Consider the following 60,948-nt stretch of genomic DNA (forward strand, 5'->3'; position numbering starts at 1 on the left):
TCTACTTTTGTTTTTGTTGCCAGACCCAGAGGGTCGGCCAACATGAGGCTTTGTCCCTATTTCGTCCATATATGGGGATAAGTGTCTGTCCATCTTTTGTCCCTCTTTCGTCCATACATGGGCATAGACACAGGCTGACACGTCATGTGAAGTCCGGCTTAGCCGTGACGTAGTGCTCTGATCTTATAAAGTACTTATTCTGGGTCTGGCAGAACCAGGTCTCCTGGTCTTGTTTAAATACATTCCTAAAGTGTGCTACTTTTCTCTTGCCTTATGACTCTGTTTGCACTTCTGGGTTTACTTGTAGTTGTTTCTGTTTTTATGTGAATGTTTGTTTATGTTGCAACTTTGTACTGCTGATCGTAAAAGAGATCTTGTATCTCAATGGAATTTTCTCCTGTATAAATAAAGGTTAAATAAAAAATATCTATTACAACATACTATACAGTATATATACACATATCACAACAATCACACAGAACACACCCTAGAACGTTTTGGATGAAAAAAAAGGTATAAGTAAAAAAAAAAGATCCTCCTTGCCTTTCAGGTTATAAGTTATCTTTTCCATTGGAGGACATTTCTTTCAGCATTGTCCAATTTTAGGGCTCGTTATATTTTTCAGAGAGTCAAGTCATGTCCAATTTATAGCACATTTTATACGACAAGCGCAGACTCAGAGAACTGCTGATCTGATCGGCTTCACACCGGCTTCAGCACCCTTCGGGTCCTTGGTGAAACACGGCGAGTTTGAAGTCAATCAAGTCAGTAAGCGTCTTTTATTGACTACTATGCCCGTTGGGAACGATGCCCCCTCTGGTTATACAGTAGTCGTCGTACTTGTTGTCAGAGTACTTAGTGCATCTCCATACACATTCCCATATATGGCCATATTTATGAGGGGGGAAAAATGCCCATATAAGGGCACAATGGATTATGTACCCATATATGGGCATGTAGAATGGGAAAAGCGGTTCTGGACAAGCACCGATCTGACCGACTTCACACTGGGCAACGCACTCCCGTGGTCCTCACGATACGCATTCCGAGTTTGAAGTTGATTGGTCAGACGGTTCTCGAGAAACTTGTACCCATTGTCACAGTACCCGCTGTACCAATCTGTCTGTCTGTGTCCCTTCTATGGCCATATATGGTGATCGTAATTGTCTGTCTCTGCCTGTTTCCCTTTTATGCCCATATATGGAGAACCTGACGTCATCAGTATATGCAGATATATGGGAATGCCCATATATAGGCATGTGGCGGTGGTTCTGGATTACTGGATCTCATATATGCCTATTGCCTATACATGGTGATCATGTATAGGCAATAGGCATATAAGTATAGGCAATAGGCTATACATAATGATCGGATCAGTGGTTCTGGACAACCGCATATCTGACCAACTTGACACCGGACACTGCAGTCCCTCTAGTCCTCTGCGCTGAGTTTGAAGTCGATTGGTCGGACCGTTCTCAAGATATGTGAAGGACAGATACACTCACATGCACACACATACGCAGAGATTTCACACATTTATAGTATATAGGGCAAATTTAAGTCTTATTCTAGTGGATTAGCTTGTTTACTTACAACAATAAGAATTGTTTAATTACTATAATTAGACTGTAGTTATATAGCAATAATAGTATTACAATTTTATATTTTGATACTTAAGCTGGGACATTTTTAGAAGTTCTGACGCATTGTGAGCTTGTAGACCGGCAGTTTTGGGCAAAGATATTCGGTGCGGAGGGAAGAAATGAGGGGGACAAGTACAGACCCCGGTCAACGAAGTACAGTGTTGAAAACGTTAAGGTACAGAATTAGGAAAATAAAATCTTACCAACAAGTTTAATCCACAAACAGCAGTAGTTTCAGGACATTTCCACAACAAGCTTTATTGTACATGTAGTTACAGTTTTTATTACCAGTGCAATTGATCCAGCCCGAGGTTTAATTTCCTTTGTTCTGTAAGTGAATGTTCTCAGGAGCACTGTGGGGGCTGAGCTGTCTAGAGGGTCTGTGTGCCTGTGAATCAGTGGATCCACATGAAGGCATACCGTTATTAGTTCCTGTCTCAGGTGTTTTTCTCTGGCTCTGTTTTGTCGTCTTGCCTTGTGTTAGTGGTTCTCAACCTTTTTAGGCTCCAGTATCCCCTTTCCTTGTCTGCTGAATCCACGTACTCCCTTTAAATGACTACACTTTGCAAGGAAACCATAGCTTTAAACAACAAATGGAGTTCCAATTACTGCCACCTGAGCAGATTTATTCAGAACTGTGGCCATAACATTTCACTAAGACCAGTTTTGATGTCAACATGTTCAAATTATGAGTAAATAGTTATTGCTTCTATTCAATAACAGTTGTGCTGGTCAAGTCTTCTATAAAATACATTCTTACATTTTCCACTTCCTGTCACGTACAGTTGCACATACCTTCAGTTGAGAAACACTATGTAAGCAATGTACATATAAATACCACTCACATAGTACTCTCACTGTACAGGGCTCACAGTGACCCAACCCCACCTCTGTCGGAGACGACACCTTTTGCTAATTGAGGAGAGGTCTGCACTGTATTTTCTTCTTTCACTGTTCACCAGAAACCAAAAAACAAAGGAGTGTGAACATCTGCTCAGGTCAAACCGATACCTCTGATGTCTCGTTGGACTCGATCACTCTGAAGACTCCCACCCTCTCCAGCTTTGAGGTCCTCTTCTCGTCCAGCAAGTCACTTCGATCCAGTAGGGTCTCCAGGTCCTTGTCACTAATCACCTTCCCCTCTATACTTTTCATCTCCTTTGCAGTGTCCCTGGTTTTTAACATTTCCATCAGCTCATCCAGATCAATACAGCTCTTAGGCTGGTTCAGTTCTGTCCGTGCTCCTTTGAACTTGTTCCTGTGGATGATCATCTGTTCCAGCTTTCTCTTGGCCGAGGCACGCTCCAGAATGGTCTGGTCAACGGTGCCGGCTGTCACCAAGCGGTACACTACAACCGGCTTGGTCTGTCCGATGCGGTGGCAACGATCCTGGGCCTGCAGGTCCGCTTGTGGGTTCCAGTCACTGTCAAAGATGATAACGGTGTCTGCAGCTGTGAGATTGATGCCCAGGCCTCCTGCTCTGGTACTCAGCAGGAACAGGAACACCTCTGGGTTCGTGGAAAACTTGGTCATGTTCTGATCTCTCTCTGCGTAGGACATGCTGCCATCCAGTCGGCTGTACTGGAATCCTCTCAGGTAGCAGTAATCCACCAGGAGGTCCAAGATGGATATCATCTGACTGAAGACCAGTACCTTGTGGCCTCTTTTCTTCAGCTCAGGCAGCAGTCTGTCCAGGATGAGAAACTTCCCTGAACTCGTAACCAGCTCTTCATCAATCTTGAACTCATGCGTAGTGGGGTCCAGTGGATACTCCAGCAAGTAAGGGTGGTTGCAGCACTTTCTCAGCAACATGAGGATGTTATTAAGCTTCAGGTTAATCTCGGCATCCAAAGGGGTCTGCACCTCCACAACAGGGCTAAAGCTTTCCTCGTACTCGTTGCAGGCCTTCTCCAGGTAATTCTCCATATTGCCGTTTGCCATCTGTTTGCCGTAGTTCACCAACTTCCGAGTTTGGCGATGTGGTCTGCCACTACTCGTCAGCTCCACTGGTTTCTCCTTCTCCTGTCCGAGCATCTTGGCGATAGTCTTGTTGACCACTGCTGTGTAGAAGGTGTCCTGTTTGACTGTCAGAGGAGCATAGACAATGATCTCCTTCTTGGGAGGAACATCCAGCGCCACGTCTGACTTCAACCTCCTCAGGAGGAATGGAGTCAGGATCTGATGGAGCATGCTCAGTATGTTCTGCTCCCGCTCATTGGCCACTACATTCTCCGCCTCTGCACGAATAGTGTCGATGTCGAACCACGACTCGAAACTCTTTAGGTCATCAAAGACCTCAGGCAGGAGGAAGTTGAGGAGGGACCAGAGCTCAGCCAAGTTGTTCTGCAGTGGTGTCCCCGTCAATAGCAGTTTGTTGCTGGTGGGGAGAGACTTCAGCTCACGCACCAGACGGCAGTTCAAGTTCTTGATCCGGTGACCCTCGTCTATGATCAGGTACTTCCAGGGGTAACACTGTAGCATCTTAATGTCAATCATGGCGATCTCGAAAGAGGTGATGACAACTGGACACATGTGGAGGGGGCCCTGAGGCCTGCCAATCTGCTTGAGGAGCTGAGCCCTGTCCTTCGGGTTGCCATGGTAGAGCTGTACAGTTACCTCTGGTGTGAACCGCTTGAACTCGTTGACCCAGTTGGGCAGGGTGGAGAGTGGGGCCACCACCAGGAAGGGCCCCTTCACCATGTTCTCGATCATCATGGCGATGTGGCCGATGCATTGAATGGTCTTTCCCAGACCCATCTCATCAGCAAGTATCCCATTGATACCGTTCTGCCATAGCATCCGCAGCCATTCGATGCCCTCTATCTGGTACCACCTCATCACCCCTCCAGAAAAGAGTGTGGGCTGTTGGGCAGGAACTGGCTGGCCGTTCACCTTCCTGACGGAGTCCAGGAAATGCTTGGTGTTGTCCTGCATGGTCTCAGAGAGACGGGCCTTCATGTCATTGTTAGAGTCTGTTAGCTTCTTGGCGTCATTCACATTCAGTGACCTGGATGCAGCAGACTGCTCCTTGTCCTCCGTTTTAATTATCTTTGCCTTGGACATGATTTCTTCTTTAGACATGACATCAGCAATTTTATAGCTGTCATCTCTTTTCCTTTTCTTATTGTCAACGTCCTTGGCTACTGTTCCGTCAGTGCTCTGTAACTTGATACCTTTCTTCTCAAGCCTCTTCTTCTTGCGTTTCTCCTCCTGCTGTTGCTGTTCCATTTTGGTCAGCAGGTAATTGGAATAGATGTTGCTCTTCTCCAGAAGGTGCTGCAACCTCTTGAAACGCAACTCATGAGACTCACCCTGCAAGGATTCCTTCGCCTTGCCCATTAACTCCTTCTCCTTTCTCTCACTTTCCTTCATTAACTTCTCCTCTTCCATTTCCATTTGCTTGGTGATAACTTCTGTCCCCTCAGATTTCACAGCGTCATTAAGTTTCTCCATAGAACTTATATTTCCTGTCGCAACACTGTGGCTCTGAACCTTGCACTCTTCCACATTGTCTGCAACAATGGTGGAATGCTGGCTGCCTCGTTGGAAACAACTGGAGTTAGTTTCGCCAATTTCAGCCAAGTAATTTGCTGATGCAGTCTCCATGGCTGTACCAAGAGAATCCACCAACTTGTCAGGTTTTAGGCATTGGGTGAATGCACTTTGAGATTCATGCTTTACAAGGCTCATGATTGCTGCCATGTCCCAAAGTCAAGAATATGAAGGCTAATTTGTTTCTTTTTCAGTAAAATTCATTCAGGGTGCCGTTCTTCTTGCGCAAAATAGCACTGCTCTCCCCCGTTGGGCAATGTAAACTATTTTATGTTAGTGGTGATCTTAGTTCCGACCTCAATTGTGATTGGCTGAAAGACATTGCCAATGTCTCCAACTTTGGAAATATATAGCTTGTTTATTCCTTTCCTGATGTCAGTACTCGTTGTCAGAGTACTTACTCTATGATGTCAGTTCATCTCACAGCTGTGGTGCATCAACTTGGAGGCCAAGTCTATGATGTCATCTATCCTATATTAAAATTGCTTAAGGGAGGGCCGGTCGGTTGGCCGGCGGACCTCTGACATCACGCTCATGTTACCGTGACTCAGCCAGAACCATATAAGGAGTTCCCAATGCAGCTACACACAAATATGGAGTGTGTTGTCTAACCTCGATGTGTCGTCATGGCATCAGGCGCAAACAAATCAGTCAGCTCCATATATGGGCACAAAAGGGGGAATGCCCATATATGGGCATATACTGATGACATTAGGGATCTCCATATATGGGCATAAAAGGGACAAGGACTGACAGATACAGAGATCTCCATATATGGGCATAAAAGGGACATAGCCTGACAGATACAGAGATCTCCATATATGGGCATATCAGTCGGATCGGCGGTGCGACGTAGGTGTGAGGGCCACTATGCGGCCTGAACCTCTAGTGATTTAAATTCTATGATGTCCGACACCCAGCGCTACCCAGGTTATTGCACAGGTGAAATAGTCACAAATGTCCCTGAGGCCAGTCTATGACGTCAGTTATGTGACGTCAGGTGTGTCCAGACAGACAGACTGACTGGCTAACCCCCTCAGTACCATGGAGTAAAAACAACACAGAGGGTCATATACTAGTATCCATCAGTTTCTTTATCGAAGCACAAGACCTTGACCCTTTTTCAACGTTATCTTATAATACCTATAATTGGTCCTTACTAATGCACATAAGATGGTACCATCTGGGATGTGGACCGTTCATAAACCTGCACCTGTACTGCAAGACAGCATCTCTTTTCAGAAGGATGCTATTATTTAATGAACAATAATGTCTGATTTATTTTTCTCAGTTGGAGTTGCTCTTTATTCATTTTGCACAGAGAGTAGCAGACATTAGAAGATGATGCTTACACAATTGTTATCTAAAACCCAAATACCCCCGCCCCATCCCTACTCATACTCCATTTCCCACCTACACCAATACTTGAAAGTTCCCACCGCGGCGCTTACCCAGAAATCAAACTCACACACGCCAGTACTGTATACCACCAGTACAAGCTGGGTATCAAGTGATAAAAACAAGTCAAACATCTAGAATCTAGAGGACAATATGGGGTAATGATGTTTCACGAAGCGCCTAATCTTAAACAAGTGAAACAAGTGAGAATTTGGACAGTTAAATGTTATTGATAAATCTAAAAAAAAAAAAAACACCAACATAAAGGACATTAAAGGACATTAAATGACGTATTTTCTATCAATTACACACCCCATGAAGCCTTGAATTCATGGATTTTTTCCCCTTTTTTTCCCGCATACCTAAGCCAATAATTTGATGACGGGTGTATTTCCGGTAGGAGACACACTCTACTTTGTGTCTCATACCGGATACATTAGCATCTTTTGGCCGGTAATTACATTATTGGCTTAAGAATGCGACAAAAAAGAAAAGAAAAAATTAATTCAAGGCTTCATGGGGTGTGCAATTGATAGAAAAGCGCTCTGCAGCTCACTGCTCAGCCTGTCCTCTACCACAGATTTGTCTGAGTGTGCAACCATCAAGACAGAGTCATCCACGTACAAAAAGAGATCACATGTAACAGCAGCTTAAACGTCATTAAATAAATTACAAATAAAGTAAGGGACCGTATACTTCCTTCCATGGTGTCCCCATGCGGGACACCAAAACAAGTCTTTTCACTTGAGAGAGTCCCATTTGAGTACGGTTTACAAGGTATGACCTCACCCAGTGCCATCTCATTGAAACCCATTGCTCTCAATTTAGTGATTAAAATACCACAATGTACCGTATTGCCTTCTGTAAATCCAACATGACCATATCACAGAACTTTCCATCATCAACCTCTTCCCTAATTCGATCAGTTAGGTACACTAAGCCAAGTAGTGTAAGTAAGTCAAGTTGTGTGTGCTTTCCTGAAACCTGATCTCACATTGAGAGTCTTGTAAAAAAGCTTAGAGTGAAGTTGGGTTTCTTTTATTTTTAGGAGGAAGGATCTGGTTCGTGCAATATTCTCTCATCAGTAATTGATTATGGTGATATTCTTGCTATGTGATGACATCACCATGATACGCACGCTAACGCATCCTCCTTGAAAATGTTAGATTCTGTCTGTGCAGCCCTACGATTTATTTCAAACTCAGGTTTTCGGACACATCACTGCATGTTTAATGAGAAGGTTGGTTGGTCTTCCTTGCAAAATCGTTGAATGGAGCATTGGAATCACTTTCTTTATAAGGCTGTGTTGCACGAACTGCCTTCTTACTTGTGTTCTTTATTGACTCCAAGGCCCACTAGTGTTATTAACCAGAGATCTGATGGAAAGTTTATGTACAAAATTCCCACTTCTAATAGTCTTTGGTGAAACTGCTTTTAATGTATACAGCATCATCTTGGTGTAAGCTACAGAATCTTGAACTGAGTTATCTTGTTAGCATGGCTGTTTTTAACCACTGTCTGCTCATGTCCTGGCATTAAAACATCATAACTCTGTTGTAGTTTATTGGATTTTATGTTTTATGTTGATTTAGTGTATTTTTACATGAGTGATTAAACTAAATGTTAATCTTCATTACCACTAAAGAGATCATTTTATTCTTCTCTCTCTCTTGTATATTCTCAGGCTTTCGACTGGTACTGCATAAAGCCTGGTAATGCGAGGTGAGGCGAGGAGAGTTCTCTCTGTTTGGCAGTTCAGCCTGAGAAAATCAGAGCATGACAAAAGACAGCACCTTTTAGCTTGTTTATTTATTGGTCTTTTTTGGTTCAGATCTTTTGACGTAGGTCATTTGAATTGATGACGTAAGATGGGTGCGTCTGACCACATGAGACTCGATCTAGGTTATACATGCCACAACTCGCCATTTGTGACATCATGAGGTGACGTTGAGTGGTTGATACATTTAGTCCTTAAATAAAAGGCACGTCACAACCATAAAGTTCTCAGAGTGTAATCTAGTCTTCGAGTTACGGAACAAAACAGAACACAAGGAAAGTAAAGTTGTCTACAGCAACCTTCAATTGGTTAGACAATTTGTAAAAATGAATGAAAAAAATCCATTTTTCCAACTAAGCGGCAATGATGAGAAGAAAAAAGCACCGTTACCACCTGACCCAAGAAATGCTGTTACTATAGCCATCTCCCCTCGCACCTTATTCAACATGGTATCAGAGAGCTTGATTTATCAGAATGAAGGAGTAGAGAAATACATAGACTATCAGGTGGAGCATGAAAATGAGATCATGGCCAGAGGAGATTCTTTTCCATTTGTGAAGGCATTAATGACAGTCAACCAGAGGCTGAGGGAACTCTACCCAGACAGTGAGGAATTGTTTGACATTGTCCTGATGACTAACAGCCATGCCCAAGTTGGAGTCCGAATCATAAACAGCATTAATCATTATAATTTGACCATAGAGAGATTTTGCATGACTGGAGGGCAGAGTCCCATCGGCTACCTGAAGGCTTACAATACCAACCTTTATCTTTCAAAGGACCCTGAGAAAGTCACAGAGGCAATTAAACAAGACATTGCCGCTGCCACAATGTATTCACCCGACTATGAAAGAGAGTTGAGTGACACCCAGTTGAGAGTGGCCTTTGACGGAGATGCTGTGCTCTTCTCGGATGAGTCTGACAGAATGATAAAATCAAGCGGCTTGGTCCGGTTCTTTGAGCACGAGAAGAAAAACGAGGACATTCCTCTTGCCCAGGGTCCCCTGAAGGGTTTTCTGGAAGCCCTGGGGAAACTCCAGAAGAAGTTCTATGCTATGGATGAGCGTAATGACTGTCCCATTCGCACTTTCCTGGTCACAGCCCGCAGTGCAGCCAGCTCAGGGGCCCGTGTCATTAAAACACTAAGAAGCTGGGGCCTGGAGATTGACGAGGCTCTGTTCGCGGCTGGGGCCCCCAAAGGGCCGCTCTTAAGGAAAATAAAACCCCACATCTTCTTTGATGACCAAATGTTCAACATTCAGGCGGCAAAGAAGATGGGAACCATCTCTGCACATGTACCATATGGGATTGGACAGAATTATCCGCCGCCGCAGACTGGCACGAGTTATCAGCAGCAGCCGACTGGCCAGAGTTATCAGCAGCAGCAGACTGGCCAGAGTTATCAGCAGCAGCCGACTGGCCAGAGTTATCAGCAGCCACCGGCTGGACAAACTTATCAGCAGCAGCAGACCTATCAGCAGATTCAGCAGTCCTATCAGACACATTTGGCACAGTGAATGATCAGCTTCTCTTGAACACTGAACACATTTTCAGACCTTGGCATTCAAGTGTCTCCTACCTGACTGTTTGGACCTACCAGGTTTCATGGAAAAGGTTTGCTTTCGTTTGCACGACTGGTCATCAACCTCCCAAAACCTTTCACGTCTCCCCCTGTTCTGTTCTCTTCTTTGGCTTCAGGTTGCTGCCTACATCTAGTACAAAACATTGGTGTTGGAGTAGTAGAAGGCAACCAAAGGCATAGCACCCCCTTACCTTGAAGATATGATCAATCCAACCCTACAACCCTTCCCGCTCACTTAGTTCAACTAACACAGGAATGTTGTCCGAGCCTTCTCAAAAACAGCCTGAACAATGATCCACACGTCTTAGACTCTTTTCCCTCCTGGCTCCCAAACTGTGGATCAAACAACAGTCAGAACTGCAGACTCACTCCCAATTTTCCACCACCTCACCCTCTAGCACTTCTCCCTCCTCGTATCCATTTTTATCCATTTTTATCAGTTTAGTTCAATAGATGCTAGTTTACTATATTTTTTGTTTTGTTTTCTTAACCACAAATGTTAAGAATGTTATTTAGAAAGCATGTTGTTTAGACATATGCCAGGTTCCTTTGTTTACCTGTAATTCTAGTTTATTTGAGGTACTACATTGTTGTGGAACTGTACTGTAGTCAATAAAGACTAGAGTTAATGCTCAAGATCTGATTATTCCGATATCGTACTTGTAAGTTGCTCGGGATAAGAGCGTCTGCTAAATGCTTAAATTGTTATTGTAATTACCACTAGCGTAGCCAAAGAATGAGAAATCTTCCACTGGAGTGAATGCATTACTTACTGAAACTTGAAAAGATCTGAAAACACTGCTGCACAAGAGCACAAGAAAATACTTCACAGTATTACACAGCAAGAGAGAAGAGAAGAAAAGAGAAGGGCCCACCACCGCAGAGACTCAATTTTTTTTACTGAAATTGATGAGATGGAGAAGTTCCCCCTCCACTCCAGAGGAAAATAAAATAGCCCAATGTCACGTGCGACAAAAACCAGGAAGAAATTAAGAAAGGGGAGGCACAGGCGTAAGGCTGCACAGGCTGTAACTTGCCCAAATTTGGAGACAAGGTTTCAGACCGATAGGACCTCCATTGAGCAGTATAGGACAAACTGAAAGCTCAGAATCAATAATGGTGTGAAGGTTTCCTTTAGCTAACTTTGGTTGTGGCATTTCTCAGCAGGATGCACAGAAAAGATCTGTGATGAGGTTTGCCTCAATGTGGATGAAATGAAGACAAGGGCAAGGCCCCAGTGCCCGTCAGTGAGTTCTCCCCACCATATGTATATAGGCTCTGTAAGAGTCAAGCCATCTACAACATCTGTCTGTCTGTTCGGAGCTAATCCCGCAAACTACTTTGCGGATCAGCGCCATATTTCTTGTGCATACTGTCAATAGGCCAAGGAAGTACCTTTTTTCCAAATCGTTTTTAATATTTTTTTGCCTACAGAAAAACGTTTAATGAAAAGTTAATCCACACACACAATTCTTCACATTCTATGTCAAAATAGATATTTTACTACAGTGAGGCCCTAGGCTACTGCTTTGTAATTAAAATGTGGTAATATAGACTTTTCTTTCTCTTGCGTAACTATCGTGTGTATTTGTTGACCATTTTAAAATTAATGGAAGACACCTTACCCAGATTTGGTGTTATACGTCATAGATATATTATAGATAAAGTCATAGACGACTGATGTCACACACTGGCCACATGAAGTCAGACACATGAAGTCAGATATCTACATCCTGTTTTTGTTTTTACATGGGGCTCTGTCGGAGGCAAATGGGTCTGTGAATCCTAGGCTGAACTGCTGTACCTGATCAGCACCAGGTTTCTTGTCCTCGTCAGCAGACCAAGGAAGAACCTCCACGCGTTTCTTTCCCCACGTCTGTGACCAAATGCCACCAACAGGGGATTGTACAAAACTTTTGAATTTGTGTTTTTTTTAAGTAGAGAATCAAAGATCACTTGCATTATAATTTGCAAAGCAGCTGAATGGTAAAATCCCACTATTCACACTTTATTAAGTGACAGTAAATCTTTGAGATTACATTGCATGTCAAAGCCATACATGATATTCCTGGAATTCCTCTTTTTGTCTCCACGTTGCCTTTTGAGCTGTGCTGCGTTACACCACCCACTACATTTTTTTTTGTATGCAACATATCAGACAAACCAAGGGTTTCTTACCGAAAGATGCTCATGTAATGAGAATGGGACAAGAAGAAAGTGTCTTGGGAGGACCAACCCGAGTAAATATTTAAAATGATTTTTGTTGATTTTTGTTAAAATTGTTGAATAGCAGCTCTATACCCTGAGTAATCATTCCTATAGTGTGTTTGTTCAGTAACGGGAGTCATCCTGTCTCTCCAGCTCTTAAGTAGAAAATGCATTTTCAGGTCGGGATACCAATTTTATCCAATGAGGAGAGGGAACTCATACATACGGGATAGAGTAGTCTGAATACCAGCCCACACAAATAAGAATAGTACTGTCTGGATACACACACACACACACACACACACACACACACACACACACACCAACTAGAGTAGTACCGTCTGAATACCAGCACAAACTCAAACAGAGTAGTACCGCCTGAATATCAGCACTCGTCAAACAGAGCAGGCACCACAATGGGTGCGATTTTTTTTCTAACTTTTTTATGTAATCAGTCACTATGCCATTCTTTTTGCAATGTTGATTTGGTCAAGCATGTAATTACTGGTAATATGTACATTGTATAATCATATTAAGAAAAAACACATCTGTTAATGATCTTTTACTGGTAATATGTACATTGTATAATCATATTAAGAAAAAACACATCTGTTAATGATCTTTTCCTTTCGTCTGTTGTTCCCTTCAGGGGTCGCCACAGCAAATCGTCTGCTTCCATCTCATCTGGTCCTCTGCCTCCTCTTTTCTCACACCAACTAACTTCATGTCCTCTTTCACTACATCCATAAATCTCCTATTTGGTCTTCCTCTAGGCCTCCTGCCTGGCAGTTCCAACCTCAGCATCCTTCTACCGATGTACTCACTATCCCTCCTCTGTAGATGTCCAAACCATCTCAATCTGGCCTCTGGCTTTATCTCCAAAACATCCTATCCATCCTTGTTACTCCCAGAGAGAACCTCAAACATTTTAGTCTCTGCTACCTCCAGCTCTGCTTGCTGTCTTTTCCTCAGTGCAACTGTCTCTAAAACATACAACAAAGATCTCACCACCGTTACACCTTTTCTTTCATTCTTGCTGACTTTCCTATCACACATCACACCTGACACCTTTCTCCACCCGTTCCAACCTGCTTGCACTCGTTTCTTAACCTCTTCACCTCTTTTCCACACTCTCCATTGCTCATTGCCTTAAAATATACTTTATTTGTCTGTTAGGTTCATTTGTCTTGGTTTATGTCCAACTGCCATATCATATACAAATACATACAATCATATTAATGAACATTTAGCTAGTTAAACATGTCAGTTTGGTCAAGTTTGTTTCCTGAGGGATAGCCGAGTCCACTAACAGACGACAGTTAATCTAGTCAGGGAGTGTTTAGGGGCGGAGCAATAGCTATTGTTCACACGCATTAATTACCTGGCTGTGAGAGGTGTCTGATCATCAATCAGCAGGGAGGGACGGGGGACCATGTGAGGTAAGCGCAGTACATTCTCCTTCCGACGTCCAAACTTTTCTTCCGAAAGGGAGGTGAGGTGACACAACTTCAAATTGACGTCATTCTTAACTTCTAATGGGGCGGTCTCAGAACTCTTTCTCGGACCCGCCAAACAATAGTTCGGAAAGCCTGTCCGAACCGGAAGATTTCCCGACGTCGGGAAGGAGCATGTATTGGTCTCCCGTGGAAACTCCCTAATGTCAGTTGAACTTGAGGATAAGAGGCTGGTGACCCCATATCAGAGGAGCATTGGTGGACAGTAATGAAGTACATTTACTTTACTGTACTTAAGTACATGTATTTGAGTATTTGTATTTTTGGATACTTACACTCCACTACATTTCAAAGACAAATATTGTACTTTTGACTCCACTACATTTCTAGGAAGGGAAAAAGTAGTTGAATGAACTGAATTAACCACGTAAGCCCTATTTCAAATATAGTGAAATTAGCAGATCTGCAAGCTCACAACGCCTCGTGGCGCGACGCTTTGTGAGCTTGTAAATTGGCTATTTAGAAAGTCTAACATTTTTAATACAGCAATGCACTGATATTAAAAAGAAAATGTTATTTGTACTTTTTAATAATTTAGTATTAAAAAAAAAGTATGTACTTTTGAATACTTAAGTATTTTTAAAAGTACTTCAGTACTAACTCAAGCCCAAATTTGACTGAGCAACATTCACCAGTAATATTTGACTTACACAGCCCTGAGTAGGCCACCCGGACAGACCAGGGTTGTAAGTCATGGGTTGCAGCCGTCAGGACCTGAGGAAACGCCAGGCCATCTGCCTAAGGTCACCTGTTTCAGCCCTGGAGTGGGAAGGCAACCAGGCCTGGTGGAGATCTGCATGTTTATAGTACATTTTGTGTTGTAATTCTTCATTAACCGGTTTGTTTTGTCGACCATTTAGTTTGCTAATATTTGTATCTGCCTCTCTACTGGCTCTGTAAATGGTGTAGTATTGCCTGCTTGCTAACCAACATAAAAAGTCTTTGTTCGATGCAAGGCATTTACTTGGCCCATTCACATAGCACAGTATATAAAAAATATGTAATGTGATATTCTAGCTGCCGTGGCAAAATTAGCCTTATTAACAATTCACAGCGACCATTACCAGTGCAATGGATCCTATCCAGTCCGAGGTTTCATTTCCTTTGTTCTGTGAGTGAATGTACTCAGGAGAGTGTTGTTTGATCCACAGTTTGGGAGCCAAAAGGGAAAAAGAATCTAAGACGTGTGGAGCATTGTTCAGGCTGTTTTTGAGAAGGCTCGGACAACATTCCTGTGTTAGTTGATCTAAGTGAGCGGGAAGGGTTGTAGGGTTGGATTGATATCTTCAAGGTAAGGGGGTGCTATGCCTTTGGTTGCCTTCTACTTCAACACCAATTTTTTGTACTGGATGTGGGCAGCAACCTGAAGCCAATGAAGAGAACAGAACAGGGGGAGACGTGAAAGGTTTTGGGAGGTTGATGACTAGTCGTGGAAACGAAAGCAAACCTTTTCCATGAAACCTGGTAGGTCCAAACAGTCAGGTACAGTAGGAGACACTCTTGAGTCCCAGTGATGCCAAGGTCAGAAAGGGTGTTCAGGAGAAGTTGATCATTCACTGTGCCGAATGCATCTGATAGGTCTGCTGCTGACAAGTTTGTCCAGCTGGCTGCTGCTGATAACTCAGGCCAGTCTGCTGCTAATGATAATTCTGTCCAATCCCATATGGTACATGTGCAGAGATGGTTCCCATCTTCCTGGCCGCATGAATGTTGAACATTTGGTCATCAAAGAAGATGTGGGGTTTTATTTTCCTTAAGAGCGGCCCTTTGGGGGCCCCAGCCGCGAACAGAGCCTCGTCAATCTCCAGGCCCCAGCTTCTTAGTGTTTTAATGACACGGGCCCCTGAGCTGGCTGCACTGCGGGCTGTGACCAGGAAAGTGCGAATGGGACAGTCATTACGCTCATCCATAGCATAGAACTTCTTCTGGAGTTTCCCCAGGGCTTCCAGAAAACCCTTCAGGGGACCCTGGGCAAGAGGAACGTCCTCGTTTTTCTTCTCGTGCTCAAAGAACCCGCCCAAGCCACTTTGTTTCAGGACTCTCTCAGACTCATCCGAGAAGAGCACAGCATCTCCGTCAAAGGCCACTCTCAACTGGATGTCACTCAACTCTCTTTCATAGTCGGGTGAATACATTGTGGCAGCGGCAATGTCTTGTTTAATTGCCTCTGTGACTTTCTCAGGGTCCTTTGAAAGGTAAAGGTTGGTATTGTAAGCCTTCAGGTAGCCGATGGGACTCTGCCCTCCAGTCATGCAAAATCTCTCTATGGTCAAATTGTAATGATTAATGCTGTTTATGATTCGGACCCCAACTTGGGCATGGCTGTTAGTCATCAGGACAATGTCAAACAACTCCTCACTTTCTGGGTAGAGTTCCCTCAACCTCTGGTTGACTCTCATTAATGCCTTCACAAATGGAAAAGAATCTCCTCTGGCCATGATCTCATTTTCATGCTCCACCTGATAGTTTATGTATCTCTCTACTCCTTCATTCTGATAAATCAAGCTCTCTGATACCATGTTGAATAAGGTGCGAGGGGAGATGGCTATAGTAACAGCACTTTTTGGGTCTGGTGGTAACGGTGCTTTTCCCTCATCATTGCGGCTTATTTGGAAAAATTGGTCATCCATTTTTACAAATTGTCTAACCAATTGAAGGTTGCTGTAGACAACTTTACTTTTCTTGTGTTCTGTTTTGTTCCGTAACTTGAAGACTAGATTACACTCTGAGAACTTTATGGTTGTGACGTGCCTTTTATTTAAGGACTAAATGTATCAACCACTCAACGTCACCTCATGACGTCACAAATGGTGAGTTGTGGCATGTATAACCTAGATCGAGTCTCATGTGGTCAGACCCACCCATCTTACGTCATCAATTCCAATGACCTACATCCAAAGATCTGAACCAAAAAAGACCATTAAATAAACCAGCAGAAAGGTGCTGTCTTTTGTCAGGCTGAACTGCCAAACAGAGAGATCTCTCCTCGCCTCACCTCGCATTACCAGGCTTTATGCAGCACCAGTCGAAAGCCTGGTTTCCATTCCATTTTGAATCAGTGCCATCTGGTAGAGCCCGTCTACTCCAAAACTGTATCCCGTAATTTGCACACACATACATGCACTGTCTCTATCCGCTGATTCTCTCTACACCTGATATGCAAACTGGCAAAGCAAATTGATCCCAGTCTACTCATCACGCGCGGCTGATTCAACATGCTCAATCAGATGTAAACTAACGGAAACGTTTCTGAAAAGAATAATATCAGATGAGCAGACTGTCAACAGCCGCTCAGCCTTAACAACATGAACCCTAACGTCCCTATTCTGGGGCAAACATTCTGCAAAGATTGCAGATCTGCAAGCTCACAAAGCTTTGTGGCGTGGCGCGTTGTGAGCCTGTATTTTCGGCAGGCATTTGGTGTAGAGGGAAAAAAGAGGGGCACCTATTGATTGATTGATTGATCGAATACTTTATTAACAGTTTGCAAAAGGTACAGAGGTACAGTTATACAATAATGTTAAAAGGATTACACAAAAAGCCCTGTGGTCCTGTGTATACAATTCCTCAAGACATACAATACTATACAAGAGATCATCAATACATTGGGGGGTAATTTAATTTGGCAAGCTAGAAGACTTGTCTAGGTCTAGTTGCAAATTGCATGTATGTTTGTTTGTTTGATTGATTTGTTTTTACATTTTCCATTGTAATAAAACATCTTAAGCCATTTTGCAAGTCAAGAGTTTTGTACACTCATTTTCCAATTTAGGGGCATTTGAGATCTGTCTGGTTCAAATGGGTTTTGGTGCTGCTTTGAAGTAAGTTTCAAAGTAATTATTGAATTATGTTTCTTGAGTAATATAGTTGTTTGTCAACTCTTATTTGGCACTAGTAAAGAAAAACACGCTTATTACACATAAACGCTATATGCGTGATATGACTATATATATAGATGTACCTTGAGATTTTGACTTGCCTTTTGGTGTGGCTTGAGCACAAAAAGTTTGATTTAAGTTTTTCTTTCTTTATCGGAAACGACGTTTAAATGCCAGGACATGAGCAGACAGTGATCAAGTAGTCCTTAAAAACAGCCATGCTGACAAGAGAACTCAGTTTAAGATTCTGTAGCTTACACCAAGATGATGCTGTATACATTAAAAGCAGTTTCACCAAAGACTATTAGATGTGGGAATTTTGTATATGAACTTTCCATCAGATCTCTGGTGAATAACACTAGTGGGCCTTGGAGTCGTTTGTGCAAAACAGCCTTATAAAGAAAGTGATACCAATGCTCCATTCAACCATCTTGCAAGGAAGACCGACCAACCTTCTCATACAACATGCAGTGATGTGTCCGTTTCTATAGAATAAACCCAACTTCACGCCAAGCTTTTTTACAAGACTCTGAAAGTGAGTTTTAAACGACAGATTTTCCTCCAACATAAAACCCAAATATTTGTAAGTTGATACCTTTTCAATTGGTTAATTCTGTAATGTGACAATCTGTGGTACCTCGTCACATTTCTTGCTTGATCTTCTCAATCTCTCAAGATTGTGTTGAACCACATTGAAAGCAGATTGCAGATTTTCCATTGCACTTTCCAACGATGGGGCAGTAGCGTACAGAACTTGACCCAAATGACTATAGACCGGTTTCTATTTTAAGTGCTCTATCAAAAAACAAGACCAGGAGACCTAGTTCTGCCAGACCCAGAATAAATTCCTAGTACTTTATAAGGACTTTGTATGACGGACTTCGTATGACGTGTCAGCCTGTGTCCCTTTTATGCCCATGTATGGGGAAGAAAGGGTCCCTTTTATACAGCCGGTCTTTTTCGCCCATGTATGGACGAAAGGGGGCAGAGCCTCATGTAGGCCGACCCTCTGGGTCTGGCAATAATGGAAAGGCTTGTTCAGGGACAGATTTATGATTTTATAACAAAGAACAATATTTAATTTGAGTTCCGATCAGGTTTCAGGAAAGCGCACACAACTTGACTTGCTTACTGTACCTAACTGATCGAATTAGGGAAGAGGTTGATGATGTAAAGTTCTGTGGTATGGTGTTGGATTTACAGAAGGCGATACGGTACATTGTGGTATTTTAATCACTAAAGTTGAGAGCAATGGGTTTTAATGAGATGGCACTGGGTGAGGTCATACCTTGTAAACCGTACTCAAATGGGACTCTCTCAAGTGAAAAGACTTGTTTTGGTGGCCCGCATGGGGACACCATGGAAGGATACTTGGTCCCTTACTTTATTGGTCATTTATTTAATGATTTTTAAGCTGCTGTTACATGTGATCTCTTTTTGTACGCGGATGACTCTGTCTTGATGATCGCACACTCAGACAAATCTGTGGTAGAGGACAGGCTGAGCAGTGAGCTGCAGAGAGCTTGTGGCTTGCTGACTGATAACAGGCTTTCTCTTCATACAGGTAAGAGAGGCCATGATTTTTGAGTACTGCTGGTATTATGGTATTGCTTCTATTCAATAACAGTTGTGCTGGTCACGTCTTTTATCTAAAATACTTTACAGATCAGCTTCACACAGAGTTTGTCAATGTTTTATCGGCAGCGACCATTGCTAGAAGGCAGGTAAGGTAAAATGTATGAGCTGAGATCTATATTTGGAAACATTGACATTGCATCTCAGCCAATCCGAGGTCAGAACTAATTGTGATGTCACCCCTGATATAAAAGCTGATGATGGCGTAGCTCTGTTACTCTTTGAGGTTTGCAGTGTTAAGCTTTAGTGCACCGAACAGTACTCAACTGGTTCTTACTGATGCAATTACATTGGCGTGTAATTTCATTGTATTGAATTCCATTGGCTTGATTTTCACTTCTTTATTTGGAAGATTCCATTAGATTTACCAAGCAGAGGAGTAAAAACAGGCTATTAGCAATGGTGACAGATGTACAGCTGGCCATATTCACCAACATGCTTGCCGTGTCATTATTCCTGCTGGTGTTCGTATACCACTACTTTGCCAACCCCATGAAAGGGCATTTTGGTAAGGGTGCAGTGGTAGCGTTCCTGAGTTTTGACGTTCTATGCCTTTTCTATGCCTTCATCTCATCACACTAGGCTGTTTTTGCCCCTGTCCCCTCTGTGTGTGGCGACCGCTGGACTGATCGGCCTAAGACGTTGGCACACTTAGGCTGATCAGCAGGCCAGGGAAGAACCAAGGAAGAACCTCCACCCCATGTTTTTTTTTTCAAATCGGCCTTATGGTGGTGCTATAACAGGCACTTAAAGTTTTGGACTATAACTCTTGAACTGTAGGCCGTACAATCAAAATGTTTTTCCTGGATGCCTTGGATCATTATGCTCATTCCGGCCTGACAAGATGTTCAACCATTTTGCTCTTCAAAACACTTTTACTACTACTACTACAGATTTTGTCCAAAACACACGCAGATCGGTACACATTATCTCTGGAGTCATGTGATCAAGATTTATCAATCAGATTTTTCCTATTCTATTCTGATTGGCTACGTCCAGGAACAAAATGCCAAAAATCCTGAACGCAACGTCCAATCTACCCCAAATTTCTATCACACATCAAAGGGCCTCTAAACAACATAGGGCCAGATGCCATTACACCCAGTACACCAAGGAAGAACCTCCACCCCAAATGCTACAAATGTCACTGTTGCCAAAACATGATTTAGTTTTTCCAACAAATTAGGCAGAACCGTTTGCCTGTAATTGCCTCCACAAATTTGTGGACGGGGCTGATTTCTTAAAAAAACAGCATATAGCCAATCATGAACGCAACATCCATTCATAGTTCATACCCAATTTCTAATTGCATGTAGGGTCTCTATAGACCTCCAAAACCGCTTTCAATTCCACCAAAAATGGGCACAGCCTGTCGTACAAACTATTTCCCCTGCAGCTTCATCATGTCCTGACGGCTGCACCCCACGATTGACACAGCCCTGGGTAAGCAACCCATCCTGCCGGAGAACTGCACTTAGAGGAGCGCACTTTTCTAGTTGAGTACTAGGTTTAATGGGTGGCTGTTTTATTCTGACAGTTAATGTGGACAAAATGTGGAATGTGACATTCTAGCTAAGATGGCTAATTGCAAAGGTAGGCAAAATTAGCCTCACTAACAGAGTTGGCGGTGGTTACTGCTACGATACAATATACAGTAGATGACAAGGACCGAGTTCTATATTTGGAAACATTTACAATGCGTCTGAGCCAATGATAATGCGAGTTTAGAACTAATTGTGACGTCGCTGCAAATAATACAAAAGCTGTTGATAATGGAGCAGCTAATGTTTTTTGGTATCATTCCGATCTAGAATTACATTTCTTACAGAGCTGTCTTGAATTTTACTTGTTTATATTGATCTAAGATTTACCCAAGTAGTTCCTTTCAGTGTAAACAGTCAGTAGTTGACCAGTTCTCTTTTTGGATCCAGGCAGTAGGCCCTTTGTTTTATACCTTTCATACATACACCCATTATACACCCATTATATAGTAGTTGAACACCTTTCATTATGCTGCTTGTTGTCATCGCATTTATTGTTGCCTGCGTGTTGTACGTGATTTGTACTCGTCCCAAACCTCTGAACCTGAATGGGGCCCACGTTGTGGTGACTGGTGGATCAAGTGGAATTGGAAAATGCATCGCTATGGAGTGCTACAAACAAGGAGCTTTCATCACTTTGGTGGCACGGGACGAGACCAAATTGGTTGAAGCAAAGATGGAGGTGGAGAAATGTGCTATAAATGATGAACAGGCGGTGCTCTGCATATCTGTGGATGTTTCCAAGTATTATCGTGAAGTGGAGATGGTGATAAAACAGGCTCAAGAGAAGCTGGGCCCTGTGTATATGCTGGTCAACTGTGCAGGAACAGCCATTTCTGCAAAGTTTGATGAAATGGAGGTTGATCGCTTCAGAAGTCTGATGGAGGTGAACTATTTGGGCAGCCTATACCCAACACGGGCCATCATACCCACCATGAAGGAACGCAGAAAGGGACGCATCGTGTTTGTGTCCTCGCAAGCAGGCCAGATTGGCCTCTTTGGTTACACTGCCTACTCTGCTTCCAAGTTTGCTCTCCGTGGCCTGGCAGAGGCACTGCAGATGGAGATAAAGCCATACAATATCTCTGTGACTGTTGCCTACCCGCCTGACACAGACACTCCCGGGCTTGCTGAGCAGAATAAAACAATGCTGCTAGAGACCAGTTTAATCTCTAAGACCAGTGGGGTTTGGAAACCAGAGCAAGTGGCCAAGATTATCGTCAGGGATGCTGTGCAAGGCAAATTCAACAGCTCTGTGGGCTGTGATGGCTACATGCTTTCAACACTCACCTGTGGAATGTCACCTGTTACTTCTATCATAGAAGGCCTCAAGCAGATAGTGACCATGGGACTGTTTCGGACCATCGGACTCTTCTACCTGAGGGGTTTCAATAGCATTGTGCACCGCTGCATGATCCAGAGAGAGCAGGCCGAAGCTGCCGCTAAGAGTAAATGACAATGCATCCGGGTGGCACAGGATAAAACTTCCTGCCCAGACCCAGGCCCAACCGTGGAGACTAGGGGTTTGAACCCTCTGGGCATCCAGCTTGGCCGGGCGCTCCAACCAACACAATTGGCCATGATCCAGCAGGGGAGGGCGATCTCTGTTGCTGTTAGCTACTTCTACAGATTGGTCAGGGCATGTTCAGCAGGTAAGAGGAACTAGGTTGGATAGCGTATTCCTCTGCATGCGTTACGCCCTACCGGTGAAACTCCTTACTGTCGGGTGAGAAGTGGCTGCAAACTTAACCCTCCAACATAAACAACTCTGGAGATTAGCAGTGACAGGGACTAAACACCTCATTACACTAGCTCCCCTCCTATGGTTATTATAGTCAACTGAAGGAAATAGGCTACCTGGAGTAAGAGAAGTGCTGGGATGAGGGCATTCCTTTTGCCCTATTCGCAGTCCTCGAGGTAGTGAAGTAATCCTTAGGATTCAGCTCAGTTGAACCTTTTTTTTGTGGCCCTGTATAAGACCTCAAAGATACATCCCCCTTGGCAGGGTTGTCCCCGGAGATGAATGTGACGAAACTACGGGAGCACATTCCTCAAACATTTACATCACACCTGTTTCTTTGTAAGATTTTGCTATAGAGTGTTCTCTGCAAATCTATTTGTTTCATCACTTCCAATTTCATTTGTTTATCCTGTATGAGTTCTCTCTCCTGATTGATTGGATTAAATTGGTATCCCAACAAAGTGTATTTTCTGTTTACTAAAGAGCTGGAGAGAGAGGGACCCCTGTTACTGAATAAACCCTCTAGCAATGATTGATCATTGATCATGATCAGAATATAGAGCTAAATCACTTACTGCACCTTTAATGAAAAATAGAATGTAAATTTAACTTGGTGATAACTAACCTAAGTTTTCTGCTATGAAGCATGTTATGTCAATTGGTAGGGATTCCCAAACATTGCTAGAGAGAGCCACTCTGCCTGCTGTGGAATTCAAAAACATGTTGTGTTCGACATCAGCTACAGTAGCGGAGTAGTGGGGTCATGATGGCACAGTTGAGTTGACTCACTGTAACCTTTAACCATGTGTTGAAGGTCATGGTTATGCACGGTACCCTCTAAAGTTTGAAAGTTTAAACATTCAATGCCATAGTATTATTATGACTTTAAATCCAGTTCAAGGTTGTGGAACTTTAAACATGACACCCGTTCAATGCCATGGTGTCTGGGTCATAGTAACTTTAAACATTGTAACTTCACATTCAATCTGGGAACCCAGAGCCAATTGAGAAGGAAAAACAGCGCCCTCTGCTGTTTGTACTACAGAATCTGTTCTTGAGAGATTACTTCACATTGTGACTTGACCCAGAGACTTAGGAGTCAGGGAACTAAGCTATTTTAAGTTAAGACGATGTTATGGTTAGTAATGATACTAGGAGGCAGGTGATAGGTCCTACCTCTATGACTGCCTAGAGAGATATGTTCCAAACCAGCCCCTCAGGTCTTCAAGTGCTGACCTGCTCGAGGTGCCTACAATGACATATAAAAAACACTGTGAAGCAGCATTTTGCTTCTACGGGCCGACAGCGTGGAATAAACACCTAAGACAGGCAGCCTCTGTCGATAGCTTTAAAGGGACACTTCACCCAAAAAAACCTTTGTTTTCACCCCATGGAGACTTGAATTCATGGATATTTTTTAGTTTTTGTCTCATTCCTAAGACAATAATTTGATGACCAGCGGACCGGTAGGCAGCGGTTCCGGTAGGAGACACAACGGAGACTCGTTGGGTCTCCTACCGGAACCGCTGCCTGTCATCAAATTATTGTCTTAGGAATGAGACAAAAAACTAAAAAAAAATCCATGAATTCAAGTCTCCATGGGGTGACTAATCCATTGAAACAAAGTTTTTTTGGGGTGAAGTGTCCCTTTAAAGCACAGCTCACGACCTACTTCTTCACTCTCGCTTTTAGCTGATTTTTTGGTTGATTTTTAAATCTCTGTGTTGTTACCCATGTCCTCACTGTATTGCCTGATTCACTGCCTTTTGCTATTATTTTAATGTTGTTTTATGCTTTTGCTTTTCTTTTTTTTCTTTATTGTTAAATTGGTTGTAACTGTAATTGTATTCTTGCTCTGTAAAGCACTTTGAGCTGCATTTCATGTCATGAAAGGTGCTATACAAATAAAGTTTATTATTATTATTATTATTATTATAGGTTGAAAGAATAAAGTGGGTTGTACTATTGATGTTGTCATCATGCATTTAAAAGGTGCTGCACACCGGACACGTGTTTGTCACTCCACCCCGAGGAAGGACGGGGAACTCCACCCTGAGGAAGGACAGGTATACCATTACTCGGATATTCCAGGCATTTTAGTTGAAGGTCATAATCTATCACTGGTAAACATATAATAACATTTTACTGTTCCAAATTGGAGAAATCTCACTTTAAAAAACCCTATATGACTCAACTCAAAGACATTTCTCAGAACTTTGAATTTTCATCTAACAAACACCTTCATATGTCTGTTAATTTATTTAATGGAAAAGGTGAGACGGTCACAGTCTATCACCGATAAACATATTATAAAAGTTTACTGTTCCTAATTGAATTAATGTCACTTTAAAATCACCTAGCTATACGACTCAACAGTAGCGGACATTTCTCAGAACTTTGAACTTTCATCTAACAAATACCTTCATTATGTCTGTTCCCTTTTTCAATTGTGACCTTGCAGATCGTCTATTTTCAAATTTCAAATCCAAAGTTTAAATAGGGCTTAAGTGGTTAATGTCTGTTTTGTTTATAATAATTCAAATCTGCAAAGTAATTAGTCACTGTCGATGTTGTTGTGGGCTGCTTTATTATTTATTTGCAGTACCCCAAGGAAATGGCGACCGGAACTATGTAATTCTGAGCCTGGCTCCTCCCTTAGCCCGTTCCCATAGCTGGTGGTTGGTCTATGGGCACCAGGGCATGTCCACACACCAGTGTGCCTATGTCTAGGGGCCAAACCTCTGAGTCTCTTGTAGTTCAGCCAAGGTCTGATAGATGTACCCAGTGTTGCCACAAGGAGGCACTACATAGGGCTTTCTGTTAGAGAGGCTATGTACTGGCAAGGGAGAGACTCCTGTGCTTGGCTCTCCTGTTTGCAATTCTGCTGGCCAGCAGTTCAGAGTGAAAAGTGACAGGCACTGGACATTATATCAACACGCTCCGACATATCCAAAGTCTTGCCTGGCCAGCCATGGCACGAGGGTAGATTTTATATGGCCTACAGCTTCCTTCCTAAAATGTATTATTTATGGCTTTTATTTATATTGTATATTTATGGCCCGCCAGTAATTCATTTTTGTAGAGACCTTTTCACACCTGGTTACATTTGGCTACACTGCCCTTTGAACAAAAGACAATTTATTGGACTGTAAATATAAGAGCAATGCAGTGCATGCATGTGAAAAAAGGCTGAAATAAGGCTGAATGTTTTTTTATTAACAGCACAGATGAATGGCTACATTTTGGCTACACTGCCAACAAAAGACTATTTGTGTGTGACTTTACGGTCCAAATGTACAGTATGACAGGAGATGCAGTCAGCCCTATGGCATCTTCAAATATGGCCGTTGAAAAATATCTGTGGACACCCCTGTGGTAGACACATCACAACAACCCTACTTTCAGAATGTCAGGCACACCTTTTTAAGTCAGTACAAACTCCCTCTCTCCTGTGCAAGAGGAATCAGAAAATGGACCAATGTGTAGAGCAAAAGGAAGCCTGCAGGCGTCAAGTGATACATTTGAGGTTAAGTGAGCAGTGTAAGGGAGAGAGGTACCACAGGCAGACGCAGCAGAGCAAGAGGGTGTAGTAGTTAGCAGAGAGATGTATGGGGTGGTGAATAGATTTTGCTATCTTGGTGAAATACAGATGGGGGGTGGACCTACGGCTACGGAGCGGATGGAAGAGGTTTAGGGAACTCATGCCTTTCCTAACATCCAAGAGCCCATCCCGGAAGATGAAAGGGAAAGTGTACTTACTAGCCTGTGTAAGAAGTTGCATGTGGTACAAAGTGCGACGTGGGCCCCAAGGGTGGAGCATGAGAGACTGGACAGTGGAGAGATGAGGATTACATGGATGTGTGGCAGGTCACCGTGGGAGAGAAAGACAAGCGCCTCACTCCTACAAGGTTATGTGAAGAAGGAAATGACATCTACAGAATATTAAGGTAGATAAAATTGGAGAGCTTGCAGATTTTATTTGAACACTCAAACTCACTGAAATTTTAACCTGTAACCTGTGATCCACACAAAGTGCAAATTTCAAACCTACAAGCTCTTTAATTTTGCAACATATCCATCTTTATCAGATATCCTTTCCTTCTTTACATAACCTTGTAGGAGTGAGGATAGAGGAGCTAGGACAGAGCAAGACTACATCTGAGACACAGCCACCGTCTGACCAAAGACCTGGCAGATGACATGATGATAACACTCTCTATCTACAGTATGTGTGTATAATGCAATACTACTACATACACAATGATTATAGTAAAGGGATTTCAAAAAAGGTTTTTAATAGCATTTATTTCCCCATATGAGAAAATACCGATTCTTCAGACAAAGTATTGGCGAATAGGTCAAATTTGCAGTTTTTACAAGCTTATAAAGGTGTATCCTATCCATTTGATGAACTGGGGCTCCTAGGAAGAGTTGACAATAAATAAAGTCTTGTCGCTGATGGTCAGCTTGTTAACTATCTGTATAAACCACTCATCCAATTCCTGTATCTGTAAAACATTGGCTGGATGTTTTAAAACCCTTTTTTCTCTTTTGTTTTAAATAACAATGTAATTCTCAACTTCAACCAATAAAACTTTATTTCTATAGTTCTGTCTTCCATAAATAAATTATTTTCTCTGTATCAAAAAAAGAGAATTCATATATAAAGAACAGTGGGTCACTGTATTGCGTGCTTACACACGCCACAATGAAATTACATCAAAGACAAGCTAAATACACTCTGCAGCAAATTGGGAGTTCTCTTCACCTCACAAATATACACAGCCTTTAGTTTATCCCTTGCGGGTTGATTGCAATACGCATTTTAAAACCGCAACATTAAATTAAATTGGGTATAATACACATACATATATACATGAAGTGTGTCTTTACAATATACAAGTGTTTCTTTTCGTAAAATATTAAAATGTAAAAAGCTATTATATAAAAGATGGCAGTGATGCATTCATATGTCTTCCATGTTTCATATAAATATGTTGAAATCTCATATCTGACTAATTTGATTCCTTGGCAGTAGCATTATACAAAATAGAAGTAGTCTTATATTTGATCCAGCCACACAAGTCCACAAGTCAGTAAGACAGCGTAAGCGTCGTATACCCCAGAAATTCCTCAACAAGGAATTCATGCTTAAATCATCATTGGGTTACAGATACTTATCTTTCCATACCTGAAGTTATACATCTCAAAATGACACAAAAGGCATATTACCACCACTCTTACAGTGAGACAATAGTGGTTTGGTAATGAGTGACAGACAGTCCAGAGTTCCCGTACCGCTTGCCGCATGCTTGTCACACCACGGCTGGGATCAGTACATTTAACACTGGCAGTGGGAGACATCTTACATCCCTCCACTGCTTTAAGACCAAGAAGAAATGCATAGTGGCCAACTGTGGGTGTGGTGTACGACATCACTGCTGCTCTACAGGAAACTGGAGGCCACAAAGCCGTGGTCGTGGCTGACTCTGCTTTGGTGGATCATGGCGCGGTCGTAGGCCACCTGGACGGACTTGCGGATGCTGGTCTTGCGGCCCTCCATTATGCGCAGCTTGTCGGCCGTGTCGTCGACGCCCAATGGGGTGACCTTGTCCCGTGGCAGCCACTGCCTACAGCGATACAAAATATTTGTATCGCAAATCACTCATTGTGGTCAGTCATCCTAGAAAACCTGGCCACACGTTTCAAACACGTTTCAGCCCAAACGCATTCGTGGTTTGCCTGTGCCCCATCTGAATAAAAATAACGTGAGCGCTGGCATTATTTTGCCGATACTGAAATCTTCTGAGCCGTGCACCCGTAAATAGTTGATTACTTGTGACTGAGTTGTGCTTCTAGTTTGATTCTCTTTTACATAACCCGCTTGCTAGTCAAAATCATTGAGCTACTGTCTATAAGAACGGTCAAATTACGCCCTGGCTATCGCTGATTTATAAATAAAAACAATCACACCCAGTGTGAAGTGGGCGGTGTGGTCATCACAGTGGTCATCACAGTGATGGAAGCTCACTTTAAAAAAAAAGTGTTTTTTTAACTCATTAAGTGCCAATGACGTCGCAGACGTCACGTTTTTCATAAGCCCAGAGTGCCAATGACGTCTGAGACGTCATGAAAAAAAAAATATTTTTTTTTTTTTTTTTTTTTAAAGGTTCAGAACCCAAGATATGATGATTTGAAGATTTGCTGCTCCATTCACTTCTTGTTTAACTTCTTACTGAAAAGGCTGTATCTCGGCTCCAAAGCACTTTTTTTTTACAATGTATTTTTGGCCTTGGCACAGGGGTGATATAGCCAGAAATATTTTTGGCACTGAATGAGTTAAGTGCATAGTCCTATTTATAGGTTATTAATTTCATCGTGTGTCTCGCTAGCCAATCACAGTGCTGAATAGAGTCAGCCAATAGAGTCAGCCAATCACAGTACAGCTAGGGGTGTACTAATGTATGAGCCAATCACAGTACAGCGAAGGGTGTACTAATGAGGTGTCCCAACCCCACTTACAGGGGCAGCTACACCGCCCAAAAAAACATCAGATTTATAGCAGCAAACCACACATGGACCGAAATAAGAAATTGTCTTGTCTTATCATCTGTTCACATGTAACAAAAATGGGTTTATGGTTTCATTCCCCTTTAACCACATTTCATTGTACGAAGAATAGCCAAAATAGAAGCGAGGTTGTAGATATGCCATTTCTTTTTTTTTGCAATTTGCGTCAATTTCCGCTTATAATGACCCAAAAAAAAAAAAAGCCCAAAATAGGGAAGCCAGTGGTAAATGAGACTAGTATTTAACTACATGAACCATAGTGTCCCTATGCTGGGCATAATAGCCAAACATTCCACAAAAATAGGCAAACATTTAGCAAAAATAGGCGAACAATTGATGAAAATAGCAGATCTACAAGTAGATGGCTTATTTGAACTATTGGAGGTACCATGAAGGAAGTGGTTAAATAAAAGACAACTTCAGTTGTTTCAACAAGTGGACACAGTGTGTCGTTCCTCACCACGTCCTCTTGTTGTCAAAGAAGAGCACCAGGTACAGCCTCTCTCCAGCCTCCTCCTGTCTCTGCTCCCCCAGGAGGAGCACTTCTTTGGGAGGTACGGGGATGGGGACGCCGTTGTGAAGCAGCCCATCCTCAGGCATCTCTGGGTCGACAATCTGGGAAGAAGCAGAGAATAATCTAAACCTGACGGCAACTGGTTGGTGGAGGCATACAACCAGGAGTTTCTACTTGGAGCAAGTGTACGATAGTGTTTTATTTTCAAACATGTTCAGATCTTACAAATAAAATGAATAAAAAAAGGTTAGAGCCCATTTACTTCACTCTGCACACATTTAAAAAGGATTGGTTATGTTGGTTATATTACCTACATGCACACTTGAGTTTGATAACATGCCTCATGGATAGCAATCGTACCCAAATTCTCCCTTTAACACCTTTACCGCCGGGCCCGTAGTTCTACGGGCCGTTAAATCCAACGGTTAAGCGCCGAGCCCGTAGTCCTACGGGCTGCGGTCTTTTCGCGCATGCGCGGTCCGGGTGCACTTTCGGAATTTTTTTGATCCACTTCCGTTTCCGGTTTGATGACAGGAAATAGAATTATTTGGGATCCGGTTTCGACGATCACGCCCGCTCCCATTCTACAGACGAAACTGAAACTCAATTCTCTTCCTGTAGTTTTTTCTCCTCGCATTTCACTGTTTAACGTAATCCGCTCTAACTACAGTCATGGAAGTCCGTTTGACACGCGGTCTTCACTGGGAGATACAGGGAGATCTCGCGGATGTAAACAGACCGTTCACGGCTCAATCTTAAGGATTTTAACAAGATCTATGGCGACATGAAAAAAACAAAAAAACAACAAAAACACCTTGGCACTGGTGAGTACATTATGAGATTAACCTCTGGCGGTGGATGTGTTAAGAGCAAATTGCACTCATCTGCAAAACTTTATGGGCATTTTTCGCAGCATATCCTTACCGCTATGTCTTTTAAATTGCACCGTAACATGGTGTCCCTATTTTTGGGCATATCATTATAGATTTTAGATAAAATCTGTTCCAACAATAGCAGATATACAAGCTCACAACACGTGCGTCGCACTCGTGAGCTGGTAGATGAGCCATTTTCACCATGCAATAAAAGGAACAGCCGCACTCTCTTCAGTTATAGTCTTGATTTATTCTTTAAGGGTGAACAGCCGCAGCAAACAGGTCTATCTAGAGAAACGGACGCGTTTCGGCACGTCGGCCTTCCTCAGCGTTTCAAACTCAATTTTCACCATGCGACATCGCTGTATGACGAAGTGTGAAATAGGACTCAAGAGGTTAAGACGAAGCAGGTGAAAGTGATGTGCAATTCAAGGTGCCATCAGCAGCTGCAAAACATTTTTTGCACGGTCATCCCGAATGAACAGTGTACTTACCAGAGCAGGGTAGGAGGGATATCCCCGACATTTAGCCCACACCAGATCCAGAGGTTCCAGCTCTGTGTCCTCCTCTGAGGACGTTTGGCTAGCACTACCTGCACAGGACAACACATCAAGTGACACCAAATACACTTGTTAAAAGTTCATAATACAATCTGGAACCCAAAAATAATTGCATATCTCTAGTACAATACATCAAAACAATGTGAGAGGTGATGGTTGCGCTACGGCTTGCTGCCTACACAGCTACATTGTCAACTGACTTCACCTTCAAAAGAGACAACTTATTTCCTTGGATGTCTGAGCTTCACAATACCAATAGATTATGGAGAAGTCACAGCCTCAAAGACATTGTATAGAGTGATAAAAGAGCCCGACTGATATATCGGCCATTATTTGACTTGTTGGACGACAATGGCAATTATACAGCCTGTGTGTCCCGATTTTTTATCATGTCATATGATAAATGTCATTATAGGAACATTTCATATAGGCTTAAATGGTTAAATTAAATTAGTTTATTTTTTTTCATATTGGTCAAAATTTCAAAGGACTCTCAAAAGTCTGGCATCAGTCGGGCTGTAATTGATAAAAAAAGAAAAAGAAAAGCTGTGTCTGTACCAGTGTAATCACAGTCTCCATTGACAATGTCTAGGAAGGGAACTTTGGAAAGTGCTGGTTTCCCCAGGCTTCGTTTGGGCGGTGAGCTGCTGCAAGACAGAACGGTACAACAGTCAGCCAACAAACATGGGAACCACTCATCATGTCATAGAAAATATAGCGATGCCCTCACTCCGGGCCCAAAGAGATGTTCAAATAATTTGCCTCAATTTGTTGGAGGTCATGTCAACGGCATGCATGGTGGCGATATACATGTCTGCCAATAAATATTACAGAGCATTGGGCTCACAATTTTTCCGACATTACCGACATAATGAAAAAAAAGAGAACCTGTCATGTCTTACATTTCTTTGTGGAGAACAGGGCAGGGGCTGTAAATGCTGTCTTTGTGCTTACTGATCCCATTGGTAAGTCCTGAAAAACACAGGTGAAAGGCATCAAAACCAAGACTACTGACTGAAACAAGGACGCAAAGAGCAATACAAAGCGAGGTGACTCACTGTTCTCCAGTTTATGGTTGGACATCTCCAGCTCACTGTCAGAGTTGACGTCTTTACCGGGGGTCTGAGGCTCAGGTGTGGGGAGGATGGGAGGTCCCTGGATTCTCTGGGGGGTCTTGGATGGAGTGGAGAAAGGCGTCATGGAAGGGGTGGTTGCTGTGGAGCTGGGGGTTGAGGGGGCACTGGCGGCGACGTCCCCATGCGACCCTTTCCCGTTCGGCAAAGACTTGTCCCTCTCTCTAAAGAGTTTTGCTCCATTTTTTGCCTTCTTAAACAGTACGGAGGTGCGTCGGCCCACACCGGCGGTGGGTCGTGGCGGGGTGCGGGCCTCCGGCAAGCCGTTGACTGCCGCCAGCCCACCGCTGTGCAAATTGGGAGGTGGCGATGGGGGCCGCTCCTTTGCTTTAGTGCAATCATTGTTTCCCGTGTTGCTGTCCGCCGCGAAGAGTGCAGCGCCGTCGGAGCTCTCGCCTTCTAGTTTGATGCGTTTGAGGCAGGGCCGGTCTGGGGAAAGGGGCTCCCCGGTGATCGGCCGCAGGGTGGGAGGCTCCAGGGGCATGTCCCCCAGCCGAGGGGGAGGAGCAGGCCCGGTGGGCTCCAGCGTGGGGGGCGAAGTGGATTTGAGATCCTCTGAAATATGACAAGGGTGAGAAAAAAAAAATCACACTTAATTTAATTGCGAGAATTAATTTCAAATGAATGTCCATTTAGTATGCAGTGTGATGTGGTGGTGTAGTATTCACATTGGAGAATGACGTCAATTTGTGATGATTTACTTCAGGCACTCTGGAATAACCCTGTAGCTGTATGGAACACCTCATCAAGGCAAGTGAACCATAAGTTTGCTCTCACAACTGTAAACTGAATGTACGCTGGAAACATTTCACATGACTGAATTGTCAGGTTTTCAGCTGCGCTGCAGCTACCTCAACCCTGGGTTTACCCTGGACTAGGTTGTCAGGCGTGGGATGGTATGGCATGAGTGTACGTGGCCGATGGCGGTGGTGAGTCCATGAGAGTGATGTGGAGAAGAGGACAATAGAGAGCACTTGGAGAGGAGTTGTGAGGCAGCCATGGCTAACAAAATTCTGTGGGCCCCTACTTACTAGACTGGAGACAGTGGGGTGGTTGGGGTTGGTGCATGGGGGGGACCCTGGCTCAATTACCTGAGGACAATGTTCCGTTAGCTCATGTTCGCAACTGGTCGCATTTAAAATAGTGGCTTTTATTATAGGAAAATGCACTGGAATTTCATACTGTCACCCACCTTTGTCGGAAGACGAGAGGCCGTTGTCCGCCTCTGTATCCTTCTCGTCTCCCTCCTCGTCATCCTCGTCTCCGTCTCTGGCGTGTCCGTTGTGGAGGGCGTGGCGGGGATGCTGGCCCTGCCGGTAGCGGACGTTGTTGATCTCGCGGCGCAGCAGGCGCATGCGTCGTGTGCGCGCGCCGCTACACCGCATCGAGGTGACCAAGTCCAGTTTGTCCAGCAGCGCCTTCAGCTGCTCGTCCACCGTCATGTGCAGCCTGTTGTCTGGGTCCAGCACGCTGTCAACTGGAGGAGACGAACACGGACACCTGAGTCTGTATGTACCGTACCATACAGTTGAGTAGCCCATCCCAGAAATACAACCTTCCCAAAATGCTTGCTAGAGATACTGTAGAGTACCTTGAACAGGTGCAGCACACTGCCAATTATCACTTAAGGTTATGGTCCCTCTTCAGCCTACAGCAGGGGTTTTCAACTGATTGTGAGACATCCTAACAAAGAATCAACCTGCGGACAGCTGATGTGTTGGGTGGGGATATGGCTCAAGATTAGTGCTCGTCTTGAGCTGCACATAGTCCGTCTATGTATGGGTATAATGGTGGACAGGGACAGAGTCTCTAACCTTGCCCTGTACTTATTCTTCAGGTATGGACAAAACCAACACAGATATGCAGTTGCAAAAGGTAAGCTTTTACTGTAAGCTCTGGGAATGCTGCCTGACAACTCCTCCAGATCTTTACAAGGGGATGTGTTTTATACATGTGCCTCTCGACGGTGTGCGTGGATAACAAGCTGATCCTCTTCTGTAGTCGTTGAGCTAGAATTTATTTTGGAATTGAAGCACAAGCCTTCTCAAATGAACACCGATAGTGATGTATTTAATTCCAATGACTCATTAATCACACAAATTCCAACAGTCGCGGTCTGTTGGAATTTGACTGCATACCGAGTTACTGACTGCATGGTCAGGTCAGGGACCACATACACTGTATGCAATACCTTCACGGACCAGCAGTTGAAAACCCCTGGTCTACAGAAACATACAACGTGACCTACCGTCATCCCAGGTGCAGTTGTAGAAGTCTCGTTTCTGGGGTGACTCAGGGAGATGCATGCCACTGTCCGGGTCCAGGCCGGCGTTATAGGCCTGTCGCTGGGCTTGGCGCAGTATGGCTCCACCTAGGTCTCGGAGGCGCAGGGCGGTGCGGTGGAAGACTGTGTCCTTGGTATTGTAGACCATGCAGTTGGCCACCATCAGGTTGAAGTCGACCTCCAGATCGGCCACTGAGCGGTACGTGTGGGCCTCCAGTTTGGAGCGCATGGTGGTGAAGTCCATGGGTTGGCTGATGAACTCCAAGTAGTCCGGGACCTAAGGATGATGTTTGGCCACATGGGTTATTAAAGCAAAACTATTTTACCTGTCCTGGTAACATGTATACTGGTGTGCAAAAAAATAATACACGTTTACAAAGTCAAGCACATTCCAAATGATAAAAATACCAGGTGCTGGACAAGAAAAATAAAGTCTGTACACTGATCAAGAACAAATGGATATTTATTATACTACCACCAAAGGTGAGCTTTCGAGCATCATCTTCTACTTCAACAACTTCAACTTTGTCACATCACAGGTTTATAGGTGTTAAAAAAAAAGAGGGAAAATCTAGCTCTTCCTCAAGACGAAAATGTATCATAAACCCCAGTAAATGTTGGCCACTTTCTACCTGGCTACCAGCATTAAACTGTTGAACAAACGCTGAGCACCGCCTGTAGCCGGGCTGTCCTGACAAAACAGGACGCCACACATGATTACTTTTATGTACATGAATCTATAAGACTATGGGGTGCTCTGCTGGTGCTGAAATCAAACTGCCACCTACTGTATGTTTACATTGACATGCCTGATGTACTACGCTGCTAAATGATGTCTCACCTGCACCTAAGACTATATGCGCAAAGGTCTATGTTCTATATCTGTTCCTATTCTATTGCTGCACCTTATGTATATAGCTGCTGCTGTGTTATCGTCATGTATACTGTATTCTGCCATTTTAACTGCACCATACCATTGCCATTTTTCTAACCATGCACCCTAGGTATGCATGTATACTCTACTCACATCAGGAATATCTGACATGGTTTTACTGTATGTATGTATGTATGTACTGTATGTATGTATGTATGTATGTATGTATGTATGTATGTATGTATGTATGTATGTGTACTGTGTATATAAATATATATATTTCACTCTACTTGTATGAGGAATATTTGAATATCTGACCTGTTTTTCCATATATCCCTATTCTTTTCCCCTTTCCTGATCATTACAAATGATGGGAGCTTGTACAACGAAACTAATTCACCCACTTCTTTACACCTGTGATGTGACAATAAGTTAAAGTTAAATGCCAAGGAATTGTCGACAGATGCTGCCAAGCATCTCTTCCACAGGCAGAAAAGTTGACTTCAGGTCCCACTCTTCATCTACTTCACTACAATATCCAGCCATGAACCAATCTGACCATAACAGTTTATGAAGAGTACCCACACTAACTCTTACCACATCATCAGGCAACTCACTGACTAGTCACATCAGAGCAGTTTCCTGAGATGGAAACACAATACAAAATAACGTAGTTATTCCTGACCTCTTTGAGGTCGACTGGCTCTGCAAAGATTCCAGCTGTGTCTTTCTCCTGTAGTTGGTCCAGTGTGGAACGCAGCAGAACTAACATGGGGGTCAACTGCATCTCCAGGGCTGCTTCGTGAACTTTTACCTGTGGAGGTGGATTGCATAAAGACAAGGTGAGACAGAAGTTCAGAAAGGCTTTCTAAGAATATACCCAGCCTTTAAATTCCTTAAGGGTAAAGCTCACATTATGATTATTCACATTTTGCAATGTACGTAAATGACTCCCAAAATTAATTTTTTAATGAATCATTCTTATACTGAAGTGTAACTCCAAAGACTACTAATAAAAAAAAAACATGACTGTGACAGTATTCACTATTGATTTATTGAGTTATGGATGCATTCTCAAATTTGTCACTAAAAAGCCAAAATCAAGCTGGTATATTAAAGGCAATTTGAATGCAACTGTTCAGACACTTTCTAGTCTACGGTTACAGTGGTTCTTGTTTCTGAGGCAACTCCAGTGGAGCTTTGTAGCAAGCCAAGACCATAAAAACAACACATTGAGTTTCACACAGCGTTCCATGTTACCTGCTCTCGTTTGAGTTTCTCCCTCTTGCGGATGAGCTCCACCAATAGCCTTGCTCTCTCCAGGTCATGCCTAAGCTTCTGCCAGTACCTCAGGGCCTCTCTGGCTGCAGACACCTTCTCGTCTATCTCCTCAGGCGGCTAAGAAGCACAATACGTTGCAAACATAAGACACATTCCAAACAAACGTTCCAACAATTAGGTAGTTTTTGCATTTTTAAAGTTAGTGTGTTAATAGGCCTGGTCTGGATTTTCACTCATTTTGGATATGGCAATACTGAAAAACAGAAGAAGTGGTCCCACACAGTGGCTTCACTTACAAAACAATTCATCATAGGCATCAGATATCTGAATGAACTGGAAAAACTGACCAGCCACTTGTAGGGTGGAGCCACGCTAAACAATCAACAGACGTGTTCAATCAACAATCAAGAGGAAACAGAGCACTCATACAGGTGATATGGTGAAGGCAATAAGTCCACTACTATACGTATTAAAATCGCAAAAATAATGTATACATTTGCTGCATAAATTGCAAGGAATTAAGTACAAAAAAAGAACACACACAAATAGTAAATAAAATTAGTAGAAACAATAGGTAAGATCTACTGAGTCAAACATGCCATTGATACATTACCTACCAGGACCTATGTTCACTGATGTTGGTATTCTGGGGTTTATACCAGTATCATGGTTACTGTGTTATTCCTGTACGCTGACTCTGTACATCGTACAAATCTAATTCTTTTCTATTAATTTACTTCTACTAATGTACTTCATTCCTTGCAATCCTCCCCCTCTTGATTGTTGATTGAGTGATGTGGCTCCAGGACTGGACCTTGAATTCTCTTTGTTCCCATATATACTAGTCCATACCCAGGGGTGACTGGTCATGATGTTATTATATCCTAGGACGAGAACATTTTCATAACTCCATACCAAGTCCACCGCAGCTAAAAACCTGAGCGGTCCATGGTCTAGATCGCATATTTTAATAGCTTTTTTTTGGGGGGTGAGATCTGACATAATGACAGAACACTCTCCACGGTGTTTGTCTTGAACACCCCCCACCTCCTGTTTAAAATACACTTTTTGGCCAGAAAAGAAAATATTCCACCGGATGACAATTTTTTTTGTTACTCTAATGCGCCCCCTACAAATCTGGTAAATGGATTTTTTTTACTTGACGATGTGCGTCTTTTCCTCGGACACGCGGTAACAAGTTGTAGCCTAATATTACTTTCCTCTCATCAAAGAATATATATATATATTCGAATATTAAAAATAATAAAGCATTGCAATTCGAATGGGACTATAGAGGAAAACTGACAGCCCTTGACGACTTAATTATGCTTTTCAATGTTGGCTACTCCTCTTCTGCACACCTGTCTGTTGTAATTGATTGATTGAATACTTAACAGTTTGCAAAGACAAGCACAGGAAAGTACAGTTCAATACAAGGTCTGTTAAGAGGATTTTAAACCCCACACTATGGCTTGTTTTCATTGTTGTCCTTTGTACACAATTCATTCATCAATTCATATTCAGTGAATATGGCAACCAATATTACAATTAGGTTATGAGCACAGAACTCACCACACAAGCAGTAGAAGGCAGTTTTGGTGGTAGGACCTTCAATGCATCTTAAGTGCATTTACAGGTGAATTGTATGCATTCATTCCAGTGTGAATACCAGGTGTAAAAATGTTCACCATTCTGACCTGTTCAGTGTTCCTCTGGGGCTGGATGGTACAGTGCAAGCGTCTAACCAGCGGCACGCCACTCCTTGACTGGCGCTTCAGTAACCAATAGCTGTGCAGCCGCTGCATGAATGGGTTCTTCTTCCGGAAGAGGATTCCTTTGCAGATAATGTTCAGCCTGTATGGCAGAGAGGGATGCATGCAAGGCTCAACAGGGGCACTGGCATTAGCTCACGCAGTGAGCTTAAGAATTAAAGGAGAATTCCGGACAAATTAAGTGTTATCTTTGATGTCTCGTTACTCACCTACCGATGTGAAAAGTAGCGTTATTTTTTTTCATATATTCCCCTGTCGTCATTTTTTAAACACCCTCCGTTGTTATAATGGGAGCCGCTGGGTTAGTGAAGTTCGTCTATTATAACCGATGCAATGTTATTTTTTTCTCTACTACGATTCATTGTAGAGTCTCATGATAGTCAAACATGCGCTGAAAATTCCTGCGAGCCTGCCGTTAATGGCGAACGATTTAACACTGGTTGCTTGTTTCTTCCAGAACCTGGCAACTCGTGTTGCCAGAATCTGGAAACAAGCAACCAGTGTTAAATCGTTCGCCATTGACGGCAGCCTCGCAGATAGTTTCAACGCATGTTTGACTATCATGAGACTCTACTATGAATACTAGTAGTGAAAAAAACAACTTTGCGTCGGTTATAATAGACGAACTTCACTAACCCAGCGGCTCCCATTATAACAACGGAGGGTGTTTAAAAAATGACGACAGGGGAATATATGAAAAAAAAGAACGCTACTTTTCACATCGGTAGGTGAGTAACGAGACATCAAAGATAACACTTAATTTGTCCGGAATTCTCCTTTAAGAAAATGTTCTCTCAGTAGTCAGTATCGGTCGATTTTGTACATTCAATTAATCTGTAATCGGATATCGGCCACAATATCGTGCAGTCCTCATCAAGCTAATCTTTGCATTATTTTGATAGGATAGAGAGACATGGCAGAGTGAGGTAACAAATTATGCAACACAGGTCTGCAGCCGGAATCGAACCAGGGTCACTGAGATTATATGGTTGACACATTATCCAGTGAGCTAAAGGCGTGCCCAGAACATTTTCTCTTGCAAGAGTAGACTCTTGTCTAAATCCATGCTTATTCAAAAAAGAAAGGAAATCCTACCTTTGTGTTGGTATTCGTGGCACTACTACCACTGGTGAACCAGTATGTTCTGCTGATGCCTCTGGGCTTTTCTTCCCTTTCTTTTTCCCCTGCTTGGCATCACTATCGCTCTTCCTACCACGTTTGGGCGTTGCTGGGGTTTCAGTGTAAGCGATGCGTCCTCTATTGGCCCTGCACCTGCCTCCTACCACCCTGCCCCCACTGTCCTCCTCGTCCGAGGCAGTCTCTTGGCCTGGGGGAGAATGGGCCTCGCAGAAGGCTGTCTTCTTGACGGAGAAGATGGTACCGTTGACAGTCGTTTCCCGCACAGGGTCGATCTTCATGAATAGGCCGGCACGCTGAGCGCACGTGACGTGGAAGGCTGTGTAACAGTTGGCCTTATGGCACTGGATGGAGGCTCCGCGGCCCTTCTGTTTGCACAAGACGCAGGTTAGCTTCCAGCGGGCTGGGGGGATGTTAGTCACACCTTCCACCGGCTCCAAGAACACAGTGTTGGCGAAGCAAACCTCTGGGATCCAGATGGCGCAGACCACATGCGCCCAGCGCCCGTCACTCGTCTGCTTGAAGGCGCCACCGCGATTTGGACACAGCACGCAGTCGACAGGCTTCTGGGGAGACTGGAGGCAGCAGCGGCATAGCCACTGACCCTCTGGGATGTAGGGCACCCCGTAACACTCCTGGTGCACGGCCAGGTTGCAGGAGTCACAGAAGAGGATGACGTTGCTGTTAAGGCACTCGTCGTCCAGGCACACGCAGCAGAAGGCTTCGTCGTCGATGGTACTCTGCGAGGGCGCCCGGCTGCGCGCCTCCCTGTACGCCTCCTCCTCTAGGCGGTCCACCAACAGCTCAAAAGTGTCCGCTGAAACTGCAGAGTGACCCTCCGATGTACGGCCCGTGTTGACCATCTCCAGCCAGACGGTGTCCTCCTCGTCCATGTCGTATTCAGCCTCCATCTCCTGCTCCTCTTGTGAGCGTTCTATGTAGCGGTAGTAGGCTGTGGGCAGCGGGGGGGCCTCCACCGGCTCGAAAGTCTCTAGCACGCGGAACTTTGGTTCGGGGAGGCTAACGTGCGACGACGAGTGCAACTTGTCCTGTGAGTGGGGGCCGTGGCCATGGCTCTGCGAGGATGCGGATGACCTGGCAGAGGAATTTTTTGAGTCTTTCCTGCGACCTCGTGGTGTGACAGGTTTACGGGTAGGGTGGGCGCTGCTGGCCGGAGGGGGTGGCTGCTCTGTGTTCTCCTTGTTGCTGTTGCATTCTGTCATGTCCTCTGCCATCATCTCGTCCTCCGTGATGACAGCCATGGGGTCCAGGATGGAGATGCGGTGGAGTCTGCCGTCCAGATCCACCTCCACCACCTTCTGGGCCTGGGAGTAGGTCAGAGTCTCTCTGCTGGGGGACACTTTTAGGCTGTAGGGGGAGGGCGACCGCTGGCGGGCACCCCGACGCCCACCGAGGGCCCCATCAGACTTTCTGCCTCCAGCAGCTCCACCTCGGCCACCAACATCTCCTCCACCACCCCCAGGAGGCTGACTTCTCCGGCGTGGCTTCCTCATGGGCCTCCAACCACGCAGCCCCACCTGCTGGGAAAAAAAACATACAACACAGTAGCTATCAGACTACAACAAACATCACCAGTTAATGATGAAAAGTACATGGCTTAAAGTCTGGAATCTTTTTGAAAACTAGAGAAAAGTAGAAATCTTTAAAATGAACCGTAATCTTTATGGTTCTAATGGGCTGGGCAATAGATCGATATATATAGATATTGTGATATGAGACTCGATATCGTCTGGGATTTTGGATTATCATAATATTTGTGAATGACATGGCATTCCTGTTTTTAAAGGCTAACTTCTAAGTAAGTAAGTAGTAGTCCTGTGTCCTACCTAAATTAATCTTGTTTACATATTGTTAGAATTCAAAAATAAGGCCAACAGTGTGGTTATGCCAGACATTACAATAGATATGACTGTCAATAAGCATCTATTTCAGAAAGCGTTGTAGGACATAAACAAGCCCCTGCAAAAACGGCACACAAAATCATTAGCCAGAACAAACGTCACCAATCACATGGACTTTTATCAAGTCTGTTTGACATATTATTGACATGGTTAAGAAACATCAAGGCCAAACTCGTGCAGGTTTGTTTTGCAGGGGGAAAAGCTCTCTGGGGGCTGGGTTGTGAACAGCAAGTGTAAACATTCCTCCACACACTTGCACTTTGCTAAAACTATTTTATAATACTATATCAAAACCACGTTTCACCTGATAACCACTTGAATCCCAGCATCGGTATTGTGGGGAAAGCTTTCACAGAAAATAGCAGATCGACTTTCCCCACAATAACAGAAAACAGAAAATACACTAGTATTGAGCCCTGAGGGACTCTCACAGGGTTTAAGTGGTTAAGGTGAGTGTGATGACAGCAGGTGTGCTGTCAAACAGAGGCTGCTGTTCAGTCAAAACACTGAACCAGTGAAGAGAAACGAGTGAGTGGACTATAATTCACGACTTTATGTCATAAAACTGTTGGCAACTACTATGAAGTCTGGTCACAACAAGACCAGCTCAGCCAACCAGCGTCCACGACGTTCAGATTGACTCACGTCAGAGCCAATAGGACTGAGGATCGAGGGAACCCGCCGCCCTCTGGCAGATCAACTGTCCTTATTTCCACAGTAAAATGTCAGCCATATTTACAGTTTTAAAACATTGTGGAAAAAGGCTCCACTTATAGTTTTAAAACCATGGGAACACGTCTCGCCTTGAGCACTGTAACCTAACGACAGTTCACCCAGTGTGTTCGGCAGAGTTTCGCCAGTATCACTGGATCACCAAAAAAAAGTGTCTTTAAGTTATAAGGACAGCAGCAGCTTTTTTAGCCTGCTAACTTTGTAGCACCAACATCAGCTCTCACGGGGAGAGCGTTATAAGCCCCGAAAACAGCGGATCTACAAGCTCACAAGGCGTAGCGGACGCGACGCCGTGTGAGCTTGTAGATCAGCTATTTTGTCGGCCAAGTATAAATAAATAAATCAATCATGAATCCTCTCTGAATGAAATAACAGTTGAAAGACTTCTAAATTAAACGACTGGTTTGTCTCTCACGGGTCCCACGGAAGACACCGCGCGGCCGTTTCATGTTTACCTGCCGTGACAAGCGACTGACACACGGGCTCCAGTCGCTCGTGCGCCCCGCTCTGCTCGACCAACTGACGGCTGTCCCACAGCTAGCGCGTTAGCAGCTAGCTTAGTTAGCTCCCTCACACTCCCAGTCCCTTGGCTGTTTTTAGAAGCCGGTTATTATTTGGCGGTTTTCAAAACGTGTCCGTGACTTCTCGGCGGCCCGTTCGGGTAAGACCGAACACCCGAACCCCGACCCAGAGCACGGCGGGTGGTGTGTGCCCCGGGCTTTGAGTCTAATACAGCGGCTTTTTGCAGGTCGTGGTCGACCTAGTTTAGTAGTGAGAGGGAGAACTGCTAGCCTCAGCTAGCCGCTTAGCTATTTTGGAGCCCTGAATGTGCGCATAGGGTACTCTGTTGCCTCCAGGTTCTTCTTAGCTCAATGGTTGGATTTGTAGCCCTGAATTTTGTGTGCACACACAGGGTACTCTATTGCCTTAACGGCTTCCATATAAAGCAAAGCAAATATACCGCCAACAAATTTGACATAATTTTCACATTTCTGAATATATATATATATATTTATAACATTTGCATAGTTAAAAATAATTGTATTATAGTTTGGACCTCTCATTTACAAATATGCACACTGTTATAGACTGTAAAATGTAATGTTGATGAAGCTACAGGCATATTTCAACTGGTGCATGCATAATACCGTAACATATTAATAAAGGTGCTGTAAGTGATGTTTTTGGGTTCAAACAAAAACCCTTATTTGTATAGAAATCATTGCTATAAATAGACTAGGACCACAATGGAAACAAGTCTCCAGGACTTTTTTGTGTTATCCTTTTAGCCTAAATGTCTGACTGTAACTCGTGCTGTTTATTTAATAAAGTATAAAGTATTCAATCGAATGAGTCTTCAACAGGGGGTCCAGGGCAGAGGTATAATATAACGGTCCAGGGCCCCCAGGGGTCTTCAGAGTTACTACAAGGGGCCGGGGGCCACCAAATGTGCTGAGAACATTTTATTTTTTTCCAAAACATTAAATGTCTGAAAGTACACATGAACATGAATCCAACATATTATTAGCAAAGATAATGTGTAAACAAACAAAAAACAACTATAAAAAGAAACAAAGAACAAACAAACAAAAAAGCTATATATTCTGATATTAATCATCGCTACATTAAAGAGTGTTTGTTCAGTAACAGGGGCCCCATCTCTCCAGCTCTTTAATAAAAAATGTTCAGGTGGGTCACCAATTTAATCTAGTCAGGAGAGAGAGACCATTTATCAGCTAAAAGCTGTATAATGTTCCAGATCCAATTTTGTCTGCTCATTGTTCACTTCCAATTTCAATTGTTTATATTGTATGATTGACTAAATTGGTAGTCCCCAACCTGAATTTTCTTTTTCTGTTCTCCAAAGAGCTGGGGGTCCCCTGTAACTGAACACTCTAGTTACTATTATCATTTAATATAGAGTCTTAGTATATTAAATGATTACTATCTGAATATAGGGCTATTTAACAACAAAATCATGTAAACTACCCTTAATATAATTATATATTACATATACTACCATAATTGATAGTGCTAGTGAAAAAGCTGTAGAATACTTCCAAGCTAGTCTCAAATCTCTCAACAATCAACAGACATTGATGAGACAATCAGGTAACCGTAAATATGGTGAGCTAGCTTTGAAAAGGATCTTGTGAAGTTGCATGGCCGGCTTTCTCAACAAAAACAACATGTGCAGGTCCCTGCTTTGTCTCTCTTCCAGCAAAGGGGTAGGTCCTTAACATTGAAGACCCCTGTTATAGAATGTTTGTTCAATAACAGTAAACAAAAAATACATTTTCTGGTGGGTTACAAATCCAATTGGGAGAGAGAACCCCAGATAATTTGTCAGCTTGTCTATCAACAACCTGAACATTTATTTTCTGTATTTAAGAGCTGGAGAGACAAGGATTACTGAACAAACACTATATAGCAATCTTTGATTACTGTATCAGAATACTATTTAACACTTATTTTAACAAAACAATATCACTTAGGCTACAGCACCTTTAAAAGTATAGTATTATGTGTTTTGGGAGAGCTCCAGGAAAAAAACAGCCTCTCAACTTAACCAGGCCATGGTTTCACGACCAGTACAGAAAGGAAGGGACTAAATTATTATGTATTTTCTTTTTTCTTTCTTTTTTTCTGTGAATTTTAGTCCTTAGTTATGTCAATTCCATCCCCGCCTGGCTTCCCACCTGCACACATGGCCAATTGAGTTCATTGGAACGCCCAGCCAAGCCAAATGAACGGTGGAGGATTCAAACTTACTATGTTAAATGTTAAGCACAGAGGCAAAGTAGTGTGTACATGTAATTTGTATCAGTTACGCATACTGAAAACAACGCTATGTCACTACATAATGACAGACAGTCATACTGGTACCAGTCTATCTGCACACACAGGCGCACACACCTTTTCTCTCTTGCAATAAATCATAAACTAATAACCTGTTTTAGGCTGCTATGCCATCAAAATCAATAAAGCTTAATCCACTTTATAGCACTAGTTCACAAAGCTTGGACCGGGCTTAAAGTAAAATACAAATCGAGTATTGTCACCTAAGGGCTTCTGTTATGTGATAATACGATTTAAAGCTGCAATCCATAACTTTTATGGCCTTTTGAACAGGGGTCTCCCTCGTGAGACCACATTTATACTGCTCATCGAAGAGGCAATCCCTCTTGGCCAGGGGAGATAATGCATTTATGAGCTTCAGGTAGTACTACATGTCAACCAGTAGGTGTCCTACCCAACACCAGTGTCTACATTTTTAAGTGGAAGAGTGCAGACCAATTCCAACCATTGCAGATGTGTTAGTTATATTGTAGTAACATACTCTAATATTACTCTATAGTACCAAACATACAGATTAAAATAGCATTTTATTTATTAAAATAAGTTTTGCAGCTTTGCAGCTTTAAATAAGTAAAACAAATATAATTATAATATTGTCCCCACCCCTGTGGGGTATTTTTTATCACAGTACATTTGCACATACTGTACATGAAATGTGTCATCTGCATTTAACCCATCTTATTAGGATCAGTGGGCAAGTGCCATTAATACAACGCCCGGGGTTTAAGTGTCTTGCTCAGGGACACATCAACACACAGACCAGGGCCAGGGATGAACCGGGGACCTTTTGTTTACCAGGCGGCCTCTCTACCCATTCAGCTATGGCCACCCTGGTTGACTGACTTGTGTTGTATCAATCAATATTTTTGAAATGTGATGTTTTGTGGAATGTATAATACAAAGTGGACATTTCCCTGGACAGTTAACCAGCAACATTGACTATTTATTCCAAAAACAAACAATTTCACAGAACATATCCTTATATAGAAAAATACATTCAGACAGCACACTGAGTCCTGAGACATGTGTCACAATAACTTTGTAAGGCGTTTCACTGATAAGGAATGGGGGCTGGGGAGCCGTGTGTACATCTAATAAATGATTGCTCACCCCTGCTAAAACATAATTTGAACATTGTGACATACAGTACATGTTTGGGATAACAATACACACAGTAAAATCCTCCGTGTTATTAACACTCTCAGTGTTAAATGAACACAGGATTTTACTGTGTAGTGCTCCATGAACAAATGAACACATAGATCTAACGAATCCAATGTGAAAGAAAACGGATGAAGCCAAGGCTGAGAAAGGTACACAGTCAAATCAGAAGAGTGTACAAATGGAACCAGAAGATGTACCCTTACAGGTCCATATGGATACTTTGTACACTTTGTAAATTAACACTGAGGATTTTAGGGTTCTATACTGTAACTGTTGGTTCTTGGGCAACTCTGTCATGAGGAATAGTGAGCACATTTCTTCTCTTGGAGTCTCGTCGAGGAAACGGCACAAAGCTCTTCACTTCTCTGAAAGATAACCCTGTGGATAAAAGTCAAAATAATTATTTTTGCATTATATATATATATATATATATATATATATATATATATATACACACACACACACACACACACACACACACACACACACACACACACACACACACACACACACACACACACACACTATATATATTCAATTGAATTATTCAGACAAGAACACCCAAGGTGTTCTTTACTGTGATTATTGGCCTTTGGCCAATCAGTTTTCTAATCTAAAACAGACTCCTGAACATTGTTATAATAGCAAACAATGATTCATTTGTCTGTTGAATAAAAAAAACATTCATGTCTTATTTTCATGCACTTACTCGTCCACTCCTCAAGGGACAGTGTGGCGTTATCATGGCTGTCATCGTATGGCTGTGGCTCAGGGCAGTCCTCCGGGTCTCTCAGGCCGTCAAAGAACGGATGCTCTAGAGCCTGTTCAGCAGTTGGCCTCTGCTCCCCATCCAGCACCAGCATCTTCTCCAGCAAATCGACAGCTAGAAATTTCAAGACCACACATCATGTGTTAATTTTGACAGCACATTTTGATTTAGTTTTAGTCTTTTGAATACAATTTAGTTTCAGTCATATTTTAGTCATCTGAAAAGTTTTAGTCTAGTTTTAGTTGACTAAATATCATACGATTTTAGTCGACTAAATCTACAGTTGATTTAGTAGACACATATTATTTTTGTCAGGCCTTGATATCGTCGTAATGCCTGATTTGTAGACTGCCGAAAACAGCCGATCTACAAGCTCACTGCTATATTCGGAGCGTTACACCCACACACAACCAAGCATATAATGAATTGTCTTAGTTCTACTGTAGTCCCTCCCTAACATTTTAGTCTAGTTTTTATTTGTTGACAAAATTGTCAATATATTTTGATGACATAGTTTTTTTAGTCATCATTGCTTAGTTTTTTGTTTTGTTTTTAATCAGTGAACTAGTCTACATCTTCTTTATGTGAGACATGACAAAACCTTTAAAATAATAGTGTACCCTTTTGAGGAGATTGTGCAAGTTGGTGAGAACTTTTCTTAGTTATGACAGAACAGCTCATTCTGTAACCGTAACCGTTTGTTACCGTTTGTTGTTAGAAAACCTTTGATTTTGAACTGCTGTTCTTAAACATTTTCATGTCAAGGACCCCCAACCCCACAACGCGTTGCATCGTGATTCGTGACACGTTATGAGCTTGTATATTGGCTTGTATTTTTTACCCCACTTTGAGAACCTGAACCTGAGAACCATAAATAAGGTTAATCAAAGAGTGAAAAACCTTGCTAGAACAACATTTTGATTATGCAAGCTCTTCATGGTACACAGGCATATTTGCAAATTTGAAAAATAAGCTACAAACTTCACAAAATAAACTAGTTGCGGTTAGCCACCGACTTTGTACCTGCTAATTTCAGATAGCTGTATGGGAACAAACTCCTTTTTATACTCTGCAGCTGTAAGGTGGAATGGGTTACCCAAAAGGCTTAAGACTATCAGCTCCCCTATCCCCTTTAAGTCCTCCCTGAAGATATGGCTGAATAGCAGCTGGACCTGTCAAGCAGGATACCTCCTTCCCATTCATATCTTTAGTTGCAGTTTCCTCAGTCCTGTTTAATTTTAATGTTTTTATCTTTATTTATTTTTTGAAATGTATTGTACTGCATGCTGTATCTTTATACTATTGCTTTTCCTCCTGCCTTTTGTGGAATGTACACTCACGTACCCATGTCTCTTGCACGCGCACACACACACACACACACACACACACACACACCCCACACACACACACACACACACACACACACACACAAAAGAGAAAAGAGAAAAGAGAAAAGAGAAAAGAGAAAAGAGAAAAGAGAAAAGAAAAATAATAATAATTTAACTCACTCCTATGTAACACTCACACACACACACTTGTTTATTATAATTTTTCAGATACATCTCACATTTTACAAGGGACTGCAAATAAGCTTTTAGCTTTTTTTGCGTGATGTATGTATATATATATATATTTTTTTTTTTTTTTTTTTTTATCCCGCGATTTTTGTAACCCATTTTTTTCACCCGGTGCCAATTTCCTAAGTGATCCTGGGCACTACACCAGCCCTACACCAGTATTACACCTGTCACCCCACAGTAGGGAGGCCAGGGCCGAGCTCATGCTTCCTTCAGGCATGAGAGCCAACTGACCTTCTTGTCACCTGACAGGGGGGAGTTTCCCTGGTTGGACGTAGCGCGTGGAAGGAACACGTTATTCCAACCAGTTCCCTTCCCCTCCATCAGGCGCCCCGGCTGTCATGGGGGAGGCGGTATAGTGACCAGGATTACTACATGTTTTTGTGAGGGTATTAACTACCCTAGGAGACACGGGGAGAACATGCAAACTCCACACAGAGTAGGCCCTTTCGCCAACCCCACCTAGGGTATGGGCGCTGATGACGCGGAGGAGAAGACACGCCCCCAGTGCCCACAGCGTCCCCGGCGGGAATCGAACCCAGGACCTTCTAGCTGTGAGGCGACAGCGCTACCGACTGCGCCACCGTGCCCCTTTGATGTATGTATTTTCTGTACATATAAACATTGTCAACAAACCACTGATCTAGTGGATGTATTGCTTAACATCCATGTCTAAGTATGTGAGCTGTTTCACTGTTTGAAATGGATTATCTTCATAGGTAAAGGGAGTATAAATGAGCAACAATCTAAATACGATGCAAATATTGTAGTACATAATGTTTTGCTGCTAGGTATTTGCTAATTAATAACTGCATTGTTAAAACAAGAAACATTTCATTCACCAATGCATTAAATTCACAGCTATTTAACTTGACAATTTTGTGCAGATAAATAATAGCACACATGCCACGTGATACTAGTCTAGACGCTAGGCTCACAAAAGAACACATTGACTAACGTGGAAACGAGGCACCACACATTTAGTGCAAGGTTATGCTGAATTTATTGTAAGTTGTGCGGTGTTGCACTTCGAAAATAGCTGAAGTATAAAACAGGCTTTTTATATGCCCGTTGTTGACTGGCATATACAATTCTTTAACTGCAAAAATCACAACACAAATTAAAATTTAGTTAAACTACCAGCAAAGTAATGCTACAAAACGTTGTTTAAAGCTGCAATCCGGAACTTATTTAAATGAATAAAAAGTTATTTTAACCTATCTGAATGGCAGAGTATGTAAATACAATATAACTAATACATCTGTGTGGTTGCAGTGGTTGGAGGTGGTCTTCCTACTCTTCTGCCATGTGTAGATTGACAGGAAATGGGAAGAGAGTCGGGGAGTGACACGCAGCAAACAGGTCCGTCTGGCTCGGTAAACGAACCCGGTATTCGCTGTCGGGCTGCATCAGAGAAATGTGGTATGTGCCTTGACCACTCGGCCATCGGCGCACCAATTCCTACTCTAACTTTGAGAGATTTTGATCTAGTGATGTCAGATAGGACACCTACTCGTTGACAAGTAGCACAACCTGAAGCTCAAAAGCACAATATTTCCCCTGGTCAGTGGCAGATGTTTGGTCTCTCATGCGGAAGAGCCGGGTTTGAATCCCGGATAGGGTATAAAAGTTACGGATTACAGCTTTCACTACATTAATTGACACTGAATGTACCCTCTCCAGCTTAAGTGAAGATTAAAATAAAGAGTGGCAATCATGTTGAGAAAAAGGTGTTGTTGCTACAGTTGAACTTACCCTGGGAACAAGCCCTTGGGAACACCGTCGAGAAGTCCTTTCTGGGAAAACGAGGGAGAGACTTGATGTAACTTTTGGCCTGTTTCAGAAAGAACAAATAACAAAAATCCTAAGTAACACATCATTACACAGCAGCTCATATCTAGTTTATAATATACTCGTATTGTCAATAATGGGAGCCATAAGGAGCCATCTGACAAGCTGTATGGCTTTTGGCTCTACCTGCAAATGATATTTATCATTATGCAGTATTTGTTTGTATAGGGCAGGCTACAGTAATTGGACCAAAGACAGTCTGAATATTTGTATACTGTAGTTTTGTTCAAATGCAGGTGAAAGACATCCCAGTCATTAACAACCCTGTGACAGTTATGTAATACCTTACAATGTACATGATCATTTGATTCAGCTGATAAAAATAAATTAATATTTGTAGCAGAACAGTGAAAAATGTACAGGTTGTAGTTGTTGTCGTACCTCTGGGCTGTCTAGCTTCTCCGTGAACTCGGGCCCAGGTACACCCGTCACTTTCATGATCTGTGTTAACTGATCCATGTCTGATAGCCAAAGGGTTACAGTTAAAGACAGTTTAACTAGATCTGTGATCATAAACATGCTGTTAACATGTAGTAGTTCAATAGACATGCATTTTTCTGGATGTGCTTGTTAACGGTTATACGGCCTTCATGCGGGCAAAAGACAAGGGAGATGAAAGGATACAGTCCTTCCCTTTGAAAAGGGTTTTTCCATTGATCATCTCTGCCATGATACAGCCCACAGACCAGATATCCACTGGGATAAAAAGAAAAAAGAACATCCATGACAAACCAAACAGAATGCACATCATGAAAGGCAATGTAAATAGATATGGACTTCTGACAGAGCCCAGTGTGGTACCCCTGTTACTCGGAACACAGTCAAATCGTGTAAATTTATCCATTTGTAACTCTGAGATTGTACAAATCTTGTAATCAACTTTACTAGACCCTTAAGGTTAACTTTTTACACTCTCAGAGTTAAATGAACACTCGTGATTTTATTGTACACACGAATAAGTAGGAATGAGGAAAGAGGGTGTATAGCAGGAAAACCTCCCTATTCCAGAGAAACAAGAATCTATTGTGCCATGCACTGTAACACAGCATACCGAGTGATTAATGAGGAATATGATCCCGCGAGGGACATAAACTTTCCTGGGTTGCTGTCTGTGCAACGTTCCCTTTACAGGCTCTGTTTACATTATTTACAGCATTATAAGGAAAACAGCATTAATAACTCCCATGAAAGTCAGCTTTCTACTTGCACAGGTACAGTATGTGATTCTAGAGATACACCATTACCATTGCTATTCCACTCTAAGTGATGAAGAGGGTTTCAAATTAATCTCATAAGTGCTAGACTTGCACAACTTGCTGATCCTATAAAAGTGATACAAGTTACCGCACTGACTCCCTCCAGTGGTTATTTTTTGTGGCGTAACCCTAGTGAAAACATCATTTTTTCAAAATTTCTAATAGGATCCTATAGGATTTTGAAAATCCTATAAGAATCCTATAGGATTTTCCAAAGTTCCAATAGAATCCTATAGGATTTTGAAAATTGCTAATAATTTCTGTCACCTCTATCATAATGTTATTGAAAACGTGTTGCGATGTGATTCACTGTGAGCTTGCAGATCATCTATCTTCAAATAGCTGATAGGGTTAAGGCGGTTACACACCGGGGAATATGCGAATATACGCAAAATTCGGACTCATTCCGAATAATTAAAAGACGCTTTTTTCGCTCCGCGAAACTGGTGTGGAAGCTTGCATTGACTTTATAAGGTTTTTTAAAAAAACGTATTATTCGCATGAAAAAAATCGCCCCGGTGTGTAAGGACCTTTAGAGTGGTTAAACTGATTCTGATGCTAATTCTATAGAAACTGTAATTTTGCTAGGGACCCCTTGAAACACCTTCAAGGACCGCTGGGGGTCCCCGGACCCCACTTTGAGAACCACTGCTTTAAACCACTGTATGGTTGAAACATGGACATCATCTAAAGTTTTCATACAATAGGCCTACAATCATAGACATTCAAATTCCAAATAAATTAGACACTATGGTAAACAAGGACTACTTCCTATGGCGGAGGTCTAATAATGTGGACTAATACACATCACACAGTACTGTCTGAGACAATGGTCTGACCACAGAACTCCCCTCACTGTCAGTTCGCACACTTTTCATTTCTCCTGACTGAGTCAGATCTGACACATGTCATCTGTGAACGCAACTTCCCTTTTCAGCGTCGAGGTAGGTTTCTTTCTTTACTTGTCTTCCTATATTTACAGTAACATAGTTACATATAGAGCACCGAAGTCTGACGTCACTGCCGCTGAAGGGCGCTATCCCCCTGGGTCGCGCCGTTATTTTTTGTGTTGAAATCCTCATAGGGGAATCTTAGATCACGTCACATAAGAACTGTGTTCCAAAAATAAACAAATCATCCGGGCATTTCTGTCAGGGGTGGCTCTGAAGCGTTTATGCTATTCATTCATATTTGACACAGGTTTGGTTGGTGTCCACTCTGAGAAATACGTGCGCGCACTTCAGTGACGAGGCAACACTATGAAAATAATATTATTGCATCATTTCATAGCATCTATGTAGCAGGCTACATAGCCTAACGTCTCTCATACAATAATGTGTGAAGTTGTGCAGAGTAAGTAAGCTCAGCTGAATGTATACTTCCTCATACGACAAAAATAGTGATCTACAAGCTTTGTAGATCGGCTATTTTCGACACATAACCCGTGGTATGGCGAAGTATAGATCAAACTCACTCGCGCTCATTTAGATTTGGAGGAGCAGTTAACTGGAGCTCGCTACCCCTGACTATAAAGAGCACCAGCAGCCACCTCCTTTTTAAGATAAGGGTCAAAGCATGGCTTTTAGAAAATGTTGCAGAATAGTAGGGTCACTTACTGTATGTTAGCAATGCGATTATATGTATTTATGCTGTAGGTAGTGTTGTATTATTTATTACTGTACTGTCTACCTGTTTTTTTTTTTTGCAATGTTGTTTGTCTCAGATCAAGGACCACAATGAAAATATGTCGCAAGACTTTTATGTGTCTGTATCCTTGACGTTTCTACGATGAACATGATGTAACATGTGTTTTTTCCTGTATAACGTCTAATAAAATCAAATCAAAATCAAATCAAACTCGCGGTAGGCTAATGTTTGTGCTTGCACTAACTGGATGTGTCATTTTCGAGTAGCCTATACTGTACATGACTGATATATTTCTCTTATATATCCCCCACCCTCTCTCTCTCTCTCTCTCTCTCTCTCTCTCTTTCTCTCTCTCTTTCTTTCTCTCTCTCTCTCTCTCTCTCTCTTTCTTTCTCTCTCTCTCTCTCTCTATTTCTTTCTCTCTCTCTCTCTCTCTCTCTCTCTCTCTCTCTCTTTCTTTCTCAGAGATCAAGATATTAAGGGGATCAGCAAAAAGGCAGTTTCATCAATTGTGTTATATCATTATATCAGTTAATAAACCAAATTCAGACAATTGTAGTTTTTCATTTGAATTGGGGTAGTGCTGTCTGAAGGAATGAGTACATGTGTGAATGTATTCAACTGGGGCAGTGTCATATAGTATTATAATTCATACCCAGCTTTTATGAATGGTTAAATGTTAGCACAATGTTAGTAATGTATACATCCTATATGTACATTTGAATACAGTAGATTATTCTTTAAGAAAATAAACTCCCAGTCAAGAAGTCATATAGGATCCAATAGAAAAATCTAACTAATAACTAATAACTAATAACTAATAACCTATAGATTCCAAAAGAAACAATCCTATAAGATTTTGGAACAAATCCTATTGGATAAATTCTTATAGGATAATAATCATATAAGAATAAATCCAATAGAATTTGTTCCAAAATCTTATAGGATTTCTTTATTGGATTTTTTCTATCGGAATCCTATATGATTTGTTGACCAGGGAACAGTTAGGGCAATGGTATAAGCCAACACGACAATGAGAATGGAAGTGAATGCGTAACAGCTATGATTGTCTTGCCGGTCTGCGTGTAGTGCATCCAGTTTAGAATGACCTCGGGAGCCCGGTACCACCGCGTCACCACATAGCCCGTCATCTCAGCGTCTGTGCTGCGAGCCAACCCAAAGTCCAGGATCTGCAATAACAAGAAACTATTTGATTGTGATCCTGGAGGTTTTTTTCTCTCCGCAAATCACAGATTTCTTCAGGGCACAAACCTTTAACTCGCAGTCTTGATTTACAGCCAAGTTTCCAGGCTTTAGATCCTGTCCAAACGAGAAGATGAGATGAGTCACATCTAGAACAAAGTAGTGTATATGCCCTGTGCCTTGTTCAAAGTGAGATCTTAATGTTCAGTACTTGACTGAGGTGATTGCAGTGAGTACTTGAGGTGATTGCAGTTTAAAACAGTTTTCTTTATTTACAACTTGATACTTTGACATAGGAGTGCAACAGTTAATTGAACTAATCGATTTAATCAAATTTAAAAAAATATAATTGGTTTAAATAAAATAATTGGTTTTGGGGGAAAACTTAGCTGATCTAAAAGCTCAGTTCTTTTTGCATATATTAAATAGGGGTCAATCAGTCTAATCCCTTACATTGATTATAAAATATCAATTAGAATTTTCTAATTTAAATTAAAAAAGAAATAGATTAAAAAAAATGTTTAAATAAAAAAATAACACACTGCAAGAAAAGTAATCAATAGATGGGTTTCCCGTTGGTAAACATGAGAGGATGATGCGCGCGCAGTGGAGGGAAGAGCCTGTAGAGGGCGCTATTACCCGCAGCAGCTCTGGCCATTGCACATTGATAAAATAAATGGTCTTCACCGGGTTTAATGAAAGTAGATTAAATGATGCAGTTTGTAATATCTTCTTTACTCAATAAAAATGATTTGTCGGAAGTTGGATCTGTCTGTATATAATAGCAGCATTATGCCTATTATGCCTATAATAGCAGCATTATGCCTATCTAAATCCCGAAAATAACAATAGAGTGAATGGCACTTCCGGGTCGTTCTACCTCCCGCATGCGCAGATCGCACACTCTGCTCTGTGATGACGTCGCGCGGAAACCCATCTATAGAATAATGGCTAAGAAAATAATTGATAGTTGAAGCCCAACGTTGACACATTTTGAACAGCCATTCAACACTATGACTCAGTCAAAGGTAGGCAGGACCAGAAAGATTCAGAAATGTGACACAATATGGTCTCCCACTGTATATTCACCTAAATTGTAACGTGATAATTGTGAGACTGAAACGTAAGTATTTATCACCAGAAGAATTACCATGTTATGGTATAATACTAATAGGGTTTCATTCTTCCTTTTCTGTCAGTCATGGTTTTAACAGGGTTTGAATTTGGAAAGTCTCACAAATTAAACAATACTGCAATATACCTGGCTACAAGCATCAACACTGTCTCACACACATACACACGCACACGCACACGCACACACACACACACACACACCCCCCTGTCTAATGATACACACCTCAAAGATGCACTCCCCTAGACGCTAGTAATTAGGTACCAGCTCAAAAGGACCATACCAGCATCAATACGTCATTGTCTATACACAGCTTTGGCTATATATCATAAAAGACATTTTGCTGTATATGGCTTTGAATTTAGATTTCACCTTCATTAAAATGTTTCTCTAAAGTCATTAAAACGTCACAGAACATACCTGATTAACTGAGTCAATGATAAACATTGCATGGTTAATACAGTAGGTCATGGACATTTGAATTTCGTTCATAAATCTATCTTTTCTACAGGATGCAATAATGCAACAATAATATAGCTATTATTGAAAAAAAAACATCATGCAATACTTAGTGAGTTGGCTTGGTATCTCAAGGAGGTTTCAAGTCTCTGCAAGTTACCATACTGAAATGAATGGAATCTAATGATTCGAACATCACACAAACCACGGCATGCTTTGGAAAAGGGTCAACAGTAATGTCAAGTTTACCAAGAGTCATAGACAATGATCTAGACCACCGGTATGGTCCTTTTAATCAAGTCCTCCACAATATTCCTTACATATAATACACACATGCACTGCTGGTCCAGGACATGTTCTAACTCACATAGTCATAGATCAGAGTCTACTCATCTTACCTGTTAGGGCAGGGTTAGGAATGATTCAATAACAATGACAAATTAAAACAACACAGTCACTCCTGTGTAATGCAAGTAACAGAGAATAAAGAGCTATGTACTGACTAAGGCCAGACGGAGAGCACAAATCACACCCATTTTAAAGGCCCTCCACTGGTTGCCTGTTGGTTTAAGAATTGATTTTAAGGTCATTTTATTGGTTTTTAAATCGCTAAATGGAAATGCACCTGCCTATTTATCTGCAATTCTCTCTGGGTATGTGCCTAGAGCTCTCTCAGGTCCTCTGGCACTGGTCTCTTATGTTCCAGAGGCTAGAACTAAAAGGCACGGAGAAGCAGCCTTCAGCTATTATGGTCCTACAATGTGGAACAGCCTGCCTGCTCTCTGAATCCATGGACAGTTATAAAAGAAATCTTAAGACACACCTTTTTTTGCATTGCCTTTACCTAGGTTTTAGCATTACTCCTTTTTTTTCTCCTTTGTGTTTTTTTAATGTTTTTGTTCTTTTCCCTTTCAATAATGTTTTTAAAATGTTTTTCTTATTTGATCTGTGAAGCGCATTGGGTTGCAATTGCTGTATGAAATGTGCTATACAAATAAAGTTTGATTTGATTTGATATCTACAACACGGGCCTATGAAAATGAACAAACCCTGGTTAGTTGTAATTTATGGTGCCTGGCAAATGTAAAGCTATTGCGAAGTCTTATTTAGTCAGACCTTTTGAGAAATGTCTCAAAGATTTACCCAAGCGAAGACAGAGGTGCCAACATTACCCCAAGCCACATTGATGCCTGGTTTATGCTAGGTTGCACACTGTGTTGCACACCCAAGATAGCAGATTTACAAGCTCACAACGTGTCACGGTGTGACGTGCTGTGAGCTTGTAAATCTGTGCGACACCAACACGCAAGTATAAATCACCCTTTACTCTCACTTACCCTGTGGATGATGCCAGCCTTGTGAATGTACTGCAGAAAAGGAGACACAACAGGACATGGAGATATTTTTGGTTGTTGTTGCAGAGAGAGAGATTGCCAACATGCCAAAATGAGTGCAGTACTTTTACGGTGCCACATTAACGGAAATGCATTATTAGAGAATTATATAAGCATATTGTAATCAAGCCCACTGTGTGCTTGTGGAAAGGAGCACATGATTAAAGCTTGCCCACTCCAAACACTAAAATGGGGATTAGTCACCCTCCGTACAGCAGACCAGGAGGTAAGTGCTTGGCTCGAGGACTTTGCACTAAAGAAATATATAAATACATTCATCGATGCACTTTTCTGGCATTATACAATAATCTATTTTATTGTATTATGACATGCAGCACAAGGCACATGCATCTGGTGTGACTGCATCATAAGATTTGTATTAGTTCTAGATTTGCCCCAGGCCAGAATGTATCAGACCAGTTTTGCATACAGTGTAATAGATAAGTAAATAAATGAGCTGCTTCTGCATGGGGACTTATTGTCTCATGGGCAAGTCTCATTTAAGTTTTTTTGATGAGACAATTCAGACTTTGCCTTTGTGAGAGGCCAGCTGTAGCAGCTTACCCTGAGTCCACACAGCATCTGGTACACCAGGAACTGAACTCTGTCTTCAGACAGATGTCCTCGCACCTTGGACAGGTCAGTAAACATGTATGGCATTACCAAGTAGCTATGGAGACGGGGTCGAAAAGAGAGAATGAGCGAAAGGGACAGAAAGAAATAGACAGAGAGAGGAAGAGGAGATAAATAACCAGAATAAAGAATGATGGAACCCAGCAACATCAGGTTTGAAGTTGGGTTATTATCACTAAACCAGGACTTTATAAGTCATAGCATAAATATTAACAGCAGTTAAATAAAGCTGTCATTTATTGCATAATTATGACACAGAGACGACTAAAGACCCAAAAGCCCATCTGTTCCCCTGTCTCGTATACACTCCATATTATCTGGTGGATGTATTAACATTACTCATTAGATGGGATCCAACATTCTCTTCCTAGTGTACTGACTGTTCCTCCATTTTGCAGTAATATGAGAAGTCACAGTTCCTCAACAAATCTGGTTTAATCTAGAAGTTGGCCTACATTATGGGAGTGAAATATGTTCAACTGAACTGCATATGGTGTCAGTAGGAATAGGAAACCCATCTTGATTGCAACACCAAGCTCCTTCTGCCAAAGAAAGGCTTCACATTCGCATCATATTGTAGATGGCTGTGAGACCATAACTGACCACCATAACTGACCACACTGACCAATAATCCCTAGTTCTTTCCATTGCTCTGATGAGAAAATTGAGAAGCCTGTGACACTAATAGAACAGGTAACCTGAACCTGTAGGGGATAGGACTATTGTTTGGCTAGCAAAACTGGAAACCGGCTTCCCAAGGATCTGCAGTGGCCTTTATTTCAGGCCGATACTATAGCTACCAATCATCAAAGCCCAGCCACTGCCTCTGCCTGAGGTATTTTTCTGTCATGGTGTGTTCAATACTACTCACAAGTCGTGGAAATCGTCAAGGCCCGAGGCAGGCGTAAACACGTCTAGAAGTCCTATCACCTGATGGGAAAGAAAAACCAAGGTGAGAGATATTGGGCTGCGGTGCGTTGTGGCTGTCTGTACCGTGTACCAGTGACATGGGAACAGGCCAAGGAGGGGCGAATGTTTCATATCGCCATAATCGAGGCGTGGATCACAGATGGGTATTTCATCTTGGGAGTCAATAATGATTGCGCAAGCAAGCACTTGTGAAGGAAGTGAGGACGGGAAGTCAGTTGGTATAAACTGAGCTCCAGAGGATCCGGTGCTGTGTGATGGGCTCTCTGTGCTGTATGTAGCAGTGGGCTATATACTCACATTTTCATGCTTCATGTGTTTCAGCAGCCTGAGCTCCCTGTAGGCCCTCTTGGCAAAGATCTCTGACTGAAAGGGCCTATGAAGCTTCTTGATGGCCACTTTCTCCTTGGTCTTTTCGTTTACTGCTGAACTGAGAGACATAAAAAATAGCTCATTATATAACATTGGCACTGCAAAGGAGGCCACCCAACATGCACTTTGCTATTGCTTAATAATGATGCTAACTTTATTGATAGAGTGTCAGTCAGATGTGCAACAGCGTACAATAATAAAATGCATGAAAGAGTATGGCTAAACCAAAGCACCACATACATTGACAGCCTATAGAGGAAGAAAATGTTTCTTTTCAGAAGTTGATGGGGAGAAAATCAGTTTAATTCACATGCATAATAACAAATTGAGTCGGGAATTTAAAAAAAGGAGTAGCCTATAATGAGTGACAATTAAAACAAAAATCATAGCCTCTGTCTGCACTGCAGAGAAAGCCGTTGGAAGAAACCCTTTGCCTTGTGAGGTTATGCTCACAAATTGAAACCATATCCTCGACCACATCATTTGCACACAGCAAATGCACATACAGTTAAGTAGACAGTCAGTCAATTCTACATGCAGCAGTCAACGCCAAATGTAGCATGTGTCTGTGTGTGACAGTGATGTCACCCTATTACTAGTTTATACAGCCTTTCATAGCAGAGTGGGGGGGACTGTCTGGATACATTGTAAATAAACATAAAGGCCCACTGTAACTCTATGCAGGGCAGCAGGCGCTACAGTATAACGAGGCTTCGATCGCTGTACGTATTCCCTCCACTGCGATCCCAACGAAACCGAACCTCGTTTGTTTAAAAAGTGCAACGTAATAAAGCGACGATCAACGGCGACTTACTTACCACACGGAGCCATACGCGCCCGTCCCGATCTGTTTTAATCGCGTGTATTTCTCCGGTACTTCCCACACCGTCTTGTTGATCTCCTCACGGGAAAACACAGCCTCCTGAGCTTCCATGTCTGACATGAATCTATAGACTATATATGAAACAGCAGAAACGCCGATCGGCGCTGACTAGACCTCTCTCGGTCGTTCTCTCCAACCTCCTAGTACTCCTACGCCTTTTAGCAAATCACTTGCTTGAAAAAGGTCACACAGCGTGTACTGTCTGCGCACTCCTGTCACTCAGGGGTGACGTGAGCAATGCTACTTTCTGCTACGAACACTCTGGTGGGTTTATGATCAGCTTCAACTCTTCAAGTGCTGATACAAAAACACTCAAGAGGTAATTACAGCCCCGGGGTGATTGTGGCTGCTGCTCTCTAAACCAGAAATCTGTCTTTCTTGCCTGCTGAAACATGTCAGTGAGAGTTGCTCTTGTTCACTCCCACACATGGAAGGTAGGTGGTACACTTGCTGTGAATAATTATAGCCTGTTTTATGAATCAGAACAAGCACAGCAGATTAAAAGTAACTGCATGGAGTGAAATCAATCAATTTATGGTGCAAATGAATTGCTCTTTAAGAGCAATTCATTTTAACCGTTACTTGATTGATTTAATTCCATGTGTGTGCAATGTGCTTTTGACATAATTGGTAATTCCATCAAGCTCACAAAAATAGAAAGCACATTTCCTTTGTGATTTGAGGTACTTTTATCTGTCT

The 60,948-nt window shown here is 42.4% G+C and overlaps 6 protein-coding genes across 9 annotated transcripts; 2 read left to right on the top strand and 4 right to left on the bottom strand.

The window, feature by feature from the left end:
- Positions 1 to 2,642: 2,642 nt before the first annotated feature.
- On the bottom strand, positions 2,643 to 5,249 carry LOC308096517 (lymphocyte-specific helicase-like; the record flags this gene model as incomplete). The annotated part of the gene is made up of 1 exon (XM_080443937.1): positions 2,643 to 5,249. One exon carries the CDS (start codon positions 5,247 to 5,249, stop codon positions 2,643 to 2,645), a length of 2,607 nt encoding a protein of 868 aa, XP_080300063.1.
- Positions 5,250 to 8,696: 3,447 nt separating this feature from the next.
- Positions 8,697 to 9,887, top strand: LOC308096518 (cytosolic 5'-nucleotidase 1A-like; the record flags this gene model as incomplete). Its single annotated transcript, XM_080443938.1, has 1 exon — positions 8,697 to 9,887. One exon carries the CDS (start codon positions 8,697 to 8,699, stop codon positions 9,885 to 9,887), a length of 1,191 nt encoding a protein of 396 aa, XP_080300064.1.
- Positions 9,888 to 15,311: 5,424 nt separating this feature from the next.
- On the bottom strand, positions 15,312 to 16,304 carry LOC308096519 (cytosolic 5'-nucleotidase 1A-like; the record flags this gene model as incomplete). The annotated part of the gene is made up of 1 exon (XM_080443939.1): positions 15,312 to 16,304. The coding sequence occupies one exon, from the start codon at positions 16,302 to 16,304 to the stop codon at positions 15,312 to 15,314; it is 993 nt and encodes a 330-aa protein (XP_080300065.1).
- A 4,890-nt stretch (positions 16,305 to 21,194) lies between these two features.
- LOC308096521 (3-dehydrosphinganine reductase-like) lies at positions 21,195 to 22,184 on the top strand (the record flags this gene model as incomplete). The annotated part of the gene is made up of 1 exon (XM_080443941.1): positions 21,195 to 22,184. A coding segment is annotated over one exon (990 nt), but the record flags the coding sequence as incomplete, so codon positions are not given.
- A 4,567-nt stretch (positions 22,185 to 26,751) lies between these two features.
- On the bottom strand, positions 26,752 to 42,932 carry brpf3b (bromodomain and PHD finger containing, 3b). Of its 4 annotated transcripts, none has more exons than XM_080444809.1 (13): positions 42,579 to 42,932; positions 39,428 to 41,007; positions 38,258 to 38,414; positions 36,540 to 36,677; positions 35,965 to 36,093; positions 34,370 to 34,682; positions 33,314 to 33,598; positions 32,047 to 32,676; positions 31,891 to 31,960; positions 31,547 to 31,635; positions 30,923 to 31,020; positions 29,500 to 29,654; positions 26,752 to 28,099 (listed from the first exon to the last, which is right to left on the bottom strand). In XM_080444809.1, exons 2-13 carry the CDS (start codon positions 40,981 to 40,983, stop codon positions 27,916 to 27,918), a joined length of 3,804 nt encoding a protein of 1,267 aa, XP_080300935.1. In that variant the 5' UTR covers positions 40,984 to 41,007; positions 42,579 to 42,932; the 3' UTR covers positions 26,752 to 27,915. The 4 variants fall into 4 exon arrangements, with proteins under 4 accessions (XP_080300935.1, XP_080300937.1, XP_080300934.1 ...); XM_080444811.1 differs by having other exon boundaries at positions 31,547 to 31,632; positions 39,428 to 41,010; XM_080444808.1 differs by having other exon boundaries at positions 39,428 to 41,010.
- Positions 42,933 to 45,904: 2,972 nt separating this feature from the next.
- Positions 45,905 to 60,620, bottom strand: mapk13 (mitogen-activated protein kinase 13). The gene is made up of 12 exons (XM_080445777.1): positions 60,185 to 60,620; positions 59,295 to 59,424; positions 58,939 to 58,997; positions 57,999 to 58,104; positions 57,378 to 57,407; positions 54,519 to 54,566; positions 54,322 to 54,436; positions 50,968 to 51,039; positions 50,725 to 50,804; positions 50,248 to 50,326; positions 46,856 to 47,029; positions 45,905 to 46,524 (listed from the first exon to the last, which is right to left on the bottom strand). The coding sequence occupies exons 1-12, from the start codon at positions 60,307 to 60,309 to the stop codon at positions 46,406 to 46,408; spliced, it is 1,137 nt and encodes a 378-aa protein (XP_080301903.1). The 5' UTR covers positions 60,310 to 60,620; the 3' UTR covers positions 45,905 to 46,405.
- Positions 60,621 to 60,948: the final 328 nt, after the last annotated feature.

Source organism: Gymnoscopelus braueri (assembly GCF_963280865.1).
Source record: "Gymnoscopelus braueri genome assembly, chromosome: 12".
Taxonomy (NCBI): domain Eukaryota; kingdom Metazoa; phylum Chordata; class Actinopteri; order Myctophiformes; family Myctophidae; genus Gymnoscopelus; species Gymnoscopelus braueri.

Coding starts and splice junctions, on each gene's coding strand:
- brpf3b (XM_080444809.1), bottom strand. CDS start 40,983: ATGAGGAAGCCACGCCGGAGAAGTCAGCCTCCTGGGGGTGGTGGAGGA. Junction 36,678..38,257: donor CCCAGAGGAACACTGAACAG/GTCAGAATGGTG, acceptor TGTGCTTCTTAG/CCGCCTGAGGAGATAGACGA. Junction 34,683..35,964: donor AGCCAGTCGACCTCAAAGAG/GTCAGGAATAAC, acceptor CATCATCCTTAG/GTCCCGGACTACTTGGAGTT.
- mapk13 (XM_080445777.1), bottom strand. CDS start 60,309: ATGTCAGACATGGAAGCTCAGGAGGCTGTGTTTTCCCGTGAGGAGATC. Junction 50,805..50,967: donor CCTTTTCAAAGGGAAGGACT/GTATCCTTTCAT, acceptor TTTGGCTATCAG/ACATGGATCAGTTAACACAG. Junction 46,525..46,855: donor GTCCCTTGAGGAGTGGACGA/GTAAGTGCATGA, acceptor TTTTATCCACAG/GGTTATCTTTCAGAGAAGTG.